A 72,089-nucleotide genomic window follows, 5' to 3' on the forward strand; every position below is an offset into this window, starting at 1 on the left:
TGGCTGATGTGGCAGAAGCCAGGAAAAGTATTCGCAACGCCTGCCTGTCCTTCGCTAACTATAAGACCAAGATGACTGCCCTTTGACGTCCTGATGGATCTACCACATCTTCCAGAAGAGCAATGGAAATGGTTATCCGTGAGTTCTACTCAGATATCTTTGATAGCCACATCCAGCTCCCACATACCAAATTCTGCAGGATGTATATGTTATTCCCAGCGTTCTCCCTTCCCAAGTTCGACATGCCATTTCGTCGGTAAAGAAGTGTATAGCACCTGGTCCAGACAAGGTCAGACTCAAACACCTGAAGAATCTGCTGCCAGTACTTGTCAATACACTGGCTCAGCTCTTCACACACTACCTGTCTGAATGCAAGGTTCCATCCCAATGGAAAACCAGCAGGACTGTACTACTGTACAAGAAGGGAGACATCCACAACATTGGCAACTATCGCCCAATCTGCCTGTTGTCTGTCTACAAACTGTTCACTCAAGTCATCCTTAATAAGATTGCCAGAACACTAGATGAAGAACAACCATTCGAGCAAGCCAGGTTCCAAACAGGATTCAGCACGATCAACCATATACACACAATAACCAAGCTCATTGAGTTTTCTCAGGAATTCAAGATGCCATTCTGTCTAACATTCATTGATTCCAAGAAGGCTTTTGATTCTGTTGAGGCTGAAGTGGTCATCAAAGCCCTAGTCAAACAGGGCATTCAAACTCAATACATCAGAATCCTTCATGAGCTGTATTACGGATTCACTACCAGGACTCACCATTCTACAAGGAAGTGATCATTGATGTCAAGAGAGGGGTTCTGCACGGTGATATCGTTTCACCGAAACTCTTCAGTGCCACCCTCGAGAACATCATGCAATGACTGAAATGGAAAGGAATGGAACTGAAATAGACGGTCGGCAACTATACCACCTCTGCTTTGCTGATGACATTGTTCAAATAACACCAAATATCAGCCAAGCGGCACAAATGCTGGCCTACTTCAACTGTGATTGTCTCACCAAGACTATGTGCATGAGAAACGGATTAGTTTATGACTTTCCATTGCCCTCAATGGAACAAACATCTCTGAAAGCAGCAGTTATGTGTACCTAGGTTGGGAACTCAACATGACAAATGACCTGGCATCTGAACTGCACAGGAGGAAGAGAGTGGTATGGAACTCCTTCAAGAGCATCAAAGAGGAACTGACTAATCCTTCAAGTGCTACGGAGGCTACAAGTTGCCCCTCAAGAGCGGCTCTTCTGCACGGCAATGGCACCAGAGGCACATGGTGCCCAGCAGTTTGCGGCAGAAATATGAATAGACTATGCATTAAACTATGGTGCCATGCCCCCCCAGGAAGGAAAGGGTATCTGTCTCTTCCGCCTCCCCCACCCCGGCAGCACAGTGGTCGCCGCTTCAGAGCTTATTGGACAGCCAAGTATGAGCTGGTGATGACGGGGCAACTGCAGCCTCATGGGGTGGGGGGGGGGGGGGTGGAACCAGCTCGTCCTTCATGCCCTATCGAAGCCACAAGTTGCCCCCCACGAATGGTTCTACAGCACGGCCATGGCATCAGATGCACAGAAACCAGTCTCGTAATTATCCGGCTCTTGGCAGAAATCCCTTCAGACTTAATTAGTAAAATATTAGAAATCTAAAATCATATAGTATTCATAACCAGCAATCATTGTCACTGTCACTCTCCTCCCGTTGTTCATTGAATTGCTAGAGTGGGCCCAGTAACATTGTGAGACTTGTTATTGTGTTTGGCATATTGAATACATCACAGATAGCTTGCCAGGTTTTGCCGTGCAGGCGAGATACTCTTGGTAGCTTGCTGAGCTCACGGAGCTGTTACTGACAGGATTCCACAGGACCTCAAATGAACGTGTGTCCTTCCACCTACGAGATGGTCAGAATTTTTCGTCAAAACCCTGAACAAATGGTTTGAGACTCTTCGTGTTCCTGGAGGGAGCAGATGTCATTGAGCTACACTAGCATGCAACTGGGATGAATGGAGACATTATTGGTGCCCGCTAGAGAAAATCAATGATCAACAGGATGACAAGTGACAAGTGATATATCCAGTGGTACCCAGGGGCTATTTCTGGCTCTGTCCTCAATAGTGATCATTGGAAGAGCTCAGGAGAACATATGTGGTACTTGGAATTTGAACTGAGGTTGGTCACACGCAAGGCAAACATATCTCCTGTTCAGTCTCTCCGGCCGTATGTCATTCCACTATCTTTTGTTGTTCTTTCTTTATAAGATATTTTATTTTGCTGATGACCATATTTAAAACTGAAAGTTTTAAAAGTTATTTTTAAAAAAGATCACAACTAAAATTAAAACATGTTATTCTCCCATTAATTACATTCATGAGTGTTAATTATCTATTTGGATACATTCATTTTCCCATATACATTCGGTATCCCGCATTCTTCTCATTTGCTGTCCTCAAAATTTAGCCATTCATATCCAGTGCTTGTAGAAATGCAGGCTGTGCAGTTTATCCTCAGAGGCAGAGTCAGTAGGTTTGAGGTGGGACCCAACATTTATTCATTTGTTACAACTTTCCATTTGATGCTGTTTCTGCTGGTCCTGGAACATACATTAAAACAAAGAACCTTTAAAAAACTGGTCTATGAGGGTAAGAACTTAGCTAGTATAGAAGAGACACAAGCTATTAATCAATATTGAATTATTTATATATGTAGATATATATGTATGATCTTTTCCTATTTTGAAGGTATCGCTCTGCTTGAGCAGTCACTTCATTTCCATCTTCTGTTTCATTTTCCTTATTAATTTTTTTAGTTGAAGCATCATGCTTTACAATGCTGTTCATAATAGGGTTTCACGCATACGGAGTTTAAACACTCCCTCCTCGCCAGTGTCTTTCTCTACTATGTCTCAGGTTCCCATTTCGAGCCAGCTTCCACCTACTCCCACCAACTCTCACCTACTTTGAGACTACCCCCCTCTAAACACCTTGGTAAACTTGGTTTGTTCCATTTCCTTTCTGGGGTTTTGTTAAATTTAGGCACCCTCAATATTTGCACTTCAGTCAACAGTTGGGTGAGGGAGTAAGGTAAATGAGCAAGAACCTTTATATTTGAGCAAATGATTCAGAAGTTGCACACCTCATTTCCTGAAATTGCATTGGTAGAGGCCATACTAGACATAACATGAATTTTGAAGCTGGTGACCTTATTTATAACCAGATATAACGGAAATAATAGTGACAAGTTTGCTGCTGAGTCATCAGCAGAAAATCTCCTGTCAGTATCAGATGAGTGAGAGGGGGTGATGCTTTTCACAAAAGTGGTATATGAAGTTAAGTCACTGTCCAGTGGCATTATACCTTAAAATAGGATTTCATTAAAAATTTTATTAATATTTTGTAGCACTGTAGCACTGTCCTCCCATTGTTCATCAATTTGCTCGAGCAGGCACCAGTAACATCTCCATTGTGAGACTTGTTGCTACTGTTTTTGGCATATCAAATATGCCACTGGGAGCTTGTCAGGCTCTGCCATGTAGGCAGCATACTCCATACTCTCGGTAGCTTGCCAGGCTCTCCAAGAGGGACAGAGGAATCAAACATGGGTCGGCAGTGTGCAAGGCAAATGCCCTACTCACTGTGCTATTTTATACATACTTATTATTTTCTGGACACATTCACTAATTAAATATATATTTAGCTATAATTTTGAATTATAATTTTGAATTAATTAACTATAATTTTGAATTATTTGCCACTCTAACATCCATTGATTTAAAGAAGGCCTTTGATTCTGTTGAGATGGAAGCGGTCATTGAAGCCCTAGTCAATCAGGGCATTCAAACTGAATACATCAGGATCCTCTGTGAGCTGTATTACACATTCACTATGAGGATCTCACCATTCTACAAAGAAGTAATCATTGATGTCAAGAGAGGGTTTTGGCAGGGTGATACCATTTCACCGAAACTTTTCAGTGCCACCCTCGAGAACATCATGCGACGACTGGAATGGGAAGGAATGGGAGTGAAGATAGATGGTCGGCAACTATACCACCTCCGCTTTGCTGATGACATTGTTCTAATAACACTAAACATTAGCCAAGCAGCACAAATGCTGACCGACTTCAACCATGAGTGTGGAAAGGTCGGACTACAGCTGAATCTTACGAAGACAATGTTTATGAGAAACAGCCTCGTTCCTTACCCTCCATTTGCTCTCAATGGAACGACCATCTTCAAATACAACAGTTATGTGTACCTAGGTCGAGAAGTCAACATGATGAATGACCTGGCAACTGAGTTGCACAGGAGGAAGAGAGTGGCTTGGAACGCCTTCAAGAGGGTCGAAGAAATAGCTAAGAGGAAGAAGAACCTCTGGCTCTGGGCACATCTCTTTGATTCCACTGTTCTCCCTGCATTAACATATGCCTCAGAGACCTGGGCCCTACCCAAACAGGATAAGAATGCTATTCGGGTCTCCCAAAGAAGAATTGAAAGAGCTATGCTTGGAATATCACGTTTCACTCAAATGAGAGAAAGAATCCGGAGTTCTGACCTTCTTGAGGATCAAGAATCAGGCACGCTGTCTTGTTTGCCAAGACGTCAAAAATCAGATGGGCTGGGCACGTAATGAGATTTGGAGACAATCACTGGACTAGAGCTGTTACTGAATGGATTCCACGGGATTTCAAAAGACTGCGTGGCCACCCACCGACCAGATGGTCAGACTTCTTCATCAAGATCCTGAATGATCGATTTGAAGTTCTTCGTGTTTCTAGAACAAACAGATGCCATTGGGCTACACTAGCACGCCACAGGGACAAATGGAGACATTACTGGCACCTGCTCGAGAAAATTGACGATTAACGGGAAGTCAAGTGATCAAGTGAATTTTGAATTAGTCTTGAGGATTTTTATCCTAACACATTCCATATATATGTATATGTGTATATACATATATACATGGAGCAATAGCACAGAGGGTAGGCCATTTGCCTTACAAGCGGCCAACATGGCCGACCCGAGTTAGATTCCTCCACCCCTCTCGGAGAGCCTGGCAAGCTACCGAGAGTATCTCGCCTGCATGGTAAAGCCTGGCAAGCTCCCCGTGGTGTATTCGATATGCCAAACACAGTAACAATTGTCACAATGGAGACGTTACTTGGTCCCACTCGAGCAAATCAATGAACAATGGGAGGACAGTGACAGTGATGGATCTCTCTTAATTTACTAAACTTTTGTCTCTATTTCCTATTTCCTTGCAAAATATGTACCCAGAGAAATTCTTGGTAATGTTATATAACCAGCTCCTACTTACCTGAATAAATGAAAATTAGCAAGGCAGATAATTCAAATAAAACATAGTTAAATAAGCAGTGAGTTGTTTTTCTCATGGAATTTACCAATGATGTGAGTTGATCATCTGGTTCCTTTTTAATACTTAAAATCAACATCTAATTTTGATTCTAAGAGAATAGAAATATGGGATGAATACAAATATAACATCCATTTATTTGTGAGTATTGTATCAAAGAATTAGCAAAATGTTTAATGGTTGAATTTGTTTCTATATTTTTATGCATAGATTGTGTGAACATTTTGTTCTCCTTTGGTCACTGTGGTTTACAATATTGTTACTGATAGGGTTTCATGAACATCTTTAAGCAAGTGCTCCTCCTGCAGAGAGACCCCTTCCCTTCACTGCTGTCTTAGCGTTCCCCTCCCTCCCTCTCCCTTCCCACCACCCAGTGTGAGTTCCCTACTGAAGGCCAGTTCTCATGTTTCTATTGCCTTGGGGTCTTTGTTACTGCCGTGCTATATTTATCTCTCACAGAAGAGAGATCATTCTGTGTGTCTCTCTCTCCCTCTGACTCACTTCACTCTGCAGATCTGTCCACAGAATAGCAGACTGCAAGAACACTGATTTATTTTAACAAACGTTTTTCATAAGATGAAACAGGAACAGAGAAGAAAGATATATCTCCATGGATGAGACGATTATTCTTATAAATAACACCAAAGTCAAGTGTTAGAACATCAAAAACATGACAGGAACTTTTTTTAGTGCCTCAACCAGGTGATAACCCTTTCAAGTTCTTCATAGTATCTGCTATCCTGAGTGGACCAGGTGGCAGCCATGGGAAGTGGCCTCATCTGCAACACTTCATCCTAATATCACCTACATCTTAGTTTGCTTGTGGGAGGATAAAATGTGTGTGAAACAAAATATTAAGCATAATATTTGTACTTAGAGAACATGAACCTACAATATCACTAATTGCTCTTATTGAAACTTAGTATAATACATATTTGAGGAGACATATTATATTGGTAATTATTTATTTTAATTTGTTTTTTAGGATAGACCCAACAGTGCCCACGGAATACTCCTGGCTCTGTGTTCATGGATCACTCCTGGAGGGCTCAGAGGACCTTATGGGATGGCAGATATCCAACACAGATTGACCACGTGAAGGCAAGTGCTTCACCTGCTGTACTATCTCTCTGGCTCATGAGTAATAGTTTGTACTCATACTTTAACAAAAAAATCATGTTAGTCTGAGAACTGTGTTAATTGAGATATTTCTAGTCTGGGATCTGTTTCTACTCTGTGTGCTTTTCTCATGAGATACCAGAAAACACTCATCAGAAGACAAAACCCACAAATTAATTTCATTCTCTCAGGGAAGAAATCTTAGCTCTCATGTTGTCCAAAAGTATTTATATTCCCATTATGATGATCTGTCATTTCATTCAGAATTTGGAAAAGTTCTTGCTTGGGAAATTTTGAATCAGAAATAATGGATCAGCCCTCAGTTTCTCACACTAATACCACAAACTCATTTACATATGACTGCAAAGACTGAACTAAGATTTGATAGAAGCTTCAATGTAATATGGGTAATAGAACAAATTGAAGTTGGGAATGGTAGAAGAATTGATGAATCTGGATAGTTAATTACGATTTTGATTGGATATTTGTAGTTTTTAAAATGTGTTTAAAGACATATTTGTAGGTAGATTTCTGTAAGTAAACAATAGAAGTACCATGTTACGCTCAATTAGAAGTATGTAATTGCAGTATGTAATTCCCTGCTATGTAAGAATCATGATCATGTAGCAGGGAAATATTCATGTACAATTATAAAGACTATAGTGTAATATTTCTTAAGCTTTGGGAACTAGTTCCCCACAGGAGTTATTATGAGAAATAGGTCTACCGTCATAGTCTTATCCAAACAGCAATTTAAAGAAAAGTTCCCTTAAGACATTAGACTCATGCTTTTTTCCTCTTTTAAGTTTCTCATATGGGAATTAATTGCAGATAAATTTATTTATAGTTTAAATGTAATAATAAAGATTAAAATATAATGTTACTCACAGGTATAAAAATCGACACATTTAATTGTAATTTGGTTTACTCATTGGTTATGATATCAACACTGTAGCACTGTCCTCCTGTTGTTCATCAATATGATCAATCGGGCACCAGTAACATCTCACAACAAATTTTGAGACTTATTGTTACTGTTTTTGGCATATCAAATATGTCACAGGTAGCTTGCCGTGTGAGCAAGATACTCTCAGTAGCTTGCCAGGCTCTCCAAATGATTCCCACCCCCCTCCCGGCCCAGGGCAGTGACTCGGAGGATGGTGAGTTTGAGGTCCAGGAGGGAGATGATGCCTGGACCCAGAAGCTAGGCCCCGGGCGGCCCCTGCCCTCCTTCTTCTTCTCAAAGTGCACCTCGGATGTGGAGCCGGACACACGGGAGATGGTGTGGGCCCAGAACAAGAAGAAGAAGAAGTCTGGGGGCTTCCAGTCCATCAGTCTGAGCTATGATATCAACAGTTGGAGAAAAATAGGCAATATCTCACTATTGTGTCCATAGGAGAGAAAATATCTAATTAGAATTATGAAATAATTCTAAGTTCATAATTAATATCTGTGTTGCCCATTTTGAAAGTATTAAAAATCATGCATGAACACCTTGAACCACAATCTGGTAAAGAACCAGGATCTACCAAAGTGCTTTCTCACTCCAGTTTTTTCTGCTTATATTCCCAGAAAATCATAAAACTGAGTTTTGTGTTCACTATCCACTGTTTTCAGGTATAATTTCTATATTAACACTCTCACATAACGCATGAATGCCTCAACAGTCTGTATTTTAATGAGTGGTTTGGGCCATTTCTTTTCCTTTCCATTTTCTATGTTGGCCTCCAAATGATGCCCAGTAATCTCAGGGTTCCTCTTGGTGGCAATTCTAGGCTCATTGGTTCAAAGGATGCTGCTGTTGAGCCTGGCAATGCCAGGGATGACCAGGGCCACCCAGGGTACCAAATGTGCCAAGATTTCCAGAGCCACACCTATTGGTGCTCAGAGACCACAGTGCCACTATTGAACTGTGTCAGCCACATGCCAAGCATGTCATTCTCCAATGCCCCAGCTGACATTTTCCAATTCACATGATGCAATTTTTAAGAAAATGATTTTGTGTTGCTGTGCTTTTCTTTTGAAGATATATAAAGTAAAGTAAAGTAAAGTAAAGGCCCTCCCGTTGATCGTCGATTTGCTCGAGCGGGCCCAGTAACGTCTCCATTGGAGACTTTGTTGTTACTGTGTTTGGCATATCGAATACTCTCGATAGCTTGCTGGGCTCTCCGAGAGGGGCAGAGGAATCGAACTCGGGTTGGCCATGTTGGCCGCTTGTAAGGCGAACGCCCTACCGCTGTGCTATCGCTCCAGCTCTCTCCTCATTAGTATAGTGGTGAGTATAGTGTCACGCAGGAGACCGGGGTTCGATTCCCCGACGAGGAGGCAGAAGATATATAAAATTGCATGGAATAAAAAAAATTCAGGAATTTTGTCCATTGATTCATTGATCTTCATGAAAAAGGACTTTAAAAATGGTAGTTAAGGTGCCAGAGAGATAGTACAAAGGTCTAGGTAATTGCCTTGCACATGGTTAACTCCTGCTTGGTCCCCTTCTCCAATATGAGGCTCAATCATTGAGAGGATGATCCCTGCACAAAGAGCCAGAAGTAAGCCATGAGCATAGTCAGGTATGACCCAACTTCCTCAACACCCCCCCCCCCCAAATCTCATTTTCTCCCCTAGGCATACACCCAGACAAATTTCATATAGTGTCCCAAGTGATAAATACAAAATCTTTTATCCCAACTTTGTCTTTCATACATGTCAAAAGTAATAGTTAGCAGAAATGAACCTGAATGAGTTGGTAGAGGAGGTGCTTTGTCCACCCAAAGCATAAATACAGAAGTGTATGAATTGTCACCCTCTTACCTAAACTACAATGAGATGAAGAGGTCAATTCTCCAACACCTGGCTTGACTCTGACCTGTGAAAGGTCCCAACTTCAAATAAAGATAAAATTGTTACTTGGCTGGGGGCTGGAGGGATAGCACAGCAGGTAGGGCGTTTGCCTTGCAGGTTGGTTGGCCAACCCAGGTTGATTCCAGGCATCCCATACGGTCCCCTGAGCACCACCAGGAGTAATTCCTGAGTGCAGAGCCAGGAGTAACCCCTGTGCATCCCTGGGTGTGACCCCAAAAGAAAAAAAATGTTATTTGGCTGGTTAGAAAAGGACTTCAATGGCTTTGGTACAAGTCCCCCATTCAACGAGGCAACAGTGATGAAATCCTTGCACCTGAGATTCCAGGCTCTGACCTCCTAAAGACAGGCTCCCCTATTAATTATCCTAATTTGAAATCTCAGACTCATGACATTTGTAAGATAATACTTTCTCCCACAGGATAATAAAGAGAGCCCCTCCCACAGTTCCTCCTTGAGTCTGTGTTCTAATATATATATATATCTTGAATTACCATTTTTTTGCTGAAGTCTAACCATCTTGCTAAAGAGTTAATGCTCCCTCCCCCATCACTACCTTAAAAGTGTAAATAAGGAGAATTCTTTCTTATAAGGGTAGATCCTTTGACAAACTCAACTCATGATGCTCTTCTGGGTCTGGCTCTTGAAGACAAGCAGACAAAATTATTGTAATATATTCATATTACATTACAATAATATAGATTTATAATAAGTATAAACTAGACCTTATTGATATGTATTATATTTTTATCTTATATAGCTATGTATGACATTGTTTGTAATATTACAAATATGTATTCTATTTTTCATATACTTTGCATTATTTCTATGAAAGTCATGAAAGGTCACAGTCCTCCCGTTGTTCATCGATTTGCTCAAGCAGGCCCAGTAACATCTCCATCGTGAGACTTGTTGTTACTGTGTTTGGCATATTGAATACATCACGGGTAGCTTGCCAGGCTCTGCCATGCAGGCGAGATACTCTCGGTAGCTTGCCGGGCTCTCCGAGAGGGGCGGAGGAACCGAACTCGGGTCGGCCATCTTGGCCACTATGCAATCGCTCCAGCCCATGAAAGTACAATATGCATAAATGCATTATAGATGTATCAAGTTTTTATTTTAGAAAATTTTGTTTTTGTCTCCTCATTCATTTGAGTTGTTACTATAATTTTGTCTTCAACTGTCGATGTTCCTTCTTTTCTGAGATTCAGCTTAGCTAAATTTGTCATCTTTGAACTTTCTTCACATGTTCTTCACATCTAGCATTTCTGGAATTTAAAAAAATCAATTTTCTTGGGGAAGCGCACCCATGTTCCAATAATTATATAAATTTATATGTTATATATATGTATATAACATTTTGGACTAGCTTTTCTATATTTAGATTTCGTTACATTTTGTTATGATGTCTCTTTCTGTTCTTTTTTTGCCTTCTACAATTCTTCGTTTTTAAATCTGTTCTCATTTCAGGTGTTTCTTTGGGTGACTGTTAGAATTCTTTATCTTTGAATTTTTTTTTATGTTTTTAGGTTTGGGAATCTTATCCAGTGATGCTTCGAGTTTTCTCCTTGCTGGTGGAGTTATGAAGTTCTAGCTTCTCTGAGCGTTGAGAGATCACACCAGCCCAGAATTCTTTGTTTTTCTGGCTGTGATGTTGAGGGTGAGGTGAAAAATCTCAACTGATAGACCACAAAAAAAATGGGGAATAAAATGCCTCTCCTTTTTGTTTTCTTCCCCTGGGTGGGAGCAATAGCACAGCAGGCAGGGCTTTTGTCTTGCATGCGGACCATGCCCACCCGCCCACCCCTGCTGGATTCCTTGGTCCTCTCAGAGAGCCACCCGCAAGGAAAAGATACCAGTTACATATTTGATATGCCAAAAACAGTAACAACAAGTCTCACAGTGGAGACTTGTTACTGGTGCCCGCTTGAGACTTGTTACTGGTGCCCGCTTGAGCAAATCAATGAACAATGGGATGACAGTGAAATATGCTACAGGATTTCTTTACATTTTCGGGGGGTCTTTGGTGAGTTCATACACATTTTAGTAATGTTTGCTTATTTTCTTGAAAAATGCTGTTGGAATTTTGATGGGGGGCTTCATTAAATCTCTAGAAAGCGTGTCATCATCATTTTATCTGTAGAATTCCATTAAATCTATTGAAAGCTTGATATTTTAACAATATCAATACTTCCAATCCATGCATACATACATCTTTCCTCATTTTGTGTCTTCTACTTCTTTAAACAGTGACTAGAGTTTTTGATGGACAAGTCTTTCACCTTTGTTAAGGTGATTCTGAGGTGCTTCATTCTTTCAGGTGCATAGAATGGTCCCCACCTCTGCATTTCATCCCTTCTGGGTGATTCCACTTGTATCTTTCTTAGTTTATTCTTTACCTAATTTCTCTGATTGGGACTTTTCAACACCAAATTAAGTAAAAGTGGTAACAATTGCTGTCTTTGTCTTGGTCAACAACTTTGAGGGGTTATTTCATATTTGATATTTTGCCACTGAGGATGAAATTAGCTGTAAGTTTGTTATGTATAGCTTTTATTTAACATGATGAACTTTTCTTCTAGATTCACTGTGGGTTTTTAAAAAGATATCATGAATGGATGCTGAACCTGTCAAGGTCTTCTTCCTTTACTGAGATGATCAAATTACTGTTATCCTTAATTTATTAATGTGGCTTGTCATATTGATTTGTGGATGTTAAGACTTGTATTCCTGCATCAAACCTCAGTTGACTATGGCATCTGATTTTTAATCTTTATTTTTCATCTGAAATTTGAATTTTGAAACAGTAGACTTTGAATACCATATACTTTTAATGTAGTATATTATTGCAGTGAAATTTTTCTTAGAACTGCTTTCAATGCATCGCATATGTCTGTATGTTATATTTATGCTTTGTGTCTTTCCTTCTGAAAGAGGAAGCCTCAGTTTACCCTTGCCAGTTGCTGTGACTGCTGTGAGCAGTCCCGCTGTTGGCTGGCTCATCATACATTGTTGGTTCCCTGCAAATTCCTGGTCTTTTGTGATAAACTGGGAGTTAACAATTGTTCATCATAATATTCGGTCCCAGCGGCAACTGCAGCCTCATTGTGGGGGGAGCGGAGCAGAACCGGCACATGCTTCCCACCCTACCAAGGTCACAAGATGCCCCTCACAAACAGCTCTCCAGCACGGCCATGGCCCCAGAGGCACACGGACCTAAATCGGAACCCTGCATCTTGAGGCAGAAATGTGATTGGACTATGCGTTAAACTGTGGTGCCATTCCACTCCCCCCCACCCCCCGAGAGGGAAAGGGTGTCTGTCTCTTCTGCCTTCCCCCACCACCCAGCAGCATGGTAGCTGACACCTAAGAGCTTATTGGACAGCCAGGTATGAGCCGGCAGTGACGGGGCAACTGCCGCCTCATGGGATGGGGGGCAGAACCATCAAGTTCTTTCCGCACTACTGAGGCCAGAAGTTGCTCCCCCATGAGCAGCTCTCCAGCACGGCCATGGCCCCAGAGGCACACAGACCAATCTCGTAATTATCCGGCTTTTGGCAGAAATCCCTCCAGATTTAATTAGTAAAGTATCAGAAATCCAAAATCGCATTGCCACGACATCATATGGTCTTCATAACCAGCAATAGAAAACAAATTATTTCACAAAACCTTTTCAGCAGTTCCAGCAGTTCTGATAGTTAGGGGGAAATTCCAAATAATAATGGTGCATCTTTTGTCAAAATAATGAATGTAATCAAAGTAGAGAGAGAGTTAAATAGAAATCATCTGCCTCACAGGTATCAGGAGGGGTGGGAAGGGGGTATACTGGGGTTCTTGGTGGTGAAAAATATGCACTGGTGAAGGAATTGGTGTTTGATCATTGTATGACTGAGACTTAAACCTGAAATCTTTGTAACTTTTTCCATGGTGATTCAATAATTAAATTTTAAAAAAGCAAAAATAAAAATATTCTGTCCCAGAGCTTAGGCGCCTATGGAGACTAAGATAATGGACAATATCCAAGGTAGGTGACCAGGAATACAAACCAACTTGACCGCCCTGTCGATTCTCTGCATTCTCTGTAACACAAAGACCCAGTTTTCCTATAAAAATCTCACAAAAGAGCCATAGTTAATTTAGTCCTATACTGAGTTTCTCCCCATTTGGCGAGCTCCTTTTCTTTTCTCTTCTACTTTGCAATAAACTTACTACTTTCCAAATCTGAGTCTGAGCATATTGATTATTCAATATTTTTATTCTTGAAAATGTTAAAGAACCTGGAGATCGTGACCAAACACAGAGACCCTTCGTTCTCACTGGCAACACTTCCTCTCTCTGTGTTGCAATTTAGGCAGACTACCTGTCACGAGTGTGATAGAGGCGAGGAGAGTCAGATATGCTTAAACACTTCTTCTCTTTTGGATAACAATGTCCACAATCAATACCATCACTAAAATCAAATATATAAGTAAAAAATCCTTTTAAGAACACTCATGTAACTAACACAATATTCCCCATCTTATAGTCACCTCTAGTTGACTGTAGCCTCAACCCAGGCACGCTTAATGTGCCGTGTAGTAGGTGTCCAGGGAACTTTGCGGTCTGAGCTCAAGATTTTCTGGTCCACCTGATGTAAGGTTGGCAGAGTAGCAGGGGTTCACCAGAAGCACTATCCCTCAGACAGGTTGGAGACCAATCAGACAGTGCCCATCCCAGGCTCTGGCATGTGGGGATATCCAGAGGAGATCCAGAGTCCAGAGGTTCACGCCAGGTCCCAAGTACGTTAGAGACAGGGAGAAGATCCAGAGGTTCCATCTGAGTCAGCCAGGGCTCTCAGAAGACTGTCACTCAAGAGTCCACTGACCAATCAATTTGGAGTGTCATCAATCAAATTGGTCAGTCAGTGTTCATGGTGGGAAGTATCTGCCCCACTAAAAATCCAGATGTGTCAGGCTCGGGGTCCGTGTTTAGTTATCAGTGGCCTTGCAAGAAACTTACTAGCGAACTCATCACACAAAAAATGGTGTAACTTTTGTTCACACAAAATGGGGTGCCTTCTGTTCATAACACTACCTGAGTTTAAATATCTGTTATTGGTCCAGTTTTTAATTACTAATGTAGATGGCTGTAAATGTCTCTTCCAGGTACTTGATTAAAATTAGTATGAATAATCATAATTCTATATTTATGAATAATTTCATTGCAACCCAATTTTCAAGGAATTGAAAATATTAACTTGAACTCTTTTTTTTTTCTTTTTGGGTAATACCCAGCGATACACAGGGGTTACTCCTGGCTTTGCACTCAGGAATTACTCCTGGCGGTGCTCAGGGGACCATATGGGATGCTGGGAATCCAACCTGGGTCGGCCACCGGCAAGGCAAATGCCCTACCTGCTGTACTATTTCTCCAGTCCCAACTTGACTCTTTAGAATGGAAAACTTAACTTACTAAGAGCTTAGAGTTACCCATAAGCTTTACATTCTCCTTCCTGCTGATCCCCCCCCCCAAATAATGATATTGAATTTTCATCACACACTTTATTTAGATATAATTTATATACCAATATGCTCACATACATATATCAATAGTATTTATTTTTAAAATATTTTTTAAAACAGGAATTACTTATTTATTTTTTTGCATGAAAAGGTACTTGATTTTTTAAAAAAATTTTTATTAGAGAAACAGTATGAGGTATAGTTTAGAAAAGAAGTGTTTTCATGTAGAAAAATAATACTTTTTGTTGAACTTGACCACTTGACTTCTCGTTACTCATCGATTTGCTTGAGCGGGCACCAGTAACTTTTCCATTTGTCCCTGTCACGTGCTGGTGTAGCCCTATAGCATCTACTCGTTCTAGGAACATGAAGAGCCTCAAACCGATTGTTCAGGGTCTTGACGAAGAAGTCTGACCATCTCGTAGGTAGGCAGTCATGCGATCTTTTGACATCCCGTAGAATCCAGTCCGTAATGGCTCTAGTCCAGTAATCATCTCCAAATCTCATTATGTGTCCAGCACATCTGATTTTCAATGTCTTAGCAAACAAGACAGTGTCCCTGATTCTTGATCATCAACAGAGGTCAGAACTCTGGATTCTTTCTCTCACTTGAGTGAAGCATGATACTCCAAGCATAGTTCTTTTGATTCCTCTTTGGGAGACTCAACTAGCATTCTCATCCTGTTTTCATAGGGCTCAGGTGTCTGAGGCGTATGTTAATACAGGAACAGCAGTGGAATCAAAGAGATGTGCCTGGAGCTGGAAGTTCTTCATACTCTTAGCTATTTCTTTGACACTCTTGAAGACGTTCCAAGCAGCTCTCTTCCTTCTGCGTAACTCAGGTGCCAGGTCATTCGTCATCTTGACTTCTCGACCTGGGTACACATAACTGTTGCAGTTAGAGATGTTCATTCCGTTGAGAGTGAATGGAACTCCAGGAATGAGACCATTTCTCATAAACTTTGTCTTCATGAGATTCAGCTGTCCGGGATCTGGATCTTATAGCCCCGACCAGGGCTACGGCAGCCGAAGACCTCCAGGACCAGCCACCACCATGCTGAGACCACTCTCCGCACACCTGAAGGTACTGGCAGAGGGACAAAGCCACGCGGGTTCCGGGGCCGAGACCTCCAAGCCTACTCGATTTGGAGTCGAGCATCTTCCACCCAGATCCTCCAAATTCCAGTAGGCGGGGGTCACACCCACCACCTGGCCCCCTGGCGCCGTGTAATCCCATCAGCGGCCAAGACTCAGAGACTATAAAATCCAGATCCCGGACGAGAAAAGTGCAGTCTCTGCCCCCGCGCCTGGGTGTTCCTTCCCGGAGTCCCTTGGAGGGGAGCGGGTTGAGCTTTCCTCCCCGCCCCGACCAGGGCTACGGCAGCCGAAGACCTCCAGGACCAGCCACCACCATGCTGAGACCACTCTCCGCACACCTGAAGGTACTGGCAGAGGGACAAAGCCACGCGGGTTCCGGGGCCGAGACCTCCAAGCCTACTCGGATTGGAGTCGAGTATCTTCCACCCAGATCCTCCAAATTCCAGTAGGCGAGGGTCACACCCACCACCTGGCCCCCAGGCACCGTGTAATCCCAACAACGGCCAAGACTCAGAGACTATAAAATCCAGCTCCTGGAACCACGCGGCCGCAAATGCGGCCGCGCAACATCTTACCAGGACATCTTTTTTAATGACATCTTATTATCTCATTCCTACTTTGGACAAACTTGCAGGCTATCGAATGTAGCCTGCCCACAGGGCAGAGTCTGGCAAACTCCCCGTGGCCTACCAAATATGCCAAATACCAGTAACAATGATGGGTCTCATTCTCCTAAAGAGCCGTGAATATAATCTCAGGGCTAGGATGAAAGAGACGTTACTGGGGCCTGCTCGAGGCAATCGACGATTAACAGGATGATGAAATGAAAATGAAATGAAATGAGATTCAGCTGTAGTTCTACTTTTTCACACTCATGGTCAAAGTCGGCCAGCATTTGTGCCTCTTGGCTAATGTTTGATGTTATTAGAACGATGTCATCAGCAAAGCAGAAGTGGTGTAGTTGCCGACCTTCTGTCTTCATTCCTGTTCCTTCCCATTCCAGTCATCGCATGATGTTCTCCAGGGTGGCACTGAAGAGTTTCGGTGAAATAGTATCACCCTGCTGAACCCCTCTCTTGACATGGATGATCTCTTCCTTGTAGAATGGTGAGATTCTGGTAGTGAATCCTGATGAATCACAGAGGATCCTGATGTATTGAGTTTGAATGCCCTGTTTGGCCAGGGCTTCAATGACCGCTTCCATCTCAACAGAATCAAAGGCCTTCTTTAAATCAATGAATGTTAGACAGAGCGGCATCTTGAACTCCTGAGAAACCTCAATGAGCTTGGTTATTGTGTGGATATGGTCGATCGTGCTGAATTCTTTTCAGAACCTGGCTTGCTCGCATGGTTGTCCTTCATATTAGTGTTCTTCAGAACTTAGAAAGAGAAATCGTTGAAGTTGTTGAACCCAGAAAGAGAAATAATGTGATTTTGAAAGTCTTCCTACTACCCTTGATATTTGTTATCTAAATTATTCAATATATTTTGTATAGGTGCTGTTCTTTTATTTCTGATGTATAATATTCCATCACGTTGAAACAATAAGGCAGGCAGATAGGAAAGTGCCCATCTCCTCTCGCCGGCCCCCATCCCCCAGCATGACAATGAGTTCTTGGGAGTAACAAAACCAACTAGCCATAAGGCTGCCAGGACTCACCCTGCGTACACAGAAACTTAGGCCAAATTATAAGACATTTACCTGGTGCCACTGCAGCCCAGAAAAGGCTGGACAAAATTTACAACACTGTTAACATTTGTATTTGTATAAATAAATACCAGTGACCTCCCCTTATCACCACCAAAGTGCCCAAGCCAATCAAGTGGGTCAAGAACAGGGGGATGAAGAGATGGACTGGAAGAATCAACTCCCTGGTTTATGTTTCTGGCCTCTACTACACTCAGATGAGTGGATGCACAATAGAAAACCAGGATGTAACATCAGCAACTTGATTATGGATTTGAAAACAAAAATATTCCATTATTTAGTATTATTTGGGTAGCAATTGGTACACAGATGACTGTTCTCAGTACTCAGAGATTACTCCTGGTGATACTTTTATGCTCCCAGGAATAAAACTGGGTTGGTTGTTGTATGCAAGGCAAGAAACTTACTCACCGAACTATCTTTTGGTACTCACACGTAAATTTTAAGAGAAAACAAGAAGTTATTAATGAAAGAATTTTGAAATTATAGGCAACATTGGTAGAGATGATATTCAGGTATGATAGATACCCATCTTATGATGATATCCATCTTTTATGGATAATTTTGCAGGCGTAAAATTAAAATTTAATTTAAATGACTATCAGGTATGCATGGATGGTATAAATGGGCTCGTAAGAGCACCAAGTTAGTAAAAACAGAGCTTATCTTAATGTTTTCTAATTTTCCTATTTTATGGCTTCAGTGTCATAAAAAATTTTTTTACTTTTATCATTATCTTGTAAATTTGAGCATTAGGTCCATGGGAAAGTGTATGTGAGAATGGAAAATGAGATGACCAGTGTAAAACCATTTCCTTAATTGTCAGTAAAATTTATTAGCAATATTTTTCACAAGCCATTGTCATCTCCCAGTTTAACATCATTCTGAAGGCTTTTCTGTGCTGAGTTTTAGTTCATGACTACTTACACCTTTCTAACCAGGACAGCTCCTAGAAGCTTGTTAATTACAGCACTGGGATTTCCCCTCCCAATGGCCCACTCAAGGAAAGAAAGTCACATTATTATTCTTATTTACATAAATACCTCATCTGTTCTTCCATGAGGGCCTATTCCCCAGACACTTCAAATGCCCTAGAGTTTACCATGTTCTGCTAAAAGCAAATCCTTCAAACAACTCTGAGCTTTTCAATGAGAACCGTGAATATTTTTAGATGCTTTAGATGCACTGTAGTTGATTTTGCATCATGGTAAAGAGGTGCAATTAGTTTGAAGTGTTCTGGTCACATGACAAGAGAGAGTCCCCTAGCAGTTTATACATGATGAGGGGCTAGACTAGGAGGAGAACAGCCAGGAACGTGGAGAGGTCAACGTGAGAGAAGTGTTTGGACATCAGCAAGAGAAACAGGTGAAGTATAAAGGAATGACAATCACAGAAGTTACAGGAACCTTAGTAACGGGGATGGATGAGAATAGATAGTTCAGCCTTCATTTCTGAAGACAGCAGAACTTGATCTTGGATTCTGCTGGGGCTCAGCTGTGGGGTGGGAAAAGAAATTGCCAGGAAATGAAAATAAGTGAAAGCAATGGCAGTTCATTAAAGAGAATAAACGCAATGGGCTGACAGACTGGAGGCCTCTGGAAGAGAGGGTCTCTCATGCATTCTTGAGAGAAGCATTTTTATTGTATTGGCCTTGGCTGCTTGGGCAGGAAGTTGCTGTTTGCTGCAGATTAGGTGATTCTGGGAGCGGGGTGAGAGGCAGCTGTGTGGCCAATGCTGAGAAGGGAGGGGCTTGTCTAGGAAATGGACTGAGCCAATCCTGTGAAGAAGGTGAGATGTACACATCTGTGAGATGTATGTTCGGGTGCATGTGGGGGAAAAGGCGTAAATGAGCCATTTCTAGACAACTGTGTGACAGTAGATGCAGAAGATCTCCCTGAAACAACAATTGAAGTAGGTTGTGTGAACTCATTCTAGAAATTGAGCAGTAGAATTGAGCTACATTGAAGCATCTTCTCAGGGATGTTATGCTAGAGCACTTCAATCTCTCCCACAATGCCCGAGGTTCCACCATGCATAAAACCTTCCTCTGCCCGGATAGTCACTTTTTTATTTTTCACTAAGAAGAAAAGCACATAGCTCTGATCTCTTGACAAATTCTTCATTTAGGGGTTTATTTTTTTAAAGAATGAAGACAAACATGTTGCACAACAGTTACGGAAGTATCACGCAACTGCCACTTTTTCTTTTAACTAAAGTAATGAAGGATTCGGGTAGCTTCCAAGTGAAGAACAGTTCCATATACATCTCCCAAGATTCCCACAGTTCTTGGAACACTGTATGAACCTAATCACGAACTACTTTGTAATTGTATATCGCACAGAGATTCAATAAAAACAAAGGGAAGTGTCCACAGCATTTAGATTTCCAATGTTAGGTGGATCCATTACTGCCTATTATTCTAGGGAAACTAAAAAAGTTTCTTGGAATTTTCTATTACCCCTCAACATGTTGATGATTACTTGTATCATCATATTAATAAATGACGTACAAGCAACTTTTGCTTATCAGAAACTATTTTAATCAAACTCATTAGTCTTTGTTCTTCAGCTATAGTTTAACTAATTAAACATCCTTATATTTTCTTAAAAAGTCATGATTGTGATATTAAAGCCAGTTAAATGGCAAGGTAAAATGATTTAGGAATTTTTAAATGGTGGGTAACTGTCTTCTCTCAGTAACTACAAAGTAAAAGCATTTCTCTTTTTCATGAAAGACTAGAGAAAATAAGCAACTGAAAATACACTAGAGAAAATAAGCAACAGGAATTCAAACTATTAGTACAAATTTGAATTTCATGACTTTATATTATAGAATAATCGCATGATAAACTTGTCACTGTATTTTATGTAATATTATTTGTAAATGTCAGTAGTTTCTTATTCAGAAAGTCCATCCAAAATGTAGAAAGTCTTAATCACTTAAAGAAATTAGAAATAATAACTTGGAATTTAAAAATATGTTAGTTACTGTTTTAAAGCACCACAACATTTTATAGAAACAGATATTAAACCCTTTTTTCATGTCTGAATAACCTGTGATACAGACACTCACAATTCTCAGTGTCACAAAGCTCTTCTCTTTTCTGCTTAAAAACACTCTTTCTCTAGTGCTCCATCATTTTAGTTTATTTAACTCTGCATTGTCTTCCAAAATTAGCTATAGTTCCATTATGTTGGAAGCAATCTAATTAGTGAGAAGGTTTGTGTGTGCACATACATACATGTTTTAGTGCTTCCATGAGCGTGCTATTATTTATCTGGAAATAATGTGTTAGACTATGAACAAATATGAATACTTTTGCATAATTATATTCAAGTTACATTAATTTTAAACTCATTTTGACACTTTGGAATTATAACTAAATTGTTTTTCCATATCATGGTAAACTTTCATTTATCGTATAATTACTAAGATTACTATAAATTCTTTCTTGGTAACTGCAAAATGTAAAGTATCTCATAAATGCAGAAAAGGATGGTCAAAATTATTTAATATTTGCAAGCGAGATTTTTTTAAATCAGTTTTTTTTTAAATCAGTTCTTCACCATGGAAGATGTTCAGTCTGTTATCCAGGTGCAAAAGTTCAGAAGGCATTAATAAAATTTTATTAACTGAACAGTTATTATCTGTATCTATAATAAAACAAAAGAATGAATAAAACATAAACCTAAAAATTCTTTGTGATTGTTACATCAGTAGAATTTGGTGACAGATGTGGTGAACTTTACATATAGAAGTGTGAAGCTGTATTGCCAAGATTTTATACAAGCACAAATTAATAAAGTTTAATACAAATTTACATTTAAAATTGTAGTATTTGGAAATAACATAGATAACCCCCACACCTGATCTGTTTGACAATGTATAGATATTCTTTTAGTTTGTGATCATTTCTTCAGATACAGCAGGAAAATAATGAATGATGGAGGAGAAGAACGCAAGCTTTGAAGGTTACTTTATTCTCTTGGGTTTTTCTAATTGGCCTCACCTGGAAGTGGTTCTCTTTGTGGTCATCTTGATTTTCTACTTGGTGACCTTGATAGGAAACTTGTTCATCATCATCGTGGCCTACCTGGACCCCCATCTCCACACTCCCATGTACTTCTTCCTCTCAAACCTCTCTTTCCTGGATCTCTGCTACACCACCAGCTCCATCCCGCAGTTGCTATTCAACCTCTGGGGCCCACGGAAGACCATCTCTTATGCTGGTTGCATGATTCAACTTTACTTTGTCCTTGCTCTAGGAGCCACCGAGTGTGTGTTACTGGTGGTGATGTCCTATGACCGTTACGTAGCAGTCTGCAGGCCTTTGCATTACAATGTCATCATGCACCCTCGTTTCTGCCGGTTGTTGGCAGTGGCTACTTGGGTAAGTGGCTTTACCGTTTCAGCACTTCATTCCTCCTTTACATTCTGGGTTCCCTTGTGTGGACATAATCGAGTGGACCACTTCTTCTGTGAAGTTCCAGCACTGCTGAGACTGTCATGTGTTGACACCCGTGCTAATGAGCTAACCCTCATGATCGTGAGCTCTATTTTTGTACTCCTACCTCTAATTCTCATCCTCAGCTCCTATGGTACCATTGCTTGGACTGTGTTGAAGATGCAATCTGGAACTGGACTTCAAAAGGTCTTTAAGACATGTGGAGCTCATCTACTAGTTGTATCTCTCTTTTTCATCCCAGTTATGTGCATATATATTCAACCGCCATCAGGAAAGTCTCAAGATCAAGGCAAGTTTATTGCCCTGTTTTACACGGTTGTCACACCCAGCCTCAACCCTCTCATCTACACTCTCAGAAACAAAGACGTAAAAGGGGCAGGGAAGAGACTGTTGGACTGGGAAAGGGAGGTGTGATCAGCCATTCAGAAATTTTTGTTGGGTCTTGAAGAATGGTTTCTCTACTACTTGAGGACTTACTTTAGACTACAAACCCATCAAGCTTCAGTGAGTTCAGTTTTAAGATTGTTGTTCTTTAAATTGGTCAATTCTGGACTATTATAGAGAAATAGTTTAATGATTTGTATCACTTTTAATTTCAAATTATTTAAATAATACAATTCTTCTATAGAAATGAAAGCCTGAGTTCCAAAATTAATGTGATAATCTATGAACTGAGCATTATTAATATCTATAGGAAGAGTTGAGCAAAGATTCCAGAATTACGAATCAAATACTGATAGCAAAAACCCAGAATTACAAAATTATTTTATCTACCTGGAGTACTCAGTAGTCCAGGGAGTGCTATGTGGGCTCTATGTTGCTAAGGATTGAACCCAGGGTTGGCTACATGCAAGACATAAACCTTAACGTCTCTTTTATTTCTCTGGGTATATATATATTTATATATATCAGGCATTAAATAGTAAAAAAAGACACAACTAACAATTTTTTTGCTTAAACACATTCTGTGGTTTGTCACACTGAACAGCATAAATTCTTTTTCAGAATGGTTCTGTTTTTTGTCTACTTATTTGTTTATTCATTATTCATAGCTGAAGAATCTCATCTAGATTTAGGGTTCTTTGTAAAATAAATAAATAGAACATTATTTTTGCCTGAGAAAGCTAGTTCTCCAGAAGATAAAAATTAGAGTGTACATACATAACTAGATTTGTCACTTGAAATAATGTCAATAATCCACATATTGAAATAGAAAATACAAGATACTTAGACAAAATTCTGAAAATAATTACCACTTGGTAATGACTGTAGGAAGATAATGATGTTAAGTGAAATAAAATCAGAATAATATGTTTAGTTTTATTTAGTTGCCCCCGTGCCTGGGTGTTCCTTCCCGGATCCCCTTGGAGGGGAGCGGGTTGAGCTTTCCTTCCCGCCCCGACCAGGGCTCTGGCAGCCGAAGACCTCCAGGACCAGCCACCACCATGCTGAGACCACTCTCCGCATACATGAAGGTACTGGCAGAGGGACAAAGCCACGCGGGCTCCGGGGCCGAGACCTCCAAGCCTACTCGAATTGGAGTCGAGCATCTTCCACCCAGATCCTCCAAATTCCAGTAGGCGGGGGTCACACCCACCACCTGGCCCCCTGGCGCCGTATAATCCCATCAGTGGCCAAGACTCAGAGACTATAAAATCCAGATCCCGGACGAGAACAGTGCAGTCTTCTGCCCCCGCGCCTGGGTGTTCCTTCCCGGGGCCCCTTGGAGGGGAGCGGGTTGAGCTTTCCTCCCCACCCCGACCAGGGCTCCGGCAGCCGAAGACCTCCAGGACCAGCCACCACCATGCTGAGACCACTCTCCGCACACATGAAGGTACTGGCAGAGGGACAAAGCCACGCGGGTTCCGGGGCCGAGACCTCCAAGCCTACTCGAATTGGAGTCGAGCATCTTCCACCCAGATCCTCCAAATTCCAGTAGGCGGGGGTCACACCCACCACCTGGCCCCCTGGCGCCGTGTAATCCCATCAGCGGCCAAGACTCAGAGACTATAAAATTCAGATCCCAGAACCGCGCAGCCGCAAATGCAGCCGCGCGACATCTTATCAGAACTTTTTTTTTTTTATGACATCTTTTTGTCTCTTTCCTACTTTGGACAAACTTGCAGGCTATCGAATGTAGCCTGCCCACAGGGCAGAGTCTGGCAAACTCCCCGTGGCGTACCAAATATGCCAAATACCAGTAACAATGATGGGTCTCATTCTCCTAAAGAGCCTTGAATATAATCTCAGGGCTAGGATGAAAGAGACGTTACTGGGGCCTGCTCGAGGCAATCGATGAATCACAGTTGATTTAGTTAACAATGTATCGAAGATACTCTAAAACAATATGATTTATTTGGTGTAGCTAGCAATAAAATGAAGATACTCTAAAGCCTTTTTTTAAATTACTGAATCACTGTGAGGTACAGTTACAAATTTCAGTTTTATGATTACAAATACAGTTTCATGATTGAGTTTCAGTCATATAATGATCGAACACCCATCTCTCCAACAGTGTACATTTTCCATCATTAATGTCCCCAGTATCCCTCCTGCCACTCCCCACCCTATCCCACCCCCTACTCCTATGGCAGACAAGTTCATTTTTAATCTCTCTCCCTCTTGGGCCTTACGGTTTGCAATACAGATACTGAGAGCCTATCATGTTTGGTTCTTTATCTACTTTCAGAACACATCTCTCATCCCAAGCGATCCTTCCAACCATCATTGACTTAGTGATTTCTTCTCCATCCCAGTTGCCTTCAAAGCCTTTCTTTCACAACACCATTATTATTTGCCAGCTAGTATTAACTTTTAATATTGGGAAAAAAGTGATTCATGATCTTTACCATGGTACTTTTAGTGACAGATGGAAAGTTTCATAAATAATGGCTGGGAGAGATTTTGAATAATTTATTAAAGGTACAGTTTTTTTCTATTTCTACTTTTTCAAAGTAGTCAAACTATACAAATAGTGGGAATAACATCTAATATTGCAATTTATAGACTGACTAAATGAGAATTCATAAGCTGGAACCAGTAAGGTAACAATATTTTAGTGTCTAAAAACTGGAGCAGATAGAACTAAGTTAAGGTAATAATTTGGTTCATCCAATGGATATCTTGATAAATTACTTGAATTATTGATCAAAAGAATTGATTGTTTATTCATTTGAAAACTTAATTATATGAATATTTACCAAGATAAGGTTGTTATACAGATAAATTATATACTATTATATTTTATAATTAAAATACATGACTTGGAATCACTTCAGTAAAGTGGTTTGTTATATGTCTCAGACCCGCTATTGCCATATATTGTGTGAATCTTATTTTAATGACACCGGTCAGTTTATATGCAGTTATAGTAATCTACAGATAATTTGTTTATAGTACAATCTTGGAAACACATTACTTTTATAGTGGTAATGCATACTAGTTATAGTAATAGCTTTCCATCTCTTTTTAAGATCTAGGTATAATTGATTTAGATACTCTTTAATGGATTATAAAAGTAAAATAAGATCTCAGAATTTTACCTACTTTCCTGAGAGTTTTATGGTTACATGATTTCCATTGTTTGAATTCTTTCTTTCCATAGAATGTGTTTCTCTTTCTTTATCCTCTTTTGTAACATCAGAAGAGTACTAATAAAAGGTACTCAGTCTTTGAACTTACCTTGTAAGAAAAGTTTATCTATGTAACACAAGTTCTACTAAATATGGACCACAAACTGTGGTTGCATCACATAACACTCACACTCAGAAAATGTAAAGAAGATACTTCTGTGTCCATGGACATTTTATCAATTGGAATAACTCATGTGGCACTCCAGCATTTCAATATACAAAGTATTCCCTTTTTTAGATCTACTGAAATGTAATTTAAATACAATAAAATTCATCCATTTAAAATTTACACTGCAATGAGTTGTGACATGTGTGCGGAGAGTGGTCTAAGCATGGTGGTGGCTGGTCCTGGAGGTCTTCGGCTGCCGGAGCCCTGGTCGGGGCGGGGAGGAAAGCTCAACCCGCTCCCCTCCAACTGGCCCCGGCGAGGAACAGCCAGGCGCGGGGGCAGAAGACTCCACAAATCCACGCGGGTTCCGGGGCCGAGATCTCCCAGCCTACTCGGATTGGAGTCGAGCATCCTCCACCCAGATCCTCCAAATTCCAGTAGTCTGGGGTCACACCCACCACCTGGCCCCCTGGCGCCGTGTAATCCCATCAACGGCCAGGACTCAGAGACTATAAAATCCAGCTCCCGGACGAGAACAGTGCAGTCTTATCAGGACATCTTTTTATGACATCTTATTATCTCATTCCTACTTTGGACAAACTTGCAGGCTATCAAATGTAGCCTGCCCACAGGGCAGAGTCTGGCAAACTCCCCGTGGCGTACCAAATATGCCAAATACCAGTAACAATGATGGGTCTCATTCTCCTAAAGAGCCTTGAATATAATCTCAGGGCTAGGATGAAAGAGACGTTACTGGGGCCTGCTCGAGGTAATCGACGAATAACAGGATGATGAAATGAAATGGAATGAAATGAGTTGTGACAATGTATAATTGTGAAAATATCAAAATATAGAGTATTTGCTTTATTCCGCAAATAATTCTATGTCCTTATGCAGTCAATATGCTTGCTCCCTTCACTTAGGTAAAATTTAATGGAAAACACAAAGTGAATTACCTGTATGTCTGGATACTCAGAAAAAGTTACCAGGGTGCAGCCTTCTAATGATATGAAGTTGGTTTGCTCTTCAAGACAAGTTCTCCCTTGAACATGGATCTCATTTCCTTGTCTCTATGTCTTTTTGTCTATTTTTACTCTGGAGAAGGCTGTGTTCTCTCTCTCAAACATGTGCTTCTCTCTCTTGCCCCTCACATTCTATTAAATGAGTTTCAATAAAATCTACCTTGTTTCACAAACTCACAGAAAGGATAACATATTATTGAAGTCTAAAAAAAAGTATTGGGAGGAAGTGGAAAGGAAACACCTTGTACACTATTGGTAGGAATAAATATTGTTGCAGTCATTATTAGATAAGATATGAAATCCTTGGGAAAAAAAGAAGAAATTTAACTCAATCCAGTCATTCCTTTCTGAGATTGTTCTAAAAAGAAAGAATTACAAAACACTAATTAAAGAGTACCAGGTAAATAGTTATGCTACAGATCACATGTTTTATGTGTATGAGACCCTGAATTTGATTGTTCTCTGGTGCTGCAACAAAAAAGAAAAACAAAACACACAAAGTTGAATACTTTTGCTCCGTGTTCATCACAGGGTTATTTACATTAGCAAATCCTGGAAAGAGCACAGATAGTCATTGGAAAATGAATAGAAAAAGAAAATGTGGTTTGCATAATTAATGGAAGATTACTCAGCTATAAAAAAGAAAAAATTTTTCCATTTGCAACAATATGGAATGACCTAGAGAGTTTGGTGCTTTAGTGGAACAAATAAGATGGAGAGAGACAGATGCAATTATTTCCCATATGTGCTACATTAAAAACAGAACAAAACAAATGAAGAAATTAAATAAAACAAAAATAATTTTTTATAGTATGAGACCGGAAAGGAAGTGGAAGAGGAGATACATGACTAAGATACATAGGGAAAATCGATTGGTGGAAAGCGGGTTGGAGTTTTAGTGGTGGGCTCTTGACATTTGTAAAATAATACTTCCTCCCAGAGGATCATAAAGAGAGTCCCCTCCCCCAGTCACTCCTTGAGTCTCTGTTCTAATAGGATATCTTGAATTAACCTTTCTTTGCTGAAGTCTAACTATCTTGCTAAAGGGCAAATGTTGCCTGCCGCCCCCACTCCCTTAAAAATGTTAATAAGAAAAGTTCTTTCTAATAAGGGTAAATTCTTTGACCAACCCTGAACTCATGATGCTTGTCTAGGTTTGGCCCTGAAGATATCCACTTCATCAATCAGCAGACAAAATTATTGTAATATATTCATATTACATTGCAAATAATATAGATTTGTAATATGTATGGGCTGGAGCGATAGTACACCGGGGAGGACGTTTGTCTTGCACACAGTCAATATGGCCAACCGGAGTTTGATTTCTCCGCCCTCCTGGAGATCCAGGAAAGCTACCAAGAATATCTGGCTCGCACAGCAAAGCCTGGCAAGCTACCAGAGACATATTCAATTATTCAATATGCTAAACACAGTAACGACAAAGTCTCACAATGGAGACGTTACTGGGCCCACTCGAGAAAATCGATGAACAACGGGAGGACAGTGACAGTGTAATATGTATAAACAAGGTCTTGTTTATATGTGTAGTATTTATGTCTGGACTCCGCACCAGGCTGTGGGGTGGGTGAGAACCCTCCCTGCACCAAGGGGCCCAGCCCCGGCAGCCGACCTCCACTACCCAACCACCACCAAGCTCCAGGCCACTTTCTAGATGCTCAGGCCAAGCCTCAAACATGAAAGAAGTCCCACAGAGCCCAGATAATGCGAAACTTCATAATCTTGCACTCTAGATTCAATGGGACCCCAGAACAAAGATCCTCTGCCTGCTTCCCCCAGTCTCCAGTGACTCATGGACCACAGCCATAAGCCACACCCTGCTGTCACCAGATAATCTCCTCATCAGCTACCTCCAGAACTCAAGATGCTCCTCCCAGACAGGAGTACAAAATGAGGCTCCCAGAACCATGCCACTAGACTCCCCGCCAGACTGTGAAGCAGGTGAGAGCACCCCCCACACCAAGGGACCCAGCCCCAGCAGCCAACGTCCACTACCCTACCATCACCACAATCCAGGCTGCTTTCCGGACACATTATAAGACACTTTCTACCCATTTTCCACTATTGATCAATTGATAACTTTACATCCTGTTACTCATCGATTTGCTCGAACGCGCACCAGTAATGTCTCCATTCATCCCTATCAGTACTAATGTAACCCAATGGCATCTGCTTGCTCCAGGAACACAAAGAGCTTCAAACCGATCATCAGAGTCTTGATGAAGAAGTCTGCCCATCTTGTAAGTGGGCAGCCATGCAATCTTTTGAGCTCCTGTGGAATCCAGTCGGTAATGCCTCTAGTCCAGTGGTCATCTCCAAATCTCATGACGTGTCCAGCCCATCTGATTTTTGACGCCTTGGCAAACAAAACTGCGTCTCTGATTCTTGATTGTCTATGGAGGTCAGAACTCCGGATTCTTTATCTCACTTGAGTGAAGCATGATACTCCAAGAATAGCTCTTTCAATTCCTCTTTGAGAGACCCGAATAGCGTTCTCATCCTGTTTGCGTAGGGCCCATGTCTCTGAGGCATATGTTAATGCAGGAAGAAAGGTGGGATCAAAGAGATGTGCCCAAAGTCGGAGGTTCTTCGTGCTCTTAGCTATTTCTTCGACGCTCTTGAAAGTGTTTCAAGTCGCTCTCTTCCTCCTGCGCAACTCAGGTGCCAGGTCATTAGTCATGTTGCCTTCTCGACCAAGGTACACATAACTGTTGCATTTGGAGATGTTCGTTCTGTTGAGAATGAATGGAACATTAGGAATGAGTTTGTTTCTCATAAACATTGTCTTCGTGAGATTTAGCTGTAGTCCAACCTTTCCACACTCATGGTCCAAGTTGACCAGCATTTGTGCCCCTTGGCTAATGTTTGATGTTATTAGAACAATGTCATCAGTGAAGTGTAGGTGGTGTAGTTGCCGAATGTAGATCTTCATTCCCATTTCATCCCATTCCAGTCACTGTATGACGTTCTCAAGAGTGGCACTGAAGAGTTTCGGTTTTTTTTGTGGCTATCTCTCTCAGCATTCCTCGCGCAATCATGGAGGTGCTGAACCAGTCGATCGTATTCCTCATCAATGTTGTCAACAACGGCATCTTCCCATGTTGCAGCCATAGTTCCAAAGAGCTCCCAGTTGGTGGTCATTCTGGGAGTTCTCTTCTTAAACTTTGCAGCCCTTTCTCCCCTCTCTGTGAAGTAGAATTTTGCATGAAGGAGATAGTGGTCCAATCCAGTTTGGAATTTTGTGACAGTAGCGACATCAGTCAGGCAAGACCGTCGATTGAATAGGATGTGGTCAATTTTGTTGTGGAACCGTCCACTGGGAGATTCCCATGTTCAACGTTTAGATTCGGCCTTCTGGAACTGTGAGTTACCATGGATGGTCTTGGTCGACATGAGAGACTCAGATAGTCTCTCACCTTGTTCATTCCATTCTAGTTCGTGGGTCCCAATGTGGAGTTCTTCGGCTGATATTCTTGGTCCTATCTTGGCATTAAAATCATTGACAATGATCTTATAGAAGGTGTGGTCTTCCTTATAGGACTTCTCCAGCTCCATGTAGAACTTCTCAATTTCTTCTTCATATAATTGGATGTTGGTGCATAGACAACAAAGACAGAAACTGCTGGCAGTGAGCCACATCTATTCAAGTGCAATCATCCAATTCGGTTTGTTAGGCATTTGAATGAATCAATGCTCATGCCCAAGTTCTTGTTGACAAGGACACCAACACCACTGATGCCTCGTTTGTCGCATGTTCCGAGGAACAGTTCTTCTCCAGTGTCAAAAGTGGCATGATGTAGTTGATGCCTTCTTTCTCAGTCAGACCAATGATGTCATACTTGATCTTTCGTGCTTGGGCCATCAGTTCCTCGTTGGATGCATCTGATGTGCATTGAAAGTACAGATAGTCATTTTTGTCCTTCTTCGTTTTAGCAGCCTAGTTTGGCCTTGAGATTTTATCAGCCTCTCCTTCCTCATCCTTCTTAATGCAGCCACATTGGTGGCTCTTTGGGGTCAGGGGAATGAGACACATTTTATTTACTGTTTTTGGTATATCAAATACTCTACAGATAGCTTGCCAGGCTCTGCCGTATGGGTAGAATACTCTCGGTAGCTTGCTAGGCTCTCCGAGAGGAACAGAGGGTTTTAGGGTGGCCTCTAATCACCCTTGTAAATGTTCCCATGGTTCAAACCATGTTCTTATAATTAAATAAATTTATATGTTATAAATATGTGTATATAACCTTTTGGACTAGATTTTATATATTTTGATTCTGTTACATATTGTTATGATGTCTTTTTCTGTTTTTTTTTTTTTTTTTGCCTCCTTCAATTGTGTGCCTTTAAGTTTGTTCTCTTTTCAAGTGTATCTTGGTGCGACTGTTAGAATTCTTTATCTTTGATTTTATTTTATGTTTTTAGGTTTGGGAATCTTATCAGGTGGTGCTTCAGATTTAACTCCTGGCTTGTGGAGGTTATGGAGTTACAGTTTGTCTCCACGTTGAGAGGTTACGCCAGCCCAGAATTCTTTGTTTTTCTGGCTGTGATGTAGAGGGTGTGGTGAAAATTGTCAACTGATTTACCACAATAAATGGGGAACATAATGCCTCCTGTTTGGTTCATTCCCCCTAAGATTTCTTTGCATTTTTGGTCTTTGGTGAGTCCATACACATTACTAAATGTATGGACTCACATTTAGTAATGTTTGTTTTATAATTGAATATATTTGCAATATGCTGTTGGAATTTTGATGGGAGTTTCATTCAATCTCTAGAAAGTTTGTCATTGTCATTTTATCTGTAGAATTTTATTACATCTATATAAAGCTTAAGATATTATCACTATCAATACTTACAATCCATGCATGCATACGTCTTTCCTCATTTTGTGTCTTCTACTTCTTTGAACAGTGACTAGAGTTTTTGATGGACAAGTCTTTCACTCTTGTGAAGGTGATTCTGAGGTGCTTTATTCTCTCAGGTGCACAGAATGGCTCCCACCTCTGCATTTCATCCCCTCCGGGTGATTTCGTTTGTTTCTTTCTCAGCTTATATTTTGCCTAATTTTCCTGACTGGGACTTTTCAACACTAAATTAAATAGCAATGGTAAAAGTTGGTGTCTTTGTCTTGGTCAACAACTTTGAGAGATTACTTCACATTATTTTAATGTTTTCTGATTTTCCTATTTCATGGCTTCAGTGTTATAAATATATATTTTACTTTTAACCAGTTTTCTTTTAAACTTGAGACTTAGCTCCATGGGAAAAATGTGTGTCAGAAAGGAAATCAGATAAAAATGCAAAACCATTCCCTTAATTATCAGTAAGATTCTAGCAATATTTTTCACAAGCCTTTGACATCTTCCAGTTTAACATCATGCTGAAGGCTTTTCTGTGATGAGTTTTAATTCGTGACCATTTACACCTTTCTAACCAGGACAATCCCAGTTAATTACAGCACTGGGATTTCCCCTCCCAATAGCCCCACTCAAGGAAAGAAAGTCACATTATTATTCTTATTTCCATAAAGACCTCATCTGTTCTTCCATGAGGGCCCATCCCCGGACACTTCAAATGCCCTAGAGTTTCCCATGTTCTGCTAAAAGCAAATCCTTCAAACAACTCCGAGCTTTTCAATGAGAACCACAGGCATTTTTAGACTCACCATAGTTAATTTTGTATCATGGTATAGAAGGGAAATTAGTTTGATGTTCTCCAGTCACATGACAAGAGAGAGTCCCTTAGCAGTTTATACAAGATGAGGGGCTAGACCAGAAGGAGAACAGCCAGAAACGCAGGAAGGCCTGTATGAAAGAAGTGCTTGGACATCAGCAAGAGAAACAGGTGAAGTATAAAGGAATAACGATCCCAAAAATTACAGAAACTTTAGTAACCGGGATGGATGAGGATAGATTGTTCAGCCTTCATTTCTGAAGGAAGCAGACCTTGATCTTGAATTCTGCTGGGGCTCAGCTGTGGTGGGGGAAAGAATTTGTCAGGAAATCAGGAGGATAAAGGTGAGCGCAATGGTAGTTTACTAAAGAGAAAAAGCCCAATGGTAGTTTATTAAAGAGAAAAAGGCTGACAGACTGGAGGCTTCCGTAAGGGAGGGTCTCTAAGGGATTTTTTCGGAGTGCAATTTTATTGTATGTGGCCAGGGCTGCTTGGGCAGGAAGTTGCTGTTTGCTGTAGATTAGGTGATTCTGGGAGTGGGGTGAGTGGCAGATGTGTGGACAATTCTGAGAAGGGAGGGGCTTGTCTAGAAAACACTTGAAGCAAGTAGAAATGATAACTTGGAATTTAAATAATAAGTTAGTTACTGTTTTAAAGCACCACACAATTTTATGGAAACAGATACTAAACACTATTTTCAGGTCTGTGCCAGTCCTGTGAAGAATGTGAGGTGTACACATCTGTGAGATGTATGTTTGGGTCCATGTGGGGAAAAGGCATAAATGGGCCATTTCTAGAAAACTATATGACCGTAGGTGCAGAATATCTCACTAACGCAATTCTTGAAGTAGGTTGTCTGAACTCATTCTAAAAATTGAGAAGTAGAGTTGAGCTACATTTAGCAGCCAAACTAGGCTGCTAAAACGAAGAAGAAGTGGTCTTATGCTAGACCACTTCAATCTCTGCCTCAATGATCGGAGCTTCCACCATTCATAAAACCTTCCTCTGGCTGGATAGTCACTTTTTTCAAGAAGAAAATCAAATTATATAGATCTGAACTATTGACAAATTTTTCGTTTTGAGGTTCAATTTTTTTTTTTTAAAGAATGAAGACAGACAGGTTGCACAACAGTTAAAGAAGTATCACACAGCTGCCACTTTTTCTTTTATCTAAAGTCATAAATTCAGGTAGGTTTCTAAGTGAAGAACAGTTCCATATGCATTTCCCCAAATGCCCACAGCTCTTGGAACAGTGCATGAACTAAATCATGACTAACTTTGTAACTGTGTATCTCACAATGATACAATAAAAATAAAAAGAAAGGGAAGTGCCCACAGCATTTAGGTTTCAAATGTTAGGTGGGTATATTATTGCCTATTATTCTAGGGAAACTAAAAAATGTTTCTTGGAATTTTCTATTACCCCTCAACAGGTTTATGATGATTTGTATTATCAAACTAATAAATGAGGTATAAGCAACTTTTTGCTTATCTGAAATTATTTTAATCAAACTCATTAGCCATTGTTCTCCAGCCATACTTTAACCAATTAAATATTCTTATATTTTTCTTAAAACGTCAAGGTTATGACATTTGAACTCATAAAATGGCAAGGGAAAGTGATTTAGGAATTTTTAAATGGTGGGTAACTGGGGCTGGAGCAATAGCATAGCCTGTAGGGTGTTTACCTTGCATATGTCTGACCTGAGTTCAATTCCCAGCATCCAATATTGTCCCCCGAACACCGCCAGGAGTAATTCCTGAGTACAGAGCCAGGAGTAACCCCTGTGCACTCCTGGGTATGGCAAAAAAAAAAAAAGGTGGGTAACTCTCTTCCATCAGTAACTACAGAATAAAAGAATAAGAGCATTTCTCTTTCTTTCTCATGAAGGACTGATAATACACTAGAGAAAATAAGCAACAAAAATCAAACTATTAGTACATATTTGAGTTTCATAATTTTATATATTATAGGATAATCACCTGATAACTTGTCACTGTATTTTATGCAATATTATCTGTAAATGTTAGTGATTATTTTATTCAGGAATTCCACTCGAAATCTAGAAAGTCTGAAACACTTAAAGCAATTAGAAATAACAACTTGGGGGACTGGAGTGATAGCACAGCAGGTAGGGCATTTGCCTTGCATGCGGCCAACCCGGGTTCGATTCTCGGCATTCCGTATGGTCCCCTGAGCACCGCCAGGAGTAATTCCTTATTGCAGAGTGAGGAGTAACCCCTGTGCATTGCCGGGTGTGACCCAAAAAGTAAAAAAAAAAAAAAGAAATCACAACTTGGAATTTAAATAAAATGCTAATTATTGTTTTAAAGCACGGCAAAATTTTATGGAAACAGATGCTACACCTCATTTTTCAGGACTGAATAACCTGTGATACATACACTCCCAATTCCCAGTGTCACAAAGTTCTTCTTTTTTCTGCTTAACAAACCCTTTCTCTCTTTTTTGCTTCCTCATTTTAGTTTCTTTAATTCTGTATTTTCACGATCACAATCACGACCATCCTGTTATTCGTCGATGCCTCGAGCAGGCCCCAGTAATGTCTCCTTCGTCCTAGCCCTGATATTTTTTAAAAAGTGCCATATTCAAAGCTCTTTCAGAGTTAGGAGAATGAGACCCATCATTGTTACTGGTATTTGGCATATTGGGTACGCCACGGGGAGTTTGCCAGTCTCTGCCGTGTGGGCAGGTTACATTCGGTAGCCTGCCAGTTTGTCCAAAGTAGGAATGAGATAATAAGATGTTACAATAAGGTGTGGTGGCTGGTTCTGGAGGTCTTTGGCTGCCGAAGCCCTGGTTGGGCGGGGAGGGAAACTCAACCCGCTCCCCTCCAAGGGGCCCTGGCGAGGACAGCCAGGTGCAGGAGCAGGAGACTTTGCGCTGTTCTCTTCCGGGAGCTGGGTTTTATAGTCTCTGAGTCTCGGCCGTTGATGGGATTACAGGGCGCCTGGGGGCCAGTTGGTGGGTGTGACCCCCGCCTACTGGAATTTGGAGGATCTGGGTGGAGGATGCTCAGCCCCGATCTGAGTAGGTTTGGAGATCTCAGTCCCAGGACCCGCATGCCTTTGTTCCTCTGCCAGTACCTTCATGTGTGCGGAGAGTGGTCTCAGCATGGTGGTGGTTGGTTCTGGAGGTCTTCGGCGGCTGGAGCCCTGGTCAGGGTGGGGGAGGGGACACTCAACCCGCTCCCCTCTAAGGGGCCCTGGTGAGGACAGCCAGGAGGGGTATTTTGTCTTTGGCAGTACTTCAATTAGTGAGAGGGTTTGTGTGTGCATATACATATGTGTTTTTGTGCTTCCATGTACATGCTATTTTTTTTATCAGGAAACAATCTGTTAGACTATGAACAAACATGAATAATTTTCTATAATCATGTTCATTTCATTTTCATTTCATTTCATCATCCTGTTATTCGTCGATTGCCTCGAGCAGGTCCCAGTAACGTCTCTTTCATCCTAGCCCTGAGATTATATAGAAGGCTCTTTAGGAGAATGAGACCCATCATTGTTACTGGTATTTGGCATATTTGGTACACCACGGGGAGTTTGCCAGACTCTGCCGTGTGGGCAGGCTACATTCGATAGCCTGCAAGTTTGTCCAAAGTAGGAATGAGAGAATAAGATGTCATAAAAAAAAAGTTCTGATAAGATGTCGCGCGGCTGCATTCGCGGCCGCGCGGTTCCGGGATCTGAATTTTATAGTCTCTGAGTCTTGGCCGCTGATGGGATTACACGGCGCCAGGGGGCCAGGTGGTGGGTGTGACCCCCGCCTACTGGAATTTGGAGGATCTGGGTGGAAGATGCTCGACTCGAATCCGAGTAGGCTTGGAGGTCTTGGCCCCAGAACCCGCGTGGCTTTGTCCCTCTGCCAGTACCTTCATGTGTGCGGAGAGTGGTCTCAGCATGGTGGTGGCTGGTCCTGGAGGTCTTCGGCTGCCGGAGCCCTGGTCGGGGCGGGGAGGAAAGCTCGACCCGCTCCCCTCCAAGGGGCCCTGGCGAGGAACACCCAGGCGCGGGGGCAGAAGACTGCAAGTCACATTAATTTTAAATTCATGTTAACACTTAAAAGTTACTACTGAATTATTTTTCTATATCATGGTAAACTTTCATCTATTTGTATAATTACTAAGATTACTATTATTTCTTTCTTAGTAACTACTAAGTGTAAAGTATCTCAAAAATGCAGAAAAGGATAGCCAAAATGATTTAAATTTTGCAAGATGGATTTTTTAAAATCAATTTTCTTCTTCTCCATGGAAGATGTTTGATTATTTACCAACGTGGAAAATTTAGGAGGCATTAATAAAATATTATTAACTTGAATGGTTATTGTCTCTATTTATAAGAAAAGACTAAATAAAACATAAACCTAAAAAAAAACTTTGTCATTGTTACATCAATAGGACTTGGTGATGGTTGTGGTGAAGTTTACATATAGAAGTGTGAAGCTATATAATCCAAGGTTTTACAGTATTGTTAGCCAAGAACAAATTTATTAAATTTATTAAAAATTTACATTTATAGTTGTAGTATTTGGAAATAACATAGATTCTCCCATCACCCGATCTATTTGACAATGAATAGATAGTGTTTTAGTTTGTGATCATTTCTTCAGATACAGGGAGAAAATAATGAATGATGAAGGAGAAGAATGGAAGCTTTGAAGGTTATTTTATTCTCTTGGGTTTTTCTAATTGGCCTCACCTGGAAGTGGTTCTCTTTGTGGTCATCTTGATATTCTACTTGGTGACCTTGATAGGAAACTTGTTCATCATCATCGTGGCCTACCTGGACCCCCATCTCCACACTCCCATGTACTTCTTCCTCTCAAACCTCTCTTTCCTGGATCTCTGCTACACCACCAGCTCCATCCCGCAGTTGCTATTCAACCTCTGGGGCCCACGGAAGACCATCTCTTATGCTGGTTGCATGATACAACTTTTCTTTGTCCTTGCTCTGGGAGCCACCGAGTGTGTGTTACTGGTGGTGATGTCCTATGACCGTTATGTAGCTGTCTGCAGACCTTTGCATTACAATGTCATCATGCACCCTCGTTTCTGCCGGTTGTTGGCTGTGGCTACTTGGGCAAGTGGCTTTGCCACTTCAACACTTCATTCCTCCTTAACCTTCTGGGTTCCCTTGTGTGGACATAATCGAGTGGACCACTTCTTCTGTGAAGTTCCAGCACTGCTGAGACTATCATGTGTTGATACTCATGCTAATGAACTAACCCTCATGATCATGAGTTCTGTTTTTGTTCTCTTACCCCTGATTCTTATCCTCAGCTCCTATGGTGCCATTGCTTGGACTGTGTTGAAGATGCAATCTGGAACTGGACTTCAAAAAGTCTTTAAGACGTGTGGAGCTCATCTCCTGGTTGTTTCTCTCTTTTTCATCCCAGCTATGTGCATATATCTTCAACCACCATCGGGAAAGTCTCAAGATCAAGGCAAGTTTATTGCCCTGTTTTACACGGTTGTCACACCCAGCCTCAACCCTATCATCTACACTCTCAGAAACAAAGACGTAAAAGGGGCAGTGAAGAGACTGTTGGGCTGGGACAGGGAGATTTGACAGAGATATCAGCCATCCAGAAATTTTTGTTGGGTTGAAGCATGGTTTCCTTCTCCTTCAGGACTTTAACTAAAAACCCACCAAGATGCAGTGAGTTCAGTTTAAAGTTTGTTGTTCTTTTAATTCTGTAGGTATAACCTTTTGATTTGTATCACTCTTAATTTTAAATTATTTAAATAATACAATTCCTTTATAGAAATGAGATTCTTTGTTCTAAAATTAATGTACTAATCTAAGAACTGAGCATTAGTATCTATAGGGAGAGTTGAGTAAAGATTCCAGAATTATAAAGCAATGACTTATAGAAAAAACTCAGAATTACAAAATTATTTTAACTACCAGCAATTTTCTGTAGTCCTTGGAGGTGCTACATGGGCTCTATAGTACTAAGGATTGAACCCAGGGTTGTCCACAAGCAAGGAATAAACCTTAACACCTATTCTATCTCTCTAATCACACACACACATACACACACATATGTATGCATGTAGCTGACAGGCATTAAATAGTAAAAAAGACACACAACTAACAAGCTTTTGGCTTAAACATATTCTGTGGTTTGTCACACTGAAGAGCATAAATTCTTTTTCAGAATGGTTCTGATAATATCTACTTACTGTTTATTCATTATTTATTAGCTGAAGAATCTCATCTAAACTTTGGGTTCTTGCATCCATAGATAAATAGAACTTTTTTTTTGCTTGAGAAAGCTAGTTCTCTAGAAGATAAAGATAGGAGTGTACATGCATAACTGAATTTCTCACTTGACATAATGTCAATAGTCCACCTATTGAAATAGAAAAAATAAGATGCTTAGACAAAATTCTGAAAATAATTACCACTTGGCAATTATTGTAAGAAGATAATGCTGTTAAGTGAAATAAAATCAGAATAATATGTTTAGTTTTACTTAGTTGATTTAGTTAACAATGTATTGAAGATACTCTAAAACAATTTGATTTAATTGGTGTAGCTAGCAATAAAATGAAGATAATCTAAAGCCTTTTTTTTAAAATTACTGAATCACTGTGAGATATAGTTACAAATTTCAGTGTCATGATTAGAAATACAGTTTCATGATTGAGTTTCAGTCATATAATGATCGAACACCCATCTCTCCAACAGTGTACATTTTTCATCACTAATGTTCCCAGTATCCCTCCTGCCACTCCCCACCCTATCCCACCCCCTAACTCTATGGCAGACAAGTTCATTCTTAATCTCTTTCCCTCTTCGGCCTTATGGTTTGCAATACAGATACTGAGAGGCTATCATGTTTGGTTCTTTATCTACTTTCAGCACACATCTCCCATCCCAAGCAATCCTTCAAACCATCACTGACTTAGTGATTCCTTCTCCATACCAGCTGCCTTCAAAGCCTTTCTTTTTAAGCACCATTCTTATTTGCCAGCTAGTATTAACTTTTAATGTTGAAAAAAGTGATTTATGATCTTTAATATGCTACATTTAGTGACAGATGAAAAGAACCATAAATGATGGCTGGGAGAGATTTTGAATAATTTATGAAAGGTAGGTTTTTTTTCTATTTCTAGTTTTTCAGAGTAGTCAAACTATACCAATAGTGGCAATAACTTCTAATATTGTGATTTATAGACTGACTAAATGAGTATTCATAAGCTGGAACGAATGAGGCAAAGTAATATTGTAGTGTCTGAAAACTGGAGCAGATAGAACAAAGTTAAGAGAATTATTTGGTTCATCCAATGCATATCTTATAAATTACCTAAGTAAATTATTGATGAAAAGAATTGATTTCTTATTTCATTTTAAAACTTAATTATGTGAATATTTACTAATGACAAGGCTGTTACACAGATAAATTACATACTCATATATATTTTCTAATTAAAATACATGACTTGAAATCACTTCAGTAAAGTGGTTTGTTATATATGTCACACCCACTATTGCCACATGTGTGTGAATCTTATTTTAATGATGCCTGTCAGTTTATATGAAGGTACAGTAGTCCAAGGATTTTTTTTTGCTTTTGGGGTCACACCTGACAATGCACAGGGTTTACTCCTGGCTCTGCACTCAGGAGTTACACCTGGCAGTGCTCAGGGGACCATATGGGATGCTGGGAATTGAATTCGGGTTGGCCGCGTGCAAGGCAAATGCCCTACCCACTGTGCTATCTCTCCAGTCCCAGGATTATTTGTTTTAAAGTACAATCTGGAAACATATTACTTTTATATAGTGGTAATGCATATTAATCACAGTAATAACTTTCCATCTCTTTTTAAGATCTAGATATAATTGATTTAGACAATATTTAATGAATTATAAAACTAAAATAAGATCTCAGAAATTTACCTACTGTCCTGAGAGTTTTACAATTACATGGTTTCCATTGTTTGGATTCTTTCTCTCCAAAAAATGTGTTTCTCTCTCTTTATCATCTCATGTCCCATCGCCTGTGAATACTATTAAAGGGCATACAGTCCCTTGTCTTTGAGCTCACCTTGTAAGAAAGGTTTATCTATGTAACACAAGTTCTACTAAATAACTGTGGACCACAAATTGTGGTTGCATCACATAACACTCAAACTTCACAAAATGTAAAAAAGATATTTCTGGTGCGTGGAAATTTTATCAATTGGAATATCTCACGTGCACTCCAGCATTTCAATATACAAAGTATTCCCTTTTTTAGATCTACCGAAATAAAATTTACATACATCCATTTAAAATTTACTCTTCAGTGAGTTGTGACATTGTATACTTGTGTAAATATCAAAATATAGAGTATTTGCTTTATTCCTCAAATAACTCTATGTCCTTTTGCAACCAATTTGCTCCCTCCACTTAGGTAAAATTTAAGAGAAATCACAAAGAGAATTACCTGTAGATCAGATAGTCAAAAAAAGTTACCAGGGTACAGCCTTCTAAAGATATGAAGTTGGTTGCTCTCCAAGCCAAGTTCTCCTTTGAACATGTATCTCCTTTCCTTGTCTCTGTGTCTTTTTGCCTATTTTTACTCCAGAGAAGCCTGTGTTCTCTCTCTCAAACATGTGCCTCTCTCTCTTGCCCCTCACATTTTACTAAATGAATTATAAATTCATTATAAATTATAAATTATAAAATTGAATATTATAAATTCATTATAAATTATAAATTATAAATTATAAAATTTTACTAAATAAATTTCAATAAAATCTACCTTGTTTCACAAACTCACAAAAAGGATATGATATTATTGAAGTCTAAAAACAAGTATTGGAGGAATTGGAAAGAAGACACCCTTATACACTGTTGGTGGGAATATAATTTGTTACAGTAATTATTAGAAATGATACAGAAATTCCTGAAAAAAGAGAAGAAATTGAACTCAATCCAGTCATTCATTACTGAGAGTGTTCTAAAAAAATACAAAACACTAATTAAAGAGTACCAGGTAAATAGTTATGTTACAGATCACATGGTTTATGTGTATGAGACCCTGAGTTTGATTGATCTCTTGTGCTGTACAAAAAAGAAAAACCAAAACACAAAGCTGAATATTTTTCTCCATGTTCACCACAGGATTATTTACATTAGCAAAGCTTGGAAACAGCACAGATAGTCATTGGAAGATGAATAGAAAAAGAAAATGTGGTTTGCATTATTAATGGGATATTACTCAGCTATAGAAAAGACAAAAATTTTCCATTTGCAACAACATGGAATGACCTGAAGAGTTTTGTGCTTTAGTAGAACAAATAACACGGAGAAAGACAGATGCAATTATTTCGCCCATATATGCCACATTAAAAACAGAACAAAACAAATGAAGAAATTAAATTAAACAAAAATAATTTTTTTATGGTATGAGACCAGAAGGGAAGTGAGAAAGGAGATACATGAATAAGATATATAAGGAAAATCGATTGGTGGAAAGAGAATTGGAGTTTTAGTGGTGGACTTAATGCATGCAGATACAGATTTAAATGCGGCACACCTGTACTTTTGTAGTGTCACAATGCAATGTTACATCAATAAAGAACGATTATCCAAGTAAATATCTTATTTCAGTATTATGTCTTGGAGGGTAAGTAGGGACTCTTACAATTACCAAAAGTTAAGCCATTCTCAGTATGCATCATCTCTCCAGTATTTGGAGGAAAGAAAAATGTGAAAATCACTACGTTGAAAATAGTTTGCTAGAATTATAACATTTTATGTTATTCATTTGCCAAAAGTACAAAATATTGCACATGAAAGTAGCAATGTGGGGTATGGTGCCGCCAGCAAGTCAATCTGTACCTGTGAGGCAAGTGCATCAGCATTCTGATGGTGCCTTCAGACTTCCAGATACCCCCAAATTCTGCTGTGCCTTTGGCCAGAACCCAAAAACTTGGGGCAAAGTTTACCAAGAAAGTAAATGGTCAAAAGTTATGTATGTGGGAGACATACCCACAAACCATCTCTGGCTCAGCTATATAATTTGAGGCATGGCCTCTCTGTTTCCTGTTCGAACTGCTTAATGGCCATCATCCCAGAGACTCAGAAACGAATCTCGGAACCCAACGACTTTTGGCAGAATTGTGTCCAGACCCCTGCAATAGGTTATATTGCCGGGCCACCCTGTGCAGAAAGGGTGCTGTCCCTCCACCTGCTCCCTGTAGGCGGCTCGGTGGCCGCCATCCTCCAGAGGCTATTGGGCAGTCACGTGTGGGGCTCAGTGACAAGACACATGGAGCCTCATGGGATGGGGATGGAGCCTCCCCTTTCTTCCCTGCTTCAACGAGACCCTGAGTTGATGCCCATGAAAGGCCGTTCTGGCTCCCGATCAAGCTGTTTAAAAGCCATGATCCAAGAGACTCAGGAAGAAATCTCGGAACCCAGCAGGTTTTGGCAGAAATCCCTCCAGATTTAATTGTTAAAATTTCGGAATTTCAAAATTGCACAGCCACTACTGCAGCCACGTTGCATCATATGTTTTTCATAACGAGGAATAGAAAATAAATTGTCTACTGTTGCCTTTTCAGCAGATCTGAGCGTTGGGGTAAAATCCCAAATAATTATGGTGGGTCTGGTGTCAAAATATTGAATGTGATCAAAGTAGAGAGAGAGTAATGTGGAAATCATCTGCCCCACAGGTAGGGGGAGGGTTTGGGATGGGGGTATACTGGGGTTTTTGGGGGTGGAGAAGGGGCATTTCATTGTATGACCGAGACTTAAACCTGAAAGCTTTGTAATTGCTCTCATGGTGTTTCAATAAATAAAATTATAAAAAAAAAAGAAAAAAAATAAGGTGGAGTTCATGCTCAATTCAATCAGCTAATCAGTGGCTGAATAAATAGCAGTATTCCAACATAAAAAAAGCCGCCTACAGGGAGCAGGTGGAGGGACAGCACCCTTTCCCCTCGGGGTGGCCCAGTGACATCAAGCACCATTAGATTGATAGGCTAAAAATGAACCTACAAACAACAGTTTTAAGAATAGTCAAGTCTGGTGTTGTAACTAGGTTGTCAGAAATTTCCCAGATAACTGGTTAAAATCTTCCCAGTGAAATATAAACATTTAAAATCTTGAATATATAACTACTCAGTTACATTAATATTAAAATTCCTATTCAAATATTTTGTATATTTATAGTAAACTTTGGCTGAAGTGATAGCACAGCGGGTAGGGTGTTTGCCTTGCATGTGGCCCTCCAGGTTAAATTCCTCCACCCCTCTCAGATAGCCCCCAAAACTACAGAGAGTATCCGGCCCGCAGCCCACACGGCAGAGCCTGGGATGCTCTCCGTGGCATATTTGATATTCCAAAAACAGTAACAGCAAGTCTCACAATGGAGACATTACTGGTGCCCGCTCAAGCAAATCAATGAACAAAGGGAGGACAGTGCTACAGTGTTATAGTAAACTTTAACTGAAATGATAAAATGCCAAGTGGATAACAGTGGTCATTTGTGGGTTGGGTGTTGGGTCAGAGAGCAGTAATTAAGGGGAGAGATGGACTTTTTGTGCTAAAATTTTCAGAATAAAACAGTACAGAGTGATTTTGTTGGTAATTCTGTGTTGTGGGATCATAGACATTTTATTTTGAATATTTTAAAAAGAGAAAAATAAAAAAATTACAATATGAAAAGGATTTTTAAAATAGCAATTAGAGTTAAAATTTACTCTGGTTGTAGTAGCTAACAAACTTTGCATAAATTATAGACAGGTTTATTTTGTTTTTATTTTCTGTTTTGTGGCATTGGGATCAAACACAGACGTGTTCTCTATCATTGTGTCACGCCACCAACTGAATAATTTATTCTTTTAGTAGTGTAGATAATGTTTAGATATTTTTCTTACTGAGTTCTCAAACTTTTAAGATAACTGAAATAAAGACTACTTTTTGGTTACATCTTTTAAATAGAAAGGATAGTTCCTGTAGTGTTCCTGAAATTTCTATTTTATTTTATTATTTTTTTAATTTTTAAAATTTTTTGTGATTTTTATATAGTTTATTTTCATAAAGTAGTTCACAATAGTTCATTACAGGTAATATTCAAACATCCAATGCACTAGCAAGCATTTTTCCACCACAATAAGAGTGAAGTGTATGAAGGTTATTGTATTTCATTCTGGAGCCTTGTAAGCCCAGATATATAAGAGAATACAAGTAAGTATATTAAAACCAAACAACTGTATGCTACTTTAGGTACATCAGTGGGCACTTGTGGCCGTGTGCTCCAGAAAATACTGCATCGCTCTCTTCCAGGAGCTTTATTTTATAGTCTCTAGACCTTGGCCTTTGATGAGTATAGATGGTGCTGGGGGCAGTTTGTGGGTGTGACTGCCAAGCTACTGGAAAATTGGGGAGCTGCCGGAGGAGGCGCAGTCCCGATTCAAGCAGACTTGGAAAAATTTCTATTTTAGGAGTAGATTCTCTTCTTATAAAATATGATCACTATACTCAAATTTTATTTGGTACATGAAATATATTAAGTAGAAAAAATAGTCATTTGAATGTTCATTAATTAATTATTTTTTTTATTTTTATGAAGTCACCGTGGGATACAGTTACAAAGCTGTCATGTTTGATTGTCATGTTCATCATCATACAATGATTGAATATCCATCCCTCCACCAGTGCACATTTTCCACCACCAATGTCCCCAGTTGCTTTTTGGGTCACACCTGGCGATGCACAGGGTTACTCCTGGCTCTGCACTCAGGGGTTACTCCTGCCAGTGCTCAGGGAATCGAACCCAGGTCGGCCGCGTGCAAGGCAAACGCCCTACCTGCTGTTCCTGTTGCCTTGCACGCAGCCAACATGGCTGACCTGAGTTTGATTCCTCTGCCCCTCTCGGAGAGCCCAGCAAGCTACCGAGAGTATCTCGCCCGCATGGCAGAGCCTGGAAAGCTCCCCGTGATGTATTCGATATGCCAAACACAGTAACAACAAAGTCTCCAATGGAGACGTTACTGGGCCCGCTCGAGAAAATCGATGAACAACGGGAGGACAGTGACAGTCACAAATGTCCCCAGTATCCCCCTACAACCTACCCCTCCCCCCCGCCTCTATAGCAGACAACTTCTCCCATAGTCTCTCTGTACTTTTGGGCATCATGCTTTGCAATATAGATAATGAGAGGCTATCACGTTTGGTCCTTTATCTACTTTCATCACATACCTCTCATCCCAAGCGATCCCTCCAAACATCATTAACTTAGTGATCCCTTCTCTATTCCAGCTGCCTTCTCCCCCAGCTCAGGAGGCAGGTTTCCAACTATGGAGCAATATTTGTGGCCCTTGTGCCTACTGTCATTGGGTGTCAGTTTCATATTATGATATTTTATATTCCACAAATGAGTGCAGTCATTCTATGTCTGTCCCTTTCTTTCTGACTCATTTCACTTAACATGCTCTCCATGACCATCCACTTATAAGCAAATTTCATGACTTCATCTTTCCTAACAGCTGTGTTGTATTCCATGGTGTAGATTTGCCAATGTTTCTTTTACTGGTCATCTGTTCTTGGACAATCGGATTGTTTCTAGATTTTGGCTATTGTGAACAGTGCTGCATGTTCATTAATTTATAAACAAAAATTATTTAGACTAGAAATACTGCTAATAACAAAGTTTTAGGACCCACCACCCATGTCTCTCAATATGTCCACTCACTCTCAGGCCCTGCTCTACCAAATCCCAAATAAATCTAGATGTGTACCAAGCAGCTAATTCTTACGGAATTTCTGGCCCCCACTACTGAAAACCCCAGAGCACCCATGGGAGTTGGTGAGCCCAGTATCCACCAAAGGAAGGCTCTGGCAACAGCACCCATCCCCACCACTATAGCTATGCCAAGGGCTCAAGTCCACCGCCTCACAAATGTTCTCTGCAGAGACACCAATCTCCAAATAATCCCAGGTACAGGCCCCCAGGACTGAGAACTCTGTTTTTTCCCTTGGGTTGGAGCGGGTAGCTTTCCCTCCACACTCCTTACTTCAGGAAGTCCTAGCAGTGTCACCCTCACCCACGTCTGCCACCTTACTGACTCTTGGACCCAGACTATAGGTGTGGAAGTATCTGGTCCTGGCCAATACCTTCTGAAGCAATAAAAAGCTTAAATAAATTCTTAGACAAGGACTTATCAACCCTGCAATCAGTTCACATAAATTTATTTTTTAGCTCTACTGATATCAATATTACAACTTTGTTATCTCATCAATTTTAATCCTATAATTGTATCATGGTTGCTGTTTTTTTCTACATTAAATAAGAATAAAATATGCGATGGTACAGTGGGTAGGGCATTGGCCTTGAATGCAGCCGACACGGCCCACCTGAGTTCGATTCCTCTGCCCCTCTCAGAGAGCCCTGCAAGCTACTGAGAGTATCCGGCCCACATGGCAAAGCCTGGCAAGCTACCCGTGACATATTTGATATGACAAACACAGTAACAAGTGTCACAATGGAGACGTTACTGGGCCTGCTCCAGCAAATCAATGAACAACGGTAGGACAGTGACAGTGACACAGTAATTCACGTAAAAAAAAGAACTAATTTAACATTCCCCCCCGCAAAAGTTTCAGGCATATAATATTTCAACAACATACTCACTGCTAGAGTTCCACCATTCTTTAACCAATGTCCTATTGTCCCCTGCTATTCAATCATAGTCCACTCTTGGTAAACTCAGATCTGTAGGCCAACTCTCAGGGTCTGATGACATTGGTCACTTGTTATCCCCTTGTTATCTCTCTTTAGGTCATTTTTTTATTTGTTCCTCTACTTCTGATTGGAAAATTGTAAGAACACTGCAAATAATTTAAAACTTGAGCTTCTCTATGACCAGCAATTCTACTTCTTGGCATCTACCCCGTGGACCCCCAAAAAACTATATTGAAAAAGACATTGACACTTCTGTGATCATGGCAGCACTATTCATAATCCAAGACATGAAAACAACTCAAATGCCTAAGAACAGATAACTGAATAAAGAAACTGTGTTATATATATTTGCACAATGAAACATACTACTTATTATAAGGAAATACAAAACTGTGAAATTTACCTTTATGTGCATGGAATTAGAGGTATCATGTTTAGTGAAGTCATTGATGAACGTAAAAAAATCAATTAATACCATTTATTTTTTTATAATTTGGAAAATATCTGGACAAGGGTATCAAGATAAATTATTGATAAAAGTGCATTGGAAATACAAAATCCTTTTCTGAGTTTTGAATAGCTATATTTTGAATAATAGTTTGCATGGCCTTCAAAGATTATTATTATTATTTCTAGGAGGCAAATTTTGGATTTAATATTAGAGATGTCAGGAAAATTAATACTGTAGCACTGTCCTTCCGTTGTTCATCAATTTGTTCCAGAGGGCTCCAGTAAAGTCTCCATTGTGAGACTTGTTGTTACTGTTTTTGGCATATCGAATACACCACGGGGAGCTTGACAGGCTCTGCCATGCGGGCAGGATATTCTCGGTAGCTTGCTGGGATCTCTGAGAGGGACAGAGGACTCCAACCTGGGTTGGCTGCGTGCAAGGCAAATGCCCTATTCACTTTGCTATCGCTCCAGCCCATCAGGAAAATAACTAATAAAAATTAATAAGGCAAGATGCATGATTTAACTAATTTAAAAATACTTGAACCCATATTGCCATTGTAGCATTATGCATACTAGCCAAAATATGAATCAATCTAAAATGCTTAGGGACAGATGACTGGATAAAGAAGGTGTGATCTGATTACAACTCAACTCCGCAATTGAAAAATGTAAAAATGTGCCTTTTGGGACAAAATGGTAGAATTTGTGATAGTAATAGTAATCAATACATGGAAAAGTAAGTATTTTATAATAAGAAATCATTAATTACATTAAGAAATAAGTGAAATAAAGTGAAATAAAGTAAAAACAATTACTGGATAGTTTCACTCTTATAAAACAAGAATGGGATGTCAAAAAGGGATGGAGAATGGAGAAATGGTTTTGGGGATCATTTTTATGGTGAGAAGAAATTACAACTTTGGAGCTGGGTGTGGTAGGTCTTATGTACATAAAGAAGTGTGAAAGTATATCCTTGTGGAGTTTTTTAGTATTGTAAATCAATGGTAAATTTCATTGGGTTTAAAAGCAGTAATAAATCAACTTACAAACTCTGGCCTTGGGGAAAATATATACACTAATCTTTATGTATCCTATAAACATTATTTCATGCTTTCTTTCATACTTCCCACACTAGGTTAAGGTTATACAAGATGAGATATCACTTAAATTTTGCCCTTAGCATAATGAGAAATTAGGGAAGTAATTACAGTTAATTCCATACAACTCACTGCCTTCTTCAAAAAACAGTCTAAAGCGTTTTCATCCATGATGAGTGGCCTATAGAATCACTGATCTATTAGTACAAAAGTGGAGTATGAGATGGAAGTTTTTTCTCAGAAACTGTTATAAGACCACTCATTGAAGGACATTAATTCCCACTTTGGGATTTGCCCTCCCAAAAGGCCCAGTCAAAGAAAGAAAGTCGCATTATTCTTTTGTTTTCTTTTGCTTCTCATACTCTAAGAAATAGGGTTCATCCCCTGATACAAGAATGTTTTAATGATTCCTTTGTGCCCTGTTAAAACCCAGTGTTGACAGTACACTCAGAACTCTTGTAGCAACAATGATCATTGGGATATTGAGACTCCACTCTCCTAATTTGATATGGGGGAACAGAACATAAGATGCAGGTGGCCATTCACACTGGCCATTTTGAGGAGATGAAAACAAGAGCTCAGATGGGTTCTCACACAAAGATGATTTTGATCAGGAAGAGAAGTACAAGATTGTGGACTGGAATGGAAAGAAAAGAGAAGGAATTGTTTGAATGCTACTTAAACAGTAAGTAAGAGTATAAAAGTGCTGATATTAAACCATAAAAGGTTGACCAGTGAGATGGGGAAGGGGATGACACTCAGACTATCAATACCTTTTTCCTCCAAAATATTTTATTTCAAAAACAGAAAGGGGCTTTTAACAATTGAACTCATGAAAATGCAAGCCTTGTAAGACTTTGAACTGACCATCTTTCAGAAGAAGAAAATGAAAGTATAAAGTTCTAACTTTGAGATTACATTGGATTAAAATTTTTTAATTAAAAATTAATTATAATCATTTAGGTCACATGTCTGTGAAAGTGTTAATACTTCTAGTTCTTATGGACACTGTCATCTTACCTCACCATCACCAAAGTGGCCAGGGGACCTTTTTTTTTTTTTTAACTTGGAGACACACTCTCTCCCACAGCACTATATTCCCAACCTGAGAATGTTTTTGTTCTTGTAAGTTCGTTAGAAAGGCTAAAGGATAAGTCATATAAAAGATAAAGAAATCTGCTACTTTAGTTAATGTAGTTTGTTATTTGGGCATGTACAGAAGGAAGGAAAAATATATATCTGCATTAGATGAATCAACATTCACATCAAATTTTTCATAATTTATTCTCTTCTGTCTAGGGAAATTTAAAAAATCTTTTGTGAGTTCTAATCCTTTAGTGGAATTTTCCTTTGATGGAAATGACTTTAAGATGTACCATTTGACCCTTCCATGTCTTAGATTCTTCCACTGGGAATGCTTTACCATCCACAGAGCTGTGGCCTCACCTCTGAAGAGGTTTTTGGGCCTCACCCAAGTAAAGGATTTCTTACAATTAGGGTCCTTTATGGATGCACTTAGTTTATAAGATGTCTTCCCTAAGATAATGATTTTCATAGAGTTTAATTCTATAACATTGGGTCAACCAATTTTTAATTCTAACATTTCCCCCCAAGAATTTCCTTTAAGAGAATAAGAAATTACGAGACCCAGGAAGAGGGAAGCAAATATGATGTGATAAAGAAAATGAGGTTAGGCACTCAAAAATAAGAGGGGATATTTAAATGCGCGGATTATTATACCTTGTTAAAGAAGTACATCACAGCTGTAGTATTAATTCTTCTTAGGAGATTAAAAAGCCATAGTAAATATGAATTGCTGAAGAATTACAACTCTGAAAGCCATATGACATGCACTTTTAAAATGTTAATGACTGAAAACAATATCCACTTAGCATGACTCATGAAATGTTACACTGCCCTTTAACTCAGAAGTCTTCTCTGTTAGAGAATAATAACAAATGTACAATGTATAATTTATTGCTGGAATGTTAATAACAGCTGATGTCTTTAATGATTTGATATGAATTTTATATAATTTTAATGAGTAAATTTTATATAAATAATTTAATTTTAAATTCTTTAATATTAACTGGTCTTTATGTAAGATTTCAAAATGTTTATAGAACGCAAAATATAATGGACTTAAGTTGAGCATTCTGGTAGGAAGGAAAGTTTCTATTTGTTCCTATTTTGCTGCTACCTATTTCTCAAAGAAAAGGTAGACACAAGTATAAATATGAAACAAGACAAACACAGACAGGCCTACAAATCAATAATTCCTGATCTGTACACTATTAAATTCCGAGATCCGTAAAAACAGACCAAAGAGAATGCTGGCAGAATATTTACTATTAAATTAAGGAATGTAACTGAATTTGAAAGGAAGTATTTTTAGGGAAAAGAAAATATAAATTCATTGATCATAGATCACATATATGGTCCAGGGGTTAAGGTGTTTGCCTTGCACACAGTTGACCTGGATTCAAATCTCCTGTATCACAGATGGTCCCCAACCCCTGCCAGGAATGATCCCTGATCACAGGCCAGGAGTAACCCTGAACACCAATGGGTGTGGCTCCAGAATAAAAACCCCAATTCATTGGCCAAAGAAGGTAGGAAGATAGCAAGGAGGAAAACGGAGCATAACTGAGTATGGGGCTACAGATCACTTGTTCGTATTTATTTGTACAATGCAGGGCTCACCAGCTGAACCATAATTGGAACCTGAAGAAAGTTCTGGATCATTTGTGTTTTTCTAACATCACCAATTCTTCTATGACATTTATTAGGATTCTACCTACTGAGATAGCTTTCTCTTTACCATTTAGAATATATTCTAATTTGGTTCTGGATTTCGACTCACACCAGCAGTGCAAGGGGGATACTCCCAACTCTGTGCTCTGGGGTACCTCCCAGAAATATCAGGGGGACCACAAGAAAGCAGAACTTCAATCCTGGCATCGTGTGCAAAGCAAGCTCTCCAGCCCATTAAGCTCAGGCTGGCCCTCTTTATAATTCTTTTAAAACTTATACTTGTTTACATGTTGGTAAGAGCATGAAAATTTTTATTTCTTTCCATTTTTAAGGATATCATTTCTTTTTTGGGGTGTGTGTGCTGTGAATTTCAAGAAGTGTTCAGGGGGCCCCTGGGACCACCCCGATGATAAAAGATCTGACTGTGAGGCCTGATGCTCAGTGCTCCAACATAACAGTGCAGTGCTGCCCAGAGTTGCTGGGGGCCACCAGGGCCACCCTGGAAGTACTTAGGGCACCTGCTGTGCCTGTAATTATACTTGTGAGCCCAGGCATTACTCTGGCCCTTGGCATCATCTCCCTGGTACCATAGTTTCTATTTACGCCTAAGTAGTTTTCTATCTGAGCACCTGTGTTTCCTTTTCTGTGTCCTTATATTACTCCTTTCCTTACCTGATTTGAGCAAATGTGTTTTTTTTTCCCCCTCAGGTAATAAGAAATGAAGGACAATGGAATATATCAATGCGAGTTCTGAAGGATACTTTGTTCTCTTGGGTTTTTCTAAGTGGCCTCATCTGGAAGTAGCTCTCTTCGTGGTCATCTTGTTGTTCTACTTGATGACATTGATCGGAAACCTGTTCATCATTACCTTGTCCTACCTGGACTCCCATCTCCACACTCCCATGTACTTCTTCCTCTCAAACCTCTCTTTCCTGGATCTCTGCTACACCACCAGCTCTGTTCCTCAGCTGCTGGTTAACCTCTCAGGCCCAGAGAAGACCATCTCTCATGCGGGTTGCATGACTCAAGTTTACTTTTTCCTTGCACTTGCATCCACTGAGTGTATGCTGCTGGTGGTGATGTCCTATGATCGCTATGCAGCTGTATGCAGACCCCTGCACTACAACGTCATCATGAACCCTCGTTTTTGCCAGTTGTTGGCTACGGCTTCTTGGCTAAGTGGCCTGATCAACTCCGCACTTCATTCTTCCTTCACCTTCCTGCTTCCCCTGTGTGGGCATCAAGTGGACCACTTCTTCTGTGAAATCCCAGCACTGCTGCGCCTGTCGTGTACTGACACTCGTGTGAATGAGCTGACTCTCAAAGTCATGACCTCTGTTTTTGTGGTGGTCCCTCTCCTTCTCATCCTCAGCTCCTACGGTGCCATTGCCCGGGTCGTGCTGAGAATGCAGTCCACCAGCGGCCTTCAGAAAGTCTTTGGGACATGTGGATCCCATATTGTTGTTGTGTCCCTCTTCTTCATCCCAGCCATGTGTATCTATTTCCAGCCATCCTCAGAAAAGATTCGGGATCAAGATAAGTTCATTGCCCTCTTTTACACGGTCATTACACCCAGCCTCAACCCTCTCATCTATAGCCTCAGAAACAAAGATGTAAGGGGGGCAGTGAAGAGACTGATGGGCTGGGAGTAAGCCTGTATATGGTGACATGACCAGCATAATAGATGTAATTTCATCAATGTTTTATCCATTTAACCATTTGTCAATCACTCTTTCATTCATTTCAGAAGTGGATGAGAAGTGTGACAAGGCCTCTGAGTTTTGGTAGCTTACAAGTGAACACTATCTGCCTGAATACCTGATATCCTTTGATAGCAAATTCATATATATAAAAGCAAAATCAAACATCAATATTAAATGTTTTTTTTTTTTAATCTCTATAACACTGTACTCCCATTCATCCATTTGCTTGAGCGGGCACCAGTAATGTATCCATTGTAAGACTTGTTGTTACTGTTTTTGGCATATGGAATATGCTATGGGGAGCTTGCCAGGCACTGCCATGTGGCCAGCATACTCTCGGTATCTTGCCAGTCTCTCTGAGAGGTATGGAGGAATCGAAACCATGTTGGCCTACCTGCTGTGCTATCTCGCTCCAGCCTGTCACATATCTAATAAAACAAAATAGCTCTTAATTCAAATGAGACATGGAATTTATTGCAAATGTGATAAAAGACTGGCTCCTGGAAAAAAAAGTTATTTTTAGTGTGAAACTGAAGCATTTGTGATTTTAGACAGGATCATCACCAAATTTATCTTCTGTCTTTTGTTTATTTAAATGCATAGTAAAGCTTTTAAAATACATGGTCACGGTCACGGTTCTCCCATTGTTCATTGATTTGCTCGAGCAGGCCCAGTAACGTTTCCATCATGAGAATTGTTGTTGTTACTGTGTTTGGCATATTGAATATGTCACGGGTAGCTTGCCAGGCTCTGCCGTGCAGGTGAGATACTCTCAGTAGCTTGCCAGGCTCTCCGAGAGGGGCGGAGGAATCGAACTCGGGTCGGCCATGTTGGCCGCTTGTAAGGCGAACGCCCTACCACTGTGCTATTGCTCCATATTGTCTATTTTAATTTTACTAAAATAGTACTAGTTTACAAGATTGTAGATGATTATATGATTCAGGAGTACAGTGTTCCTATACTAAACTATCGCTTAATCACTTAATCACTTAATCCCCGTTATTCATCGATTTATTCGAGCGGGTGCCAGTAACGTCTCCATTCATCCCGGTTGTGTGCTAGCGTAGCCCAATGGTATCTGTTCGTTTTAGGAACATGTAGAGCCTCAAACCGATCATTTAGGGTCTTGACAAAGAAGTCTGACCATCTTATAGGTGGGCGTCCACGTGATCTTTTGATGTCTCGTGGAATCCAATCAGTAATGGCTCTAGTCCAGCGGTTGTCTGTAAACCTCATTACGTGTCCAGCCCATCTGATTTTTGATCTCTTGACAAATGAGACTAAACTATAGCCATCACTAAAGTGCATCTACATCATTCATCAACTCTCTCCCACCCTTTCAGCCTCACACCTACTGTTGTAACTTCAGCTCTGAGGTCAGAGTGATTTCTTGCACTTGACCATTGCCTGTTGCTTTGTTTATCATCTGGTATTTGTACTTCTTCTTTGTATTTATTTCACTGAGCACAATTCCATTTCTAATTAGTGTTGTGGCAAAAGAAAAGGTTTTGTCTTTTCTCTCATTCTTATTTTGGAGGGTGACCATATCTTCAGTGCTCGGGGGCTACTACTGGAGAGGTGCTGGGGTCAATATCGAGCTAGGAGTGAACTCAGTCTCCCCACCCCCACACCCCCAGCAAAATATGTACTTTAGCTACTCTAGCCCTTGGATTTATCTCCATGGCTCTGATTTAATTATCTCCATGGCTCTAATTTTCTTCTTATTGAGTAGCATTTCATTGCATATATATAGTACAACTTCTTTATTCACTTATTTGTTGTTGGGAACGTGGGTTGTTTCTAGACCTTGTCTTCTGTAAGTACTACTAAATTGTACTTAAGTGGCATATAACTTTTTAAATCTGCATTTCTGTTTTCAGATTGTTACCTATGGGTGCAGTTGTTGGATTACATGGTCATTTTGCTTTGGGAAACCAGAGTGCTGTTTCCTGCTGCCAGTTGTGGAATACAGCAACTCTTCCCTTAATGGGGACATCACCATGCTCCCAGGGAGGCCACTGAAACTGGGTGTAGGATAACATAGGTTTGTCCTTTCTGCCTTATCACTGGGAGCTTAGGTTGGGTTACTTTCACCTTGCTCCCATTCCTCTTGTTTATTTTTTCTTTGTGCTCTGCTTCCCCAACCAATCAATCACCTTAATCAGACTCTGTTAACTTGTAAATATTGTTTTCCTCTTCTCCTTATATCCTTTGCAAAGTTAATTCAGAGCAATGTCCTTTTTGTATAGACACAGGAAGACAGTTAATGCTATGCTTTTGTAACTTGGGAGTTAATTGACTCCGAATAATATTAACTTCAGGGCATCTGTTCTTTCAATTTAAGCCTCAGTTGCCCTTAGTTCTTAGCACTCCAAAAGCAAGGTCCTGAAGAGGGACTGGATGGACCCAGGGCAAGCTGTGAGCTACCTTAGCATTGAAATGGGCCAGGCCAAAGCACCACAATACTTAACGATAAGTAAGGAGCATGGTCATGAACAAATTCTGTAATTATCTAGATTAGGACCCTGCTAGGGTTAGTAAAGATTAATTTGGTCTGAGCACCGTAGTCTGAGATCTATAGCAAGAAGTCCCCAGGAGAGCCACCCTACAAGATTAATGTATCTCTTACTGTATCCGCACAAAATATCTAATATTAAGAAGTAGAATTAAGATGTTAATTAAGATGTTAATTAAGTTATTGGACTAAGGCAAGGAGAAAAACCCCTATGTGGCATTTTGCCTTTGAGCCTGATCCCCGGGCTGCAGATGATCAGGAAGGGCTTTGATATGTTGATGGTGCTACTGAACATAGGTGTGTGGTTGCTACCTCTGATCTGGGAGTTAGTGAGAGAACTAGAGAGAGACCAAAGCAACAAATGGGAGCGTGAGAGACTAGCAAGGGGAACAGGAGGCCACGGGAATGAGGGGCAGTGTGAGACTAGAATGGGCAGCTTAGTGAGATTGGAACAGGCACGTGGGTAGAATGGAATAAATGGCAATGGATCAACAACCTGGCCCTCCTTTCCTCTTTCATCCACTCATGGCATAGGCCGTCCTGTCTGTGGGAGTGACACAAGACCACTGAATGTAGGTGGCAAGAGAGAGTCAGGATTCCCAGTCATTTGGTGATACAGGAGTCCCTGGGAGAGTGGGCAATGCCCCTATAAGTGTCACAAAGTTCCTGGTTGGCCATATCATTTCTGCCCGATATCCAAGTCTTGTGGGGGAGTTTCAGAACATATATTAGGATGAAATTAAGATATTTCTGTCTAGAAATGTATATGACTGTAGTTGATGCTGGAGATTTATCTCTAGATAGGTCAGAATCTGAAGAAGAGGAGATTGAGAGATCTTGCTTGATGTCTTTCAAAGTCTGGATAACCCCCTGCCATCCCCTGGTTATCAGACTGCACGTGACTTCCACTTGATCTGCAGAGCCCAGGATGGAGTACCTCCCCACCTGTTGTTCAGGGATCTGTGGATCACAGGGTAGTTCTTGCTCTTAGCAGAAGTAAGAAAGAAAAGAAATTCAGTTGACCTCGTTCTGAGTCTAAATTTTCTTAGTCATGAGAAAGAATTCATAAAGGAGATAAAGTGCAGTTAGAGTTAAAGGATCTAATATCTTCCCAGCAAGAATGGCTGCTGGGAATCATTATCTCTAGAGCTGAGCTATTGGAGGCAATATCTTAAGGGTCATGGGGAGCTCTTTTTTTTTCTATCCAGACACTGCATAAGGCCAAGATAAAATAAGAGATTTCAGTGAACTCTCTGAATGACACCCATTACTAATGGACTACAACTCAACTTAAATCATCCAACCTTCACTGTCACAGAAAGCCTCACAGTGACTTGCCCAGGGGAAATGTTTCTGAAATCCTGACAAACAAGGGACAAAAGAAGAGCCTTTGTAAAGAGAGGGACACCCACATCATGAAAGAAACATCATCATAGAAAACCACGCTGCAAGGAGGAAGAGATTCCTAAGTTTCCATATTTCAACAGAAATCATGAAGAAATGGAGGAATTCACCTGCACAAATGGATCAAGACAAAGGCTCAAGAAGGACTCAGAGCCTTCAAACTCAAAGAAACAATCATAATGATACTCTTAAAATGAGATCACAAAAATTTAATTTTGTAGTACCAGAAACCTAACTCATGACCTACCGTACACAAGACAGGAACTTCGATGCTGAGCTGTAGCCTCGACTGAAAATGGGAAAAATCTAAACAGACAAGTGAGCTAAAGAATTACAGTATTTGATCTGGGAAATATGATAACAGTGTTGAATATCAGAATGACAGAACAAAGATAAAATAATGCACATGGAAATAAGATAGAGATAGATAAAATGATCAAAAAGAAAAGACAATTAAAAAGTAAAAATAATATGAATTATGATACCCATTTAAAAGGAACAATAGTTGCATCATCAGAGTTCCCAAAGGAAAGAAAAAAGAGAAAGGAAGAATTATTTGTTGAAGAAATTATATCAAAATCAGATACTCTCATACAGTAAACCCTTAGGACGTTCTAAATTAAATGAACACACACAGACACATACATATATGTACCAAGATACATTGTAATTAAAATAGCAGAAGTCAAAAATTAAAATAGACTCCAGAAAGCAGCATCACATATAAAGAAAAGGTCATTCATAAGTCTTACAAAATATTGATAGAAATTCTATAGACCAAATGGGAATGATAATGGCATATAGAAAGTGTTGATGGAAAAGAATTTCAACTGAGTTTGCGCTGTGTAGCTATGTTAATACTCATATTTGATGGAATAACTAGAAATTTTTTCAGAGAAAAAGTTAAAGGAATTCATGATTATTTAATATGCTCTTAAAGATATAAAACTGGGTCTTCTAAAAAGTAAAAGCAACCCCACTCAAAACTATAAAGATATGTAAAAATTATAAAATATGGGGCATAAGGAGAGTAGAAGAGGTAGATTAGAATAAATTTAGAAAAAAATATGAGTTCTTTGTCCACTCGGAGAGCTTGGCAAGCTACTGAGAATGTCCCGCCTGCATGGCAGAGCCTGGCAAGCTGCCCATAGCATATTCGGTATGCCAAAAACAGTAACAAGTCTCACAATGGAGCCGTTACTGGTGCCTGTTTGAGCAAATTGATGAACAACGGGAGGACAGTGCTATTCTAAAGATAAATTGGAGTTTCATCTTATAATAAATTTGAGACTGACTTGTTTACATCTAAAATGGAATTGAGGGACAGGACAATGGGTAGGAAGTTTGCCTTGCATGCAACCGCCCTGGGTTTGATCCCCGGCACCTTATATGTTTTCCTGAGTCCACTAGGCGTGATCCTTGAGTGAAGAGCAAGGAATAAGCTCTGAGCACCTTGGATATGGTTCCAAAGCAAAACAGAAACAAAATTGAATTGAACTTTAGAACTATAGATATAAAATTTATGGTAACTGCAAAAATAGTATAAGCAAAGAAGAACCTAGTCATATCACAAGACAGTTATCAAATTATAATGGAGACAGTTAAGAAGTGAAAACAAAGAGAATTTGTGTAGAAAAATGACAATGGATGTTTAATATAAAATTTTCACTAAATGTCAAAGGCTTGAACTCAACAATTAAAAGGCACATCAGAGTGTCTGAATGAATCAAGAAACAAACCCCAACCATCTATGGATAAGAAAAACACTTGAATTTCAATGGTAGGTATAGGATTAAAGTAAAAGGTTAGAAAATGATCACATAGGTAAACGGTAGCCTAAATTGGGAAAGGACAGCTATAATATCAGCTAAGAGAGATTTCAAACTAAAAAATGTAATAAGAGATACAGATGGAGATTACACAATGCTTAAAGAATTAATCCACTAGATTGACATTCATTAACACATATGCACCATGAAGCATGAAATATATAAAGCAAATATATAAAGTAATTGCTATCAGACCTGAAGAAAGACATTGTGAGCAACACAGGAGGCCTCAACACTACTCTCTCTCTCTCTTTTTTTATTTTTTTTTGCTTTTCGGGTCACACCCAGTGACGCTCAGGGGTTACTCCTGGCTTTACACTCAGGAATTACTCCTGGCGGTGCTCGGGGGACCATATGGGATGCTGGGATTTGAACCTAGGACAGCCGCGTGCAACACTACTCTCTTCTTAGGACACATTAACCAGACAAAAAATGACAAGACAATGAAGTATTAGGGACTGGAACAATAGTCCAGTGGGAAGGATGCTTGCCTTACATGAGGCCAACCCAAATTTGATCCCTAGCATCCCATTTGGTCCCCAAAATGCCTTCAGGAGTGATCCCTGAAAATCAGAGCCAGGAGTAAGCCTTGAGCACTAGTGAGTGTGCCCCCTCCTTCCCCCTGCCCCCCCAACAAAAAAAAATAGGGGGAGAAAAGGAAATAAAATAAAATAAAATGAAGTGCTAAATAAAGTGCTTGAAGGGTTAGGCTTAATAAACATTTTTAGTGTTCTTCACACTCCAACCCCAAAAGCTGATACATGTTCTTCTCCAGTATACATGGGACGATATCCATGATAGATCACATACCAGGACACAAAAGAACTGTCAGTAAGGTCATGAAGATCAAAATGTTATCAAGTATCTTTTTCAGATAACAGTGCTATAAAGGTGAAATTTAATTAACACGTTTCCTTGAAATTTTGTCTTCACAGCTTGAGCAGATATATCCCAAAGTTTCGCTGAGAGACGGAGAGCAATATGAGAGTACACAGTAGGGTGACCATGACACAGGAAATCAGGGGCTGGTGGCATGTGCACAGCTTCCTGTTGTGTTTTTATTAGAGTCAGATCTACATGGTTTGTCTACGTTTTTCCTTTATGACCTTGGAATTTTGTTACTTTTCCTCAGAACACGGCTTGTATATGACTGAGTGAATAATCATATAGAAAGTGTACTTGTAAGCACCACACAATTTTATATATATGCGCAGTGTTCTTTTGCTGCCTTCTAGATTAAATTTTTTTAAACACTTGAACAGTTGTAAATAATGTATACATTGAAACATCACTTCAATGATGTGTAAAAATAAATAAAATATAAAAATAACAAAAACAGAGACTTATAAATAAATCTCAAAAGAGATCAACAAGCTGTAGAGATGCCTCCAGACTCTGAGCCAGATTGAGTCTCACATCTGGGACACTCTGGAGTTGGGTAGGTGAACCCATCACATGCCCAAACAGAGCCCCTGCAGCTGAAACCCTCCATAACCCAATTGCCTCCATGCTCATGGCTTGACACCACAGGCTTGAGATAAGCCTTATCCAGGAATGAATCTGTTGAAAAAACTCAGGTATGCAGGTTTTGTGACTGAAATCTCCAGGATGGCACGGAGTTGGGAGTGGACTACTTCCTACCATCTCCCTGTTTTTCCTGGAGCCTGGCAGTCATGCCCAGAACTGCCTTTGGTGGCATATACGTTCATTCATTGACCATGATCCAGAGACTCATAACTAAAATTCAGAAGAGATCAAAAAGCTGCAGAGATGTTTCCTGAATCCAAAGTCATCATCCAGTTAAAAATTTAACTCCAGCTGTGTCACCCCATTCCAAATTTTAGAATTCCTGGAGCAACATCTCATACTCTACACCACTGATATATCAGGAGCAGCATACCATCTTGGATGGGGTGTAAAGCAGAAGGCAACAATCTCGATTAAGAAAATATTAACACACACTATTTAATCTGTAGCAATGTATTAGTAATATCTTATGCAAGGACTTAATTGATCCAGGACAAGATACAATAATCTTCCACGCTTTCTTTTGAAGAAATCTTTTTTGATCATTTTTAGCTAATTATTCACAATAAGCAATACAAAATAAATTATTTAGGGCCTGCTATTGGGGCAGACTGGGGTGATGGCTGGGAAAATTGGAAATAGTGATGTTGGGAAGGTACAATGATGCTGGTATTGGTGTTGGAATATTCAATGTAATAAATCATCTTGACAGATTTATAAAATTAAATAAAATGAAAAATAAAAAAATAACAAGAGAATTTGAACAAATACTTCTTCAGAGACAACGAGATAGATGGCCAATAGGTACAGAAAAAATATGCTTATCATCATTGGTTATTATAGTAATACAAACCAAAATGACAATTAGATATCACCTTACACCAGTGATAAGTGCCATATGAAAAAGCCAGAAACGAAAAATTCTGGCAGATGTGAAGGACAAAGAATCCACACTCACTCTTGGTAGGAATGTAAAAATGGTTCTACATCTAAGGAATACAAACATCATGGAGATTTCTCAAAAAAATAAAATAGCATATGATCCAGTAGTCTCACTCCTATCTATTTTTAAAAAATACTATTAAAAGTAAAAGCATGAATGTAAATAATTTCTGTGTCAGCAGTTATTAACAAGAGGGAAAAGCATAGCCTTAGAGATCTCATTATAAAGTTAAGCATACTTGTTGCTATTTACGATTCACCTTCAGATCTCCTGGGATTCTGGCACATTGAATTTTTTTTTAGCTTCTCCCAATGGAGCTATTAAAAGTTTTCAATGGACTTTTGTTATAGTTTATAGCACAAGATTACCTTTAGGAATTTTTTTCTCTCAGAGGAGTAAAACAATAAAAGTATTGATTATTGTTCAAGAATCAAGGTGAATTCATTAAAATCAACCCCATATCATCCTACCTTTTCAAATATCCTTCAGCCATGAAAGAGATATTGAGGTATAACCATATCACCAGGGATTGGCAACTGTTCTGAGCAAGCATTAATCACCTCCTTCTCCAGTATATGATCTTTTTCAGTGGCAAAAAAGTTCATGGGAGGGAAGATCACTGAATTTTATTGCACTATGTTGCAGGCATTTTTCTTAAGGAGACTTTTTTCTTATTTGGAAGGATTTGGGTCTCTGAACTGGAAAAGCCCTAGAAACTGGCTAAAAAATAATGAATACCCACTATGATTCAAAGTTGTTTCTGCGTCTGATTTTATAATATTATTCTGTCATGTAACTACTAATATCCATGAGATCACACAAATGATTTTTAGAAATCATGATAAATTATGGCTATGGATCACTGTATGCTTAAAGTCCCTAGAAGCATGACTTAATTGTACTATCTACTCACCTTAAGATGTACTTGTTTGTACAGTTATTTTGGGGGGGTGTAAATCGCAGGGGTGCTCAGGAAGTTTGGATTCCACCAAAGATTCTCAATTGGGTAAACAGTTTAACGCTAGGTGGACGTATTTGGTGAGCAGTGCTGGGACCACTCAGCAGGGTTGGGTACCTTCAAGGCTGAATCTTTTGATTCCTGGGAGCTTTTGTGACTCCAGGGATTCATTCTGGTTGGTTCAATCATTGGTACTACCTCTTGGTCCCCCTAGTTGCTTCTCACTATGCTTCCATGCTTCCTCCTAGCATCTAATTTTCCAGGGTATCATTCTTTGGCTATCAGGTAGTCTAACTGCACAGTTGTATTTCTTATCATCAGTGGTGCTGCACATTTTATTAGACACTTCAAAAAATTTACTGCACTGTGAATAATTAAAAGAAAACACTGCCTAACGGATACAACAGAGAGTGTTAAGAAAGTTATTATCTTCCATATCTAATTATTCCATTATATGCCAGTGAAGGAAATGTCCTTACAGCTTTCCACAATATATGTTTTGATGGTATTTGAGTATATTGCATTTAGGGAGAATTCAAAATTACTGTCCTGTAGTAATAGTTCCTTATAATAATAGTTATTCAACAGACTTTTAGCTTTATTAACTATACTAGTTTTTCCAACCCTATTAACTATAGACTCTCACTGAGTTCAAACTTAGTTATGCAATCACTGTCACTATCCTCCTGTTGTTCATCGATTTGCTCGAGCAGACCTAGTAACATTGTGAGACTTGTTACCGTGTTTGGCATATCGAATACATCACAGGCAGCTTGCCAGGCTTTTCTGTGCAGGCGAGATACTCTGGGTAGCTTGCTGGGCTCTCTGAGAGTGGTGGCGGAATCGAACTCGGGTCAGCTGTGTCGGCCACATGAAAGTCAAACGCCCTACCCACTGAGCTATCGCTCCAGCCATAGAATATAATTTCAGAAATTTGGAGCAATTTATTCATTGATTGATTTTTTTTGTTTATTTTTCAACCACACTCATTGATGCTCAGAGCTTACTACTGGCTGTGCACCCAGGGTTCATACCTACTGTCCTTTGTGGTGGTGCTGGGACAATTATTAAATATATGTGTTTATTATATCCTGTGATTTGAATATCACACACCATGCGAGAACAGAAAAATCACTTTTATTATCAAGTGTAAGTATAAAATTTCCAGTATAAAATAATGTAAAAATTTAAGCTAAGATGGCAAGTGATAGTTTATTGGAGAGTTTGTTTTCAATATCAAACAAAATGTTCCAATATGAAATATGGTAGGAAAATGGATTGATAAAGTCTAAAAGTCCATATCAGTCACCAGAGTATTACATGAGAGAAATTTATTCAATTTCATGTCATTAAATATCTTTTAATGTGATTCATTCTTTTTCTTTTTCTTTTAAATTAAATAAATTCAAAATTTATTCTGTCACTGTTTTCTTTACTTATTTCTAAAGCTTTAAGTGTTTACTAGCTGAAATACTGTGATTTACAATACTGTAAATGATGGTTACATGTATACAGAATTCCAGCATCACAGCCAACACCAGAGTCCCTGCCTCCCTCCCAAAATATCTCCCTCCCATAATATCTTTTTTTCAACCACCTCTCGCCTCCTGCAGACTCAGTTCTGGGAATCAATTCTCTCATTCTGTTTTCTTTGGTTCATTGTTCTGTAAGTCTCATGTATGAGAGATAATTCTGCGTCTGTCCCTTTCCTTCTGACTTCACTCAGCATCATATCCTCTAATTTCCATCTGAGTCATAGCACGTTGCATGATTTATCTTTTTGTAAATAGTGGCATGGTATTTCATTGTGTCTATGCCACAACTTCTGGATCCGTTCATCTGAAGTTGGGCGTTTTGGCGGTTTCCATCCTTCTGCTATTGTACTAAACTGTGATGAACATAGGACTGCAAAGATCCTTTCAAAAGAATGTTTCTGTGTTTCGGGGGGTAGATGCCAAGAAGTGGTGTTGGTAGGTACTTTGGGAGTTCTCTTCCTAGATCTCTGAGAGCTCTCCACGATGCTCCTCATAGAGGTAGAACCAGAGACATTCCCACTCACAGTGAATAAAGGTTCCCTCTTCACCACAACCTTGCCTACACTGGCTGTGTCCAGATTTTTCTGCATATTCCATTCTCACTGGTTTGAAATGATATCTTAGTGTTATTTTCATTTTCATTTCCCAAATCATAAGCGATGATAAGCTCCACTTGCATAGGTGGTGAATCAACGACTTTACAGTTGTTCTTTTAAAATGTAATTATTTTAGTGTATGTTACACTAAATTTCAAAGGGACATTAACATTAAATAAAACTTAGTAATACCTTTAATACATCATATCAACACACAGATTCACAACTTATTTTGCTTATTATAGTCAATACTGATTTAACGAATTTGGATAAAGATTGCATTGAACTTGTATATTGTTTTAGGTGAAATGGCCATTACGTTATTTGGGGTGGAGTGGGGGGATGACTGAGAGACAGCTCAGTAGGTTAGGCTCTTGCCTTGCACATGGACAACCCAGGTTTGATCCCTGGCACCAAACATTGTTTATGGAGTGATCCCTGAGTGCAGCGCCAAGAATAAACTCTGAAGCACTGTTGGCTTCAAAACTAAAAAAAAAAAGTTTTTGGCTTTCCAAAAAGTGCTCAGGGAGTTCAGGAGTCACTTTTGGTGATACTTTGCTAATTCAGTCAGAAGGTTCAGTGCTAAGACCCCCAAAATGCAGTACTACCTCGGTCTTACAGTGTCGGTGACCAGCAGGCCTACTGGAGTGGTACTGGGATGGGCAGTGGGATGCTGGCCGCTCTTGGTGGTCCATGTACTGCTAGGGATCAAACGGGGGTCTTGCACATGCTAAGTACCCTAAGCCCTGCGCTCTTCCCTTGGTCCATGATATTGCTTAAACAGTGCTAAGTGTTCTAACCCATGAACACAAGGTATAGTTCTATTTCTTGTTTTCTTCTATTTCTTTAAAAATTGAAAGAAAAATTTCATTGACCTGATGGTGGTTTATGATACTGTATGGTTTAAGGGTACAACTTCACATCTCTTCAAAAATATATCTTGCCGTGACTTATTTCTTAACACAAAGTCTTTTAGTTTTCACAGTATTTGTCCTGCATCCCCTTTGTTAATTCAGTCCCAAACATTTTATTTATTCTTGAATGTGCTTGAGTGACCATATGGAGCTGGGTACTGAACATGGACTCCGTCATACAAAGCAGGCACTCAAACTGATTTTATGCCCTTTGGATGCAATTGTAAATGGTATAATTTTTCTCAATTTCCACTCCTTCTAATTCATAGATTATATACTAAAATCCAACAGATTTATATAATACTTATTTTATAGACTGCCATTTTACTGAACTTACTACCTTAGGGTTTTTGTGTGTTTGTGTGTGTGTGTGTGTGTGTGTAATATATAATATATTTTCCAGCTTATTATCATGTCATCTGCAAATAGTGGCCATTTTGCTTATTTCACACTTCTGTCTTTCAATTTCTTTCTTATGCTTAGGATTTCTCAAATGATACTAAACAATGGGTTGGGATGGGGAGGGAATATGGAAATAATGGTGCAGGGAAGATGACACTGGTGATAGGATTGGTGTTGAAATATATACCTAAAACTTAACTATCAATAATTTTGCAAGTCACAGTTCTTTAATGAAAACATTAAAAAAATTTAAAAAATGTTTTTAGTTTTTCACCATGGAATATGTGGGTTTGTTATATATGCTCCTTATTATGTTAGGAGTATGTTTATGTATCATTTCTATGGCCCCAAACCATCAATTTTTAGAAAATTTCTCCCAGAATATATTCACCAATGACACTTAGGGAAATAATGAATAATAAAACGAGAGCCACGGGATGGGAGATGTGTGCTGAAAGTAGACAAACATTGATGACATCTCAATACCTACATTGCAAACCATCATGCCCCAAAGTAGAGAGAGAGTAAGAAGGAAATTGTCTGCCACAGATGAAGGAGGTGGGGTGGGGTGGGGTGGTGGGAGGGAAAATGGGGACATTGGTGGTGGAAAGTGTACACTGGTGGAGGGATGGGTGTTTGAATATTTTATGACTGAAACTCAAACATGAAAGCTTTGGAAATGTATCTCATGGTGATTTAATTAATAAAATAAAATAAAATGAGAGTCAACTGCTCTTCCTAGATGTCACCAAAAGGAAGTGTCAGGTGGTGGGGTGGGAGTGTCCCTGGGAGTTCTCAAGAATAAACTAATCAAACCACAATGAGATTCAAAGAAATAATTCTATCACTAGCTGTAAGGTAGCCAAGAAGCATGAAGTCTACATGGTTCTCTGGACACAGGAACTGAGGCTGATGAGACTTTAATGACACCCCAGAAAGCTGCCTCGAGAAGGCTAGACCACCTCTGAAGAAGAGAAATGTTAGCAGGATCGAAGGGACTGTGATAAGAGCCTGAAGGTAAACCACTAAAAGTTCTAAGCTCTTGCCCTGACAACGTCCTAATAATGGATTCTATTCTTTTTTATTTTTATTTTTTTGGCGGGGTGTTGGTGATGGTGTGGTGGGGGAGGAATGCGGGGGAGAATGGATAGCACATTCAGTTGTGCTCAGGGCTTACTCCTGACTCTGTGCTCAGGGCAAGCACCATACCTTCTGTACTAGCTCTCTGGATCCCTAGACCCCTAGCAATGGTAGAGGTCCTAGCTATTACCAGGGCAAGCACCCTAGCCTCTGTGCCATCTCGCGGGACCCATAGCAAAGATAGGTAGGATCTCTCTCTACATGGAAAGATTCTTACCTAGCAATGGAATCTCACTTACTCAGAAGCTCCACATGGGGGGAGAGTGAAAGAAATGGTGTAAAAATCAACTTTGCAAAGGCAAGCTACATATTTCCCTATTCTGGGGCGTCACTTGCCTCTTAACTGGGGTATGTAATTTCTTTCTTTATCTTTATGGGGTGAAGTTTTCCTCCCTAGTAAAGTCAGTGTCTGTGTTCTCTTTTGACCACATAGCGCTCTATCCTTCATTCCACGTAATCTATACTTTTTCTTCACTATTCATCTCCTGAAAAAAATTGTTTTTTAGCGAAGGAAAGTGGCAGGTCTGTAAAGAACCTTGTTAGAATTTAGGGTTCATTTTCCTTTCCCTGCAAACAGCACTTTTTCCCTCCAGCCTGTGTTCCAAGGTGCCACAAGAAATGGAATCTAGGACACCACACATACTGAAATATTCTTTAAAACGGAATCACTGACATTGGTGCAGGGAAATGGGCACTCTGGTTGGTGGATGTGGTATTTGAACAATGTATGCATGAAATTATCATGAACAAAATTGTAAATCACAATATCTCAATAAAAATGGGAGAAGAAAAAGAAAAACAAAACCAAAAAACCAAAACTGAATCACTGCTTTACTATCCATATAAGTTTTAAACTTTTTTTGTGTTTTTTTTCTTTAAAATGTTTTAAAACAGTCTTAAACAGTTGTGGAAAACCACAACCTGATAATTATTACCTTTATTTATTTAAAATTTTTATATTTATTTTTTAAATTGAATCGCAGTGAGATAGACATAGACAGTTACAAAGTTGTTCATGATTGGGCTTCAGTCATATAACTTGTCCCTTTTCCAATATGTCCCCAGCTTTCCTCTCAAGTCCCACACCCTGTAAAAGGCATTTCTCTCTCTCTCTCTCTCTCCCTTTGGGCATTGTGGTTTGCAAAACAGATATTGAAAGGTTATCACGTTTATCTCTTCACCTACTTTCAACACAAGCTCTTCAGTTCTACTGTCAATCAGGAGGACAGCTAGGATAGAGAAGGGACCAGTATGACAATAATAATTGGAAATGATCACTCTGAACAAGAACTGAGTACTAATTATGGTTTTTAAATATATGATTACTAATTAATAGTGTAAAGGCGACCTGGGTTCGATTCCTGCACCCTTCTTGGAGAGCCTGGCAAGCTACTGAGAGTATCTCGCCTGCACAGCAAAGCCTGGCAAGCTACCCGTGATGTATTTTATATGCCAAAAACAGTAACAACAAGTCTCACAATTTGTTGTGAGATGTTACTGGTGCCCGCTAAAGCAAATTGATGTACAACAGGAGGACAGTGCTACAGTGCTACAAAAGTGTAAAGAATAAATGTAAAATATTAAAAACATTCCTCTTAGTTTGTGTATGAAGATAAAATTTTTATTAGTATTTTGAATTTATTTACTTGAAATGATAAGATTTAAATGATTTGGGTAATTATATAGATTTCTGGGCATTTGAAAAATATAATTTGAATATGACCTTAGTTATTAATATCAATAGTTTTATCTTGTGAACAGACAGCCAAAATTTAGTTACCTTCTTTTTATAAATTTTCCTTCTCAAATATGGTTGCTTTTTAAAATCACTACATTCCAATGATTCCCTGTATAGTTGGAGTTATTTATCTGTAATTAAGTGATTAGTTGAGATTAATCTCCATTAAAGGGATTTAGTTTTGTATTAATTATAATTATATTTAACATGTTAAAATAGGCTCTAGAATTAACTACAAAAATTGTGAAAATATTTTGTAAAAAGCTATTATAAAGTTTATATTTTAAAGTTATCAAAAATATTTAGTATGTTTTTACAACAGATAAAAGTTCAATATGAAACAACAGATCTATGAATTGCAGTTATATAAAATTGAAATTTATAAAAGACATTTTAATTTTAAATGTGTTTGTTTTTGTCAAAATTCATGTTTAGATTTAATGAATACACTTGTGTTTATCTCTATGTTTTACATAACAGGTATAGGAAGAAAGTAGAATAAAAAAAATTAAGGCTTTTTTCCAAGCTCATGAGAGCTTGTAAAAGAAATAATCCATTGGTTGATCAATATTCCCTGGGGGCTCTCTTAGCCATGGAGGGAAAAAACCCCAGAAAAATCCCCAAGTGCAATTTATTCTAGAATTCTCTACTGCATGATGAGAATCAATAATTCTCAAAAAAGGCAAAAGCTCGGTAACCATGGGCTTTCCAGTGGCTTTTATAGAGGTATGAAAAATATGGGTGAGCCCTAGGACCTGTAGCACTTTTGACCGTGAGGCCTGAGAGCAACAAGAAGCATATTCAGGTACACCCAAACTTCTGCATTATCATCTCAGCTCTGATTTCTTGAGGTAGATTTACTACTGTGATGAGAAAATAGATTTGTTGCAATTGTCAGTGTCATGTCATTAGAATAATAACTGCAGAATTATTCAAATTATAATGCATATATACATGAACATATTTATATGTTAACTGACAGAGAATATTTGCAAGGTAGTTTCCATTCTTTTTCCCAGAATAAGTATATATAAGAATAAGAGTGAGTAACTTCAAATTGTATTGAAAAGAAATTTCACCCTTACTTTATTTAGCAGATTCAGCTGTAACTCTTAGGAAAGCAGAGACCACAGTGACGCCTAAAATCACCCCATAGCTGAATGACATTGTAAATTTATTTCACATTTTCTGCTAACTGGCATCTTTGACCAGCAGCCTTTTTAAGGCCAATTTCACCTCTTTGTTCCTTAAGGTGTAGATCAGAGGATTAAGTGAGGGTGTCACTACAGTGTAGAAGAGGGTGAGGAATTTAGTCTGATTCTGTGCATATGTACTCTTGGGCTGAATGTAGACGCAAATTATAGTCCCGAAGAACAGGACTACAACAATTAGATGGGACCCACAGGTACCAAACGCTTTCTTCCTGCCTTCAGCAGATTGTATCTTGAGCACACTTCTAACGATGCAGCCATAGGAGACCAGGATCAGCCCCAGAGGTATAACCACGTAGAGCACAATAGCTGTGGAGAGCTCATTTTCCAGGAAGGTTGTGTTGCCACAGGCAATTTTAATCAGTGCAGGTTCCTCACACATAAAATCATCCATCCTATTGTGGCCACAAAGAGGCAGCTGGAAAACTAGGATGGTCTGAAATGTGGATTCCACAAAACCACTGATCCAGGCCACAGCTGCGAGTTGCTGGAGAAGCCTGGGGTGCATGATGACTCCATAGTGCAGGGGTCGGCAGATGGCATTGAAGCGGTCATAGGCCATCACGGTCAGGAGAATACACTCTGTGGAGCCCAGTCCCAGGGAAATGTAGAGCTGGACCACACAGCCCACATAGGTAATGGTCTTCTTGGGGCCCCTGAGGTTCCAGAGCATCTGTGGGACAATACTGGTAGTGAAACAGAGGTCCAGGAAGGAGAGATTGGAGAGGAAGAAATACATGGGCGTGTGGAGCTTGGGGTTCAAATATGACACCAATATGATGGCTGTGTTCCCCAACAGGGTCATGACGTATATGACAGAGATGACCAGGAGGAGAATCAGCTCCAGCCGGGGCTGGTCAGAAAAGCCTAGTAAGATAAATTCTGCTGGCAGGCTAAAATTTTCCCCTCTCATGGCTTCTTAATAATGAGTCACCTTTCTCCGTAATTCCTATTTTATTCCTGTGGAAATAAAATCAGACACCATAGCCAATGGAAAAAGTACTGATCATAGTTAAAGATACGGATAATGTCACTGTCACTGTCCTCCCGTTGTTCATCGATGTTCTCGAGCGAGCACCAGTAACATCTCCATTGTGAGACTTGCTGTTACTATTTTTGGCATATTGAATATGTCACAGGTAGCTTGCCAGGCTTTGCCATGTGGGCAGAATACTCTTGGTAGATTGCTAGGATCTCCAAGAGAGGCGGATAAGGATAATAATACTGGAATAATGTATATGCCACATCTATATGCATATGACGGACAAGTATGAAATAATGCAAAGTTATAATGTAATAGTTATACCTGATATGAAAAGATATACATGTGTCGTCATGAAAACACAAGTGCATTGAAGGGGAAGTATGTAGATTTAGAAGAAATTTCAATTAATATCCTGGACAGATGAGATAAATACAAAACTCTATGAAGATATAATACATACACCATCAATGAGTTTGTATACAAAAGCAAAGAAATGGAAAATATTTTTTCATGTAATGGAAACTATAATAGGTAAATTATAAGATTCATAGCAAAGATGCAGAGACATATAAAGTTGGAGACAGAGAAAATTGGATATATTAGAGTTCCTTAAAACAGTAACATGATATCAGTTATATTCAGTCATATTCATTACTTTTTTTGACAAGTTCAGACTAGAGAAAAAAATAGTTGCCAGACTATTTTTATAGTTAAGTAAGATTTCTTTGACATTTTTATTTGATTCATTGGACTAATGTTTTTGTAAATATTGCACTCTAGAAAATGTAATTTGTAGCTCAGATAAGCAAACTATTTCCCTTAGAAGCATGTATGATCTCATGATTTTACTTTGAAGTACATTAATTCAGTCCTATAATGCAATCCATTGACTTTTTATAAACTAGAATTTGTCATGTAGACTATATAATAGCTTAGAATGTTAACTTGCAGATTAAGAGATAGAGACTTGAGTATTGGTACTTCGGAATTTTCAGAGTTCACAGTTTGATCACTATGACTTCATTAGTAGATTGATGACCTATGGGATTAAATGTCTATGTAACAATCTTAAAAGCAGACATTT

General features: G+C 39.5%; 3 protein-coding genes and 1 pseudogene across 3 annotated transcripts; 3 read left to right on the forward strand and 1 right to left on the reverse strand.

The window, feature by feature from the left end:
• Positions 1 to 21,613: 21,613 nt before the first annotated feature.
• LOC130040437 (olfactory receptor 2J1-like) lies at positions 21,614 to 22,552 on the forward strand. Its single transcript, XM_056132513.1, has one exon. The coding sequence runs from the start codon at positions 21,614 to 21,616 to the stop codon at positions 22,550 to 22,552; it is 939 nt and encodes a 312-aa protein (XP_055988488.1).
• Positions 22,553 to 37,243: 14,691 nt separating this feature from the next.
• Positions 37,244 to 38,186, forward strand: LOC130040423 (olfactory receptor 2J3-like; annotated as a pseudogene).
• A 14,147-nt stretch (positions 38,187 to 52,333) lies between these two features.
• On the forward strand, positions 52,334 to 53,257 carry LOC130040181 (olfactory receptor 2J3-like). Its single transcript, XM_056132188.1, has one exon. The coding sequence runs from the start codon at positions 52,334 to 52,336 to the stop codon at positions 53,255 to 53,257; it is 924 nt and encodes a 307-aa protein (XP_055988163.1).
• Positions 53,258 to 70,000: 16,743 nt separating this feature from the next.
• LOC130040401 (olfactory receptor 2G3-like) lies at positions 70,001 to 70,933 on the reverse strand. The gene has a single exon (XM_056132478.1). The coding sequence runs from the start codon at positions 70,931 to 70,933 to the stop codon at positions 70,001 to 70,003; it is 933 nt and encodes a 310-aa protein (XP_055988453.1).
• Between the last annotated feature and the right edge of the window lie 1,156 nt (positions 70,934 to 72,089).

Source organism: Sorex fumeus, unplaced genomic scaffold (assembly GCF_029834395.1).
Source record: "Sorex fumeus unplaced genomic scaffold, SorFum_2.1 ptg000094l, whole genome shotgun sequence".
Lineage (NCBI taxonomy): Eukaryota > Metazoa > Chordata > Mammalia > Eulipotyphla > Soricidae > Sorex > Sorex fumeus.

Excerpts from the sequence above, each read along its gene's own strand:
- LOC130040437 (XM_056132513.1), top strand. The coding sequence starts at position 21,614 with ATGATGGAGGAGAAGAACGCAAGCTTTGAAGGTTACTTTATTCTCTTG.
- LOC130040181 (XM_056132188.1), top strand. The coding sequence starts at position 52,334 with ATGGAATATATCAATGCGAGTTCTGAAGGATACTTTGTTCTCTTGGGT.
- LOC130040401 (XM_056132478.1), bottom strand. The coding sequence starts at position 70,933 with ATGAGAGGGGAAAATTTTAGCCTGCCAGCAGAATTTATCTTACTAGGC.